Below are 72089 nucleotides of genomic sequence, written 5' to 3'. Positions count from 1 at the left end.
TTCATATCAAAGCTAAAAATAGATTGTAAGAATCAATATGTTGGGAGAAAAAGAAAAAATAAACCTAAAGAAAACAGAATAATAGCTATGTAAGATTATAGCCAATGGAGAACTTAAAAGACATTATATTTTGTAAAAGAGGGGAAAATCCATCAAGGAAACAATTTATGAGTGAAAGAAATCAAGATTATCTCATGTTCTTTTTCATTTTTCTTTTACACCTTCAATAGTAATTTTGATTCCTCAGAATTGTTCAACTGAATACATTTGGCATACACTAAATTTTCTATTATTATCCCATCAATTCACACATGTAAAGTTCATCAGGAAAAATATTACTTAATGTAATTTTGTGTTGTGGCCAACATAAGCCATATTTAAGAATAATATAGGACAAGTTGGACTCTAAATCCAGTGACTGGTTTCTTTAAAAAGACAGAGAGAAATTTGGACAAAAGGAAACAGAAGCACAGGATAGCACTATGTGACAACAGAAACAGTGATTGGAGTGATGCCTCTACAAGCCAAGAAATGTCAAGGATTGCCGGCTACCACCAGAAGCGAGGAGAGGCATGAAACAGATTCATTCCTAGATGCTTCAGAGGGAACATGGCGCTGCCGACAGTTTGATTTAGCTTCCAGAACCCAGAGAATAACTTTAAACTACCCAGTTTACAGTACTTTGTTACAGCAGATGTAGGAAATGAATATAGTAATAAAATTTTGTTTATATTAACTTATTCTGAGGGCAAAAGAGGTTGTAATGACTTTGGTTACAAAAATCAGACAGATATTCTTTAGAAAAATGTGTATATAATTTTATGTACAGGTGGATCACCAACACCCTCAAATTTATCCTCTTCTCTGCCCTAAAATGGTAAAAATAAATCAATTGAGGAGGTGATTTGTAATACTTATGTAATTAAAAAGAAGAACTGGATGGAGTAATCCAAGTGTACCAGATCCCCTTAACTTTATCCCAGTCCCACCACTACACCTGAGAAAATGGGTAAAGCCCATAAAGGTTATAGGGTTATAAACTGGGTGGGACTCAATCCCATGTCTGAGCCATTATTAATATTGTCAGAAGTTCTTTACCACTCCTTATAAAAATGGACCAAACTTCAGTCTGCTGTACTTACCTTGGAAATATTTCAAAATAAATAATTCTTAATAGACTAATTTTTTAAAGGAAGGGAGGACCTTGGAAAACATCTGCTTCATTCCTCTCATTTTAAAGACAAGAAACCTGAGATCAAAAGAGCTCAAGTGGCTTTCCTTGGTTATAATTATCATTAATAATAGATTCATAGGTGGAACCAGCTCTCCAAACTTTCCTGAGCCTTCTTGCCCTTCCACTCCAGTGCTCATCTGTAGTGTCTGGCTTTGACCAGACACTAATAAACTTTCCCTCACCATTTTCATTTTATGAGGAGTTGTCAAATGTGTTTTCTTTTGTTTTTCTCTCAGTGAAACATCTATTTTAGTAGTCTTCCAATTACATTTTTAATATGGTAAAATATGCTTGTAGATAAATAATAAATTCAGCATAACACTTCTTTCTCTTAAGAGAATTGTAGTATTTGAACAAATGCTAGATGACAGACTTGAAGACTTGCTTTCAAATTCCTACCAGAATATTTAAGCTACAAAAAAAAGTACATGAAATAATTATATTTGTGCTTACCATCCTGGAATAATTTTTTTAACAAGTTCATGGATTGAAAGCAGCTTCTAAGTCAGAGATTAAAGATAGTTACAACCCATGTCTAGCTCCAACAGAGATGTTAGGGTAAAACATACGCACATAAATGTGATAAAACACACACACAATATATATATACATACACAAATACGCATGTATATAAATGACAGAGGTAAGACAGGCTTGAAAAACAGAAATGTTCACTTAGAAACCCACCATAAATTTAAAGTTATGATCAGTGGCCAAGTACTGGGCCAGCTTGATGCCAAGAAGAAAAATAACGGCTAAGTGAATACAATTAATCACTGTATTTACACAACTATCATTTTCCTATGTAAAGAGCTACCCTGGTGAGTGTTATAACACTTGTCAATTAGTTCTAATTAGTGTTTCTGCCTCTAAATGCTTGACTCCACTTTCAATTACAGTTGTTTACGTATCTTAACAACCACTGTACTAGATATACTGGCATAAGCTCTGATACATCTTTAAGCTTAAACTATCCAGTCACAACACCCCTCCTCAGGTAAGTAGAGCCATGCTGTTCGCTAGGTAGATGTGATAATTTCTTGGACTTGAAGTGGATATCCATGAGTGACCCAGTTATTGGCTGCCTTCATGAAGATAAATTTCTTCCCCAGATAACCCTCAAACAACTGAAATCTCCATTGAAATAATTTTGGAACAACTCAAGCTTTGACTTACTCATTCCTTGGAATATCTACAACAATTATGAAAACAGAGATTTAAAAAGATGACTGAATGAAAATACATAAGAAAGCAATTCCACATGTAATGTGCAATACGCTTTCTCCTACATGAGTATATTAGCAATAAGTGATGAATACTTAAAGAGATGAATAATGTACTTTATGTGCTTTTCTATATTTTTCTCACCAATAGAATCCTCCTTTTCTTGGAAGTGTCAATAGGCACAAATTTTTAAAAATTGTTTTGAAAGTGTAAATGTTTACTTTCTTTTACAGGATATATGAAAAAGTCAAATAATTCAGAAAATAAGCTTTGCACTTAATTAAATGGTAATTACCTCTGATTAGCTCTGACCCTAAGAAGTGCGTGTATGCCTACAGACTCTGCTATTTTAGTCCTGTGGAAGCTGAAGGGACAGTGTGGGGAAGAGATGGAGGTAAACAATAATTCATTCATTCTCTCAAGGATCTCAGAGTGAAAGTTTGTCAGTTGCGTAGCTGGGACTTGGGCTTTTCAATGGTTATGGGTAATCCTGATTCCCAGTGCCTGGCCCACAACTAAGCCTGAGCACATGATCTGCCAGGAAAGACTGTAAAACTCAAACCTTCTAATGATTCCAAGAGTTCAATAAATGTGTCCTCTTATGGAAAAGGGAAAGAGAAACCCATCAATTTTATTTGGGAACAAAACTAAAATATATTCAGTAGTACCTTTTTGCATCAGAAATGCCAGTCATACTTGATAGCATATATTAATTATTGGAAACAAAAAGATTTTGTAGAAAATTGAGAAGATTCAGAATATTTCTTTCAACATCTTCGTGTGCCTATAGAACTATTCCTAGGTTCTAGCATGAAAGTTAGGAAATCAGGAACTCCTAAGGTCTGATTCTAAAAAAATCATAAGAAAACGATCTCAAGTAGGAGATGACTCATGAGAATATAACAGGTGGAAAGTGTTTCGTCATCCCTTTATGGAAACTTTTTTTATTTCTCTAATTCTTGCCTATAGCTGTTTAATACCCCTATATTTGGAGTGAAAACTTAAGTAGGGAGTAACAATTCCAATATCTTAAAGTCAAAGTGTAATATCAAGTTTGCATTGATGAGGAAACTGAATCAATAAAGGGCCATGGTCTCAAAAAGAAATTGCATGGAAAGCTGACTCACTTCAGATATATCAAAAATACTCCTAAATTTGGTTATATACTATGTTTTCATTACTTTAAAAAATATATGCAGTCAAGAAAGTTCCTTTAACATTTTCTTAATTTTTAAAAATATAGTAGGTCTTCCATATCTGTGGGTTCTATATCCATGAATTCAACCAACTGCTAATTGCAAATAGTCAGAAAAAAAAATGGTGGTTGCATCTGTGCTGAACATATACAGACTCTTTTAGCTTCTCAGTATTTCCTAAACAATTCAGTGTACAGCTGTTGACACCGCATCTACATCATATTAGGTATTACCACTAATTTCGTGATTATTTAAAGAATATCAGAGGATACACATAAGATATGTACAAATACTACACCATTTTATATAAAGAATTTAAACATCCACGCATTTTGGTATTTGCAGTGGTCCCGGAATGAATTCTCACTGATACTGAAGAAAAACTGTACAGTTCATCTGTTGAATAATAATTATTATTACCTAGAGGTCAAAGAGTCATTGGTAAAAGTACAATCTTAGTTCCTATATGAAACCCAGAAGTTATAAACATCTACTTGAGAAAATAATTGGTAGAATTTATTGATTATGGGACTATGTAGAAGGTTTTTTTTTTTCTTTTAGGCTTATCTGTGCAGAAGTTATACAGTCACATATGATAGTTTGAGATAAGAACTTTGTTTTCTTTGATGAATAATTATAGAAAATTACGTGTAGGTTATAAATTATTGTAATAAAATTGTTAATTAGTATTGTAAATTGGATCGCCCTTTTTGGAAGAAAATTTGCAATTTCTATTAAATATTTTTAATAACTATTATTTATAAAATACTCATCTCATACTAAGCACTGTTCTAAGCATTTAGTCATTCTTATAACAACTCCATAAGATAGGTACTAATATATTTTATTAAATCTAAAATGCCATCGATTGGGAGAAGTACCATTAAATTATATATTAATAGAAAAGAAAAAACTTTAAGCTATACTATGTACAATATTTTCTTGTCATTTACTGTTTTTATTTTTACTCACCCAAAGAGGTCTTTTACATTTAGACTTGGTCTTTATGATGTATCCCTCTTATATACACACAAAAATTAATATATAAATTAAACCAATTGATTGAGACTTGCAACAGAGTGAATATGCCCCCTAAAATTCATATCTTGAAACCTAATCCACATTACAAAGGTATTTGGAGATGGGGCCTCCATTAGGTCATGGGGTGAACCTTCCTGAAGGGAATTAGTGCCTTTATAAAGGGAACCCCAGAGAAATCCCTTGTCCATTCTACCATGTGATTACCCAGGAAAAAGATGGCTATGAACCAGAAAGCAGACCCTCACCAGGCATTCCATCTGCCAGCCTTTATCTTGGACTTCCCAGCCTCCAGAACCATTAGAAATAAATTTCTCTCATTTATAAACCACCCAGTCTATAGTAGTTTGTTATAGCAGCCCAAATGAACTACGATAAGATTACACTTGGGGTCCAATTCTTCTTAAACATTTTTTTGACACAGAGTTAAGAATATCTATGTTTTTCTGCCAAGTGTTAGCCACTATTCTGGAAAGACTGTTGGTGATGCAATACTTCTTTGTAGAATTCTCTACCATCATTTATAGGGATTTCTTCCAGACTTCTGACACCCATTTGATGAATTTTGTTACTGGTAGGTTTTTTTTTTTAATTTAAATGAAGATATCAGTGGAAGTTTTTTAAACAACAACCAGGATGCATATTCCTGCTTTCAACAGTCCTTACATGCTTTGTTGAAGAGTTACAGATGTCTAGTCACGGAATCAGTAATAACCACGGAATGTGCACGTATGTCAGCAAAGACATCAGTGCCATGTTGTTTCCTGGTTGACAATAATTGTAAGATGGCATCAATGAGGAGACAGATTCCAATTTCATAAATGTTAAAATATGTGAATAAGTATAATACCAAGAAACAGAAATAATGGAACAGCTTAGTAGAGTGCTCTGTAGTCAGACTGTGCAGGTGCAGTGTGGGGACACAGCCTGGGTCTTCTACTGACTAGCTACATGACCTTGTATAGGTGATTTAACCCTTTTACTATTTAGTTAGCTCAGCAATAAAATTGGCATAATAACAGTAGCCCATTGTGGTATCATTTTGAAAATTTTAAATGGTAAAAAGCTATCTGCTTTTGGGTATTTTTTTCTATAGAAGGATTCACAAATATACAACTATTTATAGATATAGAGAAGAGATATACATATGAAGGGCCATCATTTTTAATGTTGATAATTACAAACTCCTAAATTTCCATCAACAAATCAGTTACACAAATTATGGTGCTTGAAAGCAGCAAAATTATATATAAAGATTAAAAATAATGAAATAGGTCTACATGTGCTGGCATGGAAAAATAACTACACTATATTAAATAAAAAGGCAAGTTTTCCCCATATTTAAAATAAATACACAAACAAGCAAATGAACAATCATACATATGCATGCTTACATTCATATGGGTTTATATTTATATGAATTTTTTAAAAAGCCTAAAAGATTATTATCCAAATTTTAACAGTAGTTGTATTTGAGGGATAAAATCATCAATGCTTTGCACATTGCTCTATTTCTTCAATTTTTACATTGATTTATAAAACATTTATAATCAAGAAAAATAATATGAGGATATGTATATACAATACATATTTATTTAATGTGTACATCCATTATATTTTTTAGACAAAACAATATATACCAATAAGATAACAGGAAAATAAAGGAAATATAACTGGATCTGAACAGTAACTTTTCTGAACATGTTCATTAAAAATAAAATTGCCTTGGTCAAAACATATTTTCCTGTTTGTCAATATTGACTCTAAATATGTAAGTGTATTCCTTCAACATATTTTATTTTATTTTATTTTATTTATTTTTTTCAAGACAGAGTCTCACTCTTGTCGCCCAGGCTGGAGTGCAATGGCTCAATCTCTGCTCACTACAACCTCCAACTCCTGGGTTCCAGCAATTCTCCTGCCTCAGCCTCCTGAGTAGCTGGGATTACAGGCAACTGCCACCATGCCGGGCTAATTTTTTTTTTTTTTTTCAATAGAGACAGAGTTTCACCATGTTAGGCTGGTTTCGAACTCCTGACCTCAGGTGATCCACGTGCCTCGACCTCCCAAAGTGCTGGAATTACAAGCATGAACCACTGCACCTAGCCCCTTCAACATATTTTAATTCTTGTTCTCTAAATCCTATAAAACATCCTATTTTATATTTAATGGAGAGTTTTCTATCCCTAACATCTGCTATCTGACCGTAGCAGACTCCCACACCTTTCTCGTAGAAACAGTCCTATTGAAAAGTATGGCCCATTTCTGAGTTCACCAGATGAAATGTGAATTCAAACAGCCACCTCTAATCACTTGCACAAGCAAGGTTTGTGAAACCCTTCTGCTCTGCCTGGACTCCTGTTTTTCCAATGTCCAGATCAAGTGGCATACAAAGCCATAAAGATGTTTGATATATGGATGTTCTCAGAGTAAAGCCATGGGCCCTGTCATTAAAAACACATGTTGCTTTTGTATATAATTTCCAAGCACACTTTACTTTCAGGTAAGCAAAGTTCATTGCATGGAAAAAACACAAGAAATAGAAGATACAAGATGAACAGAGAGTTGAGGACCTACATTATGATTAGAAAATATTTATTTTTTTATATTAGTCCAGATTAATTCATGAAATGTTTCCTGCACTACCACTGAAGAGGAAGAACAAAACAAGAAGTTTACAATAACCTGCAGGCCGCAGCATTTCTGCATCTCTCTTTTATTAAAGCATATTAGCTATCAACTTATAAGAAGTGTTCTCCCATGAAACTGCGTATTCCTCAAATTTATTCTATTGAGCTAGTACTGAAAGGCAGATTTCGTAACACAGACATCTTGACATCTATATTGTTAGCATAAAGATATAAATTGGTACAAGCCTTTGGAGAGGTAACTATAGGGGGAAAAAAAATTCCTATGCAGATTTTTGAATTAGCATCATAATCATACTCCTAAGAACTAAGATTTTGAATTCTTAATACAGATCTGGAACTTGGCTAAATGGTTTACAAGTGTTATTCCGTGATGTGCTGCTGGTAAACCCTCTGTCTGGGAAGGAAAATAAAAACTCTACTTTGCAGCATTTGTCAATTTCCATGGTGTAGATACTACCCCTACGGCCAATTTTAAACTACCAAGGTTTTAACAACTAGCTTGCAATATTCCTGAACCATTAACAATTGGCTAGCTCCAGCACATCATCACATTGTTTCTGCAAAACAGAGCTTTACAATAGGAATTATTATCCTCTTTTATAGATGTTTAAACTGAGACAGAAATTGGTGATTTGTCCAAGGTCATACTTTTAGTTGGGGGAGGGGATTCTTTTCCTTGCTTTATGCTTTTGCATATGTATTATAATTCTAATCTTCTTCAGAGAAAAATGCAAATTAGCAACCAAAGAATAAACTAAATCAGAAAGAAGAAAACGTAAAGCCAAACTTCCCTCTGGTGAGCTATTTTCCTAGAAAAACCTGCCACGGTAATGGATTCCAATGGGGTGTATAACATAGCAGTTAAAAAAAATACTGTAGCCTGAAAACAGAACTGACAAAGCTTTAGTATATGCTTAACATCTTTTTCTTAAGTTTTTTTTTAAAGAAACTAAGTTTAATAGCTACAAAGTAAGAGTTAATCAAGGGTCTAAAGTTGATGAGTTCATAATGTGGTGATAATTGGTTGAGAAAAAGTGAATAATTTATTCTGGAATTATTAATCATTTAGTTGCAAGTATCATGCTGCAATATTAGAAATATTTCTGTGAAAGAACAGAATTAGTAGCTCTTATAGAAGATTTAGCAAAACAGGCCAGAAAAAAAAGGAGATTTAGAGAGAACTGCATGAATGCCTTTCCCATATTAATTATGAGCATTATTCTTTCCAGGAATTTATGAAAATTAAGCTATTTCAGAAGAGGTCTAATGTAGCAGAAAGAAAAATACTGAGCATGTAAATTATTTCTACCAAGGATCTGTATATCCATAAAAATTGCTTGGCATTTTCCTGAGCAAAAAGAGAAAGGAATTCTTATCCAGATTCAAATAATGTAATGATAATAAGAGGTTAAATTTTTTAAACAATTTGAGTGTGCCAGGAACTGTGCTAAGTGATTCCCATGTATTCGTTCACATAATTCTCTTAACTCAATGAGTATTAATTGGGTTACTATCTCATTTTACTGATGGGAATCTGCTTTCCTTAGAGCACAGCTAAAAGAAGGAGCACAGGTAGAAGAAGGACTCAGAGCCAAGGCTTCTATCGTTTATCCACCACTCTACACTTCGAATATATATAATGAAAGGAAATGGGCTCCTCGAAAACTGTGGTGACTTCATCATCTCTGAAAGGTTGTGATTACTTGAGATCTGGAACTATGCCTTATCCTTGTCTATATCTCTATACTAAATGCATGAAGAATGTAGGGATGAATTAATGTATTACTGATGATAAGTGAGCAGCATCAATACCATACTATGAACACTAACATAAACCTCAAATCTTAAATGTATGTGTGCTTTGTTAAATGTTTTGAGAAAATCTTGTAAGTTCCAAAGAACTGGATTTAGGCAGTGCTTGGTAAGGCAATTAATAACATTTACCACTTACATTTTATATGTCAATGCGTTTGTAAGGGATTGATTAGTAACCATTTTTCTTTGAAATTATAATTGAAAAAGTCTTGCTTGGACTACATTAGAAAACATTTATTTATAATACATTCCGTTCTCAAATTTCAAACATGTAAAATTTGACTTATATCTACCTCTATCTGTAGCCATTTATCATGATAAGGAATCATATCACGATATTTGGTAGAAACAATATAGTGTTTATTATAGCCCTCTGAATTAATATTAATTGTCATAAAGAAAATACCTCAATAGAATTTTGCTTAGCTTCATTTCCTTGTTTGATTTCTTTCACTGTTTCTAGAATTGGGATTTATCTTTTTGAGCTAATGAGACCAACATTGCTAGGATGATCTCTATTTAGAACAGCTAATATTACTATTCCACTGTTACATCCCACATATATGAAACCTTATGCTCCAAATCACAAGGGAGATGAGTACAATTCATTATCTCATAAAAACAAAAACAAAAGCTAACAAACAACACATGTCCTACCATAATGGATTAAATTGGCATGCTTCTTTTAGAGAGTAAAAAAAAAAATACAATTTTATAAATTGTTGTAAGCTTTTAAAAAGGACAAATTTTTTCCTAAATTTGTATAGTCTTTTGTGAAAACTCTTTCTTCCCACATGATTACGTTTTCATTATGATTTCTGATTAATCTTTTCTTTGATCTTCTTATCATATCCTTTTCATGGGCTTTTTCTTTTCCTTCTACTCATTCCATTTGACTTGGGGTGGCAACAGTACCTCACTTTTTTTTCTTTCTTTGGCTCCTTATACATTAGATGGCATGAAGTAAATATGCTTAATATACGTCATTGCAAAATGTTAAAGGCTATTTTCTCTGTTCAACTCCTCACTATGTCATCTGGCATTGCTTAAAAAGACAGAGAGGGTGATTGAGAGGGGAAGAGAGAATGTATGTTCCTCTCTTTTGCTCTTATGCATTTATTTTTTAAGTTTGTTTTTTTTTTTTTTTTTTTAGCATTAACCTGAGCATTGTCAGACATAGAACTACCAGTTAAGTCAAATAGAGCCCCTTCAAGAGATTTTTTTTATGTTTTTTTGTTTTAATTTATTTTATTTTATTTTGAGACAGAGCCTCGCTCTGTGGCCAGGCTGGAGTGCAGCGGCGCGATCCCGGCTCCCTGCAACCTCCACCTCCTGGGTTCAAGCGATTCCCCTGACTCAGCCTTCTGAATAGCTGGGAGTACAATCACCCGCCACCATGCCCAGCTAATTTTTGTATGTTTTAGTAGAGACAGGGTTTCACCATGTTGGTCAAGATGGTCTCGATATCTTGACCTCATGATCTACCCACCTCAGCCTCCCAAAGTGCTGAGATTACAGATGTGAGTCACCACACCCAGCCACAAGAGATATTTTAAAGTGATGAACATGTTTATTTGTTTCACTAGAGTAACTATTTTACAACCTATATGTATCCCATAAAGCCTTCTTGTATACACAACAAATTCTCTTTTTTACAGAAGAGAGAATTTTGAAGAGGACATTTTTCTTCCCTCAATAACTGGCAAGCATAATTTATCAACTGCATGGGGAAATGAGTTAAGACAAACCATAGAGATCCTTGTATTTTATAGAACCAGCAACACAGAAACCTACCCCTTCTTCAACATTTAGTCCAGTGGGCGTGTTCACAAGCCACATAGACACAAAAGGTTAACAGATGCATTTTCTCAAACTTCTCACACTTTACCTCACAGGAACCATGAATGAAAGATTTGTGCTACCTCTTTCTTGACAAAGTGGATCACGGGCACTCTCATCCTGAAACTCTCCCCTTCACAGTTGGCACACCTGGAGTATTGGCCTTCACTGAACGAATCATGAGATTCTATTGCAGTCCACTACATCCATAATCCGGCTACTCCCAGAGAAATAATCTCACATGTAGCCAGCTCCCACTCAAGAATAACATAATCACAATTTCATATTTTTGTGTAACCCCATTTGGCTAGACCGAGAATTCCGAAGTCTGGTTTCCCCTAAGACTCACTCCTTAAAGACTTGAAGCAATTTAGAAAATACTAAGATTTAGCCTGAGCATTGTCAGACATAGAACTACCAGTTCAGTCAAATAGAGTCCCTTCAAGAGATATTTTATTTATTTATTTATTTTATTTTTTATTTTTTTGAGATGGAGTCTCGCTCTGTCACCAGGCTGGAGTGTTGTGGCATGATATCAGCTCACTGCAGCCTCTACCTCCTGGGTTCAAGTGATTCTCCTGCCTCAGCCTCCCCAGTGGGGGCGGAGTGGGTGGGTATTGCAGCCAACATGATGTCTGTGTGGAGTCATTTGACTTTGTCAGCACAGGAAATAAGGGAGTGTGATGGAGAATAATTGGGATATTTTACCAATCCCTTAGAGCTTATCCTACTCCTAGGTGGCTGCTCAGGGAACTAACTCAAAGGAAGCTGAAAAGATTGTTTACTCTATCAGTTAAAATGACCATCCTGCAACCTTGGCATATCTGTGGCTCCAGAGAAGAGAGAGGTCCCATCTACTTCAAGGATCTCTGGCTTTAGGCATGGCCAGCACCCTAGGCATTAGAACTATAATCTGATGAGAGAGCTGCAAAAGAATGATTCCCATTTTGGCAACTTTGTAAAGGATCATAAAATATTGTTGCAAGGGAAACATCCTGGCTGGTTAGCTGATTTCTTTCCAGCTTCTCCTTGTATGATGTTATTCACCAGACTAAAAAGAATATAAAACAGTTAAGTGAGATAGAGTAAACCAAGAAGAGACCCAGCAAAAGACCCAGCAGTACAGAATGCTGGAAGTCAGTTCTACCAGAAGAGTTTCTATCAGCAAAAGACAGTCGAGTAGACTTCATTTATAATCCCTGATTAGAACTGTAAATCATAATGAAACCATTAGAAACAATGGCACATCAGACATTGGTATAAGGCAGCAATGGTGCCTGAATGACAGGGGCTTCCTTGCTTCAATCTATTCATTGATACATCAAGAAACACAGTATGCCTTATATGTGTAGACCTGAGGGGAAATACTTTCTAAATTGCTACACGCAAGAAAAGCAACGATAGTGCACTCTATAAAATAACATGTCATGAATAAGCAAACAAAAATAAAGGTAATAAAGTTTTAGAGTGGGGAGAGAGCATTTCCATCAAGAGTCTTCAGAGAAGGACTCATAAATGAAGGAGAATTTAAGCTGATCTTCACAGGTGGACAGACACAAAGAATGAAGAAATGTATTAAGTATGGTTCAAGTATGATAATAGCATACAAAAAAACTAGAGAAGCAGGAACATATAAGGCATATTTACAGTATGTGTGGAAGGAGTGAGTATGTATATAATGAGACATATACAATGATATGTATCTATCAATGATCAATATATATATAAAAATGACTTCTCTTTCTGCTCCTATTCTATTTTACTTTTCTTGGCTGTGGCACCAATTGTTAGCTTTGTGACCTTGGGTAAGTTACTTAACTTCTTCTAGTCTCAGTTCCCTTAAGTGCAAGATGAAAATAAAAAATGTTCCTAACTTATTGAGTTGTTATACAATTGAAAATAAAGACTAATAGGCTGAAAATAGTGAGTGGGCCATCTTAAGCACTCAAAAAATGTTTGCTCATTCTTATTCATATTAGCTCTTCTAGGTTGCTTTCCCTTCATCCTCTTATGGTCCTTTCAACAGACTTTGAGCTCTTTAAGAACAGAGACTGTCTTATTTGTATTTGACCCTCCACATCTAGCATACTTCTGGGTGTGTAGTTGGTGCCCATAAATGTCTCTTGAACGAACTGGTCCTGGGTTCTATGCATCTATATCCACATTTCTGCATCACAGAGTCTCCAAGCTCACATGCTCTTATTCCCAGACCTTCTATTTCTGGACTGCACTATGCTCTCTTTCCTTTCCTGGTGTCATCTGGATTGCTTCTCTGCTATTGCACTCAATCTAATTTCTGTTGTAGTCCATGCTGTTAGTTTCACCTATGGAATTTCAGAGCAGATAGAAATGGTGATCTGTAATCAGTAATCTATGGTTCTGGCTTCTGACCTCCCAGTTCCATATAATAAGTTAAGTCTACTCAAATGTGAATCTTAAATTTTTTTTAAAGAGTACCTAGTTAACATGCCTTGTAAGTTCTACTCCCAGTAACTTATAGGTCCATTAAAACCATTAGTTGCCTAAAGGATATACAGTACCCTTATGCCTGTTTAAATCCTGGCAAAGATCAACCAACATCCACATACTCTAGAGGGTTACGGCTAAATTAAAAGATTTTTCCCTTCCCCAGCTACTTAGATTACCAAAAAAGATAGCCATGTAAGATTACTTTGCCTTTTCTGACTTTAAAAAGTTGCCTGCTTGCTACCTTTTTTTATCTGAAGCCTGTAGGCAGATTCTAATTTGGCCCTGCAAAAAAATCTGTTTGGCCCTGGGCTGAGGGAAGATGTTAATTTTCATGACTGTTTTAGAACACATCAAAATTCAGTATGCATTTTTTTCAGGATTTCAAAGCAATATGCTTAAAACATGCAATTTAGAGCTAGAACATATAGAGCATTTAAAAATATTCAGGTTTTACCAAGAATCCATCCGGTCTATTATTACAATAAGTAGGATACAAAGATATCTTTATCTGGTTGTGAATGAAACTCTATCTACATAGAAAAAAGTTCAAAGTAAAAACTGTCGCTTTTCGAATTCTACAGAGGTTCTCTAGGATGGACACTAGAAATTTGGTGTAGTTGAAAGGGATTACAAAATTGAATATGAATATGCATTAAGCCTTCCTTTAAAAATAATTTTAAAAGAAAATGGTGTCTAGCCTTTAACATCTGTTTTTAATATGTCTTAAGTAACACTTTTAGCTTGGTCAATAAATGTAACTAAAAATGAGTGAGCATATGACTCATCCCACCATGAATATGTGTTAAGACAGACACACTGAGCACCTCCACGGGCTTCAACCGCAGTATTTGTGTTCTCTTATGTCATGCAATGATGACTCCTTCCTTCCTGAGACCAGCAGGTAAGAAGAACTTTTAAAAATGGCCCAGATGAATTGAATTTGTAATTCTTCATCTCACAGATGCCAAAATGCACTTCTAGTTAGTATTAATGAATTTGTTCCTTTGGGGTTCACATTGTCCTGTTCTTTGGGAATGATAGAAGTTGGAACTTCAATGGAAATGTTACAGATGTAGTTTTGAGCTGAACCAAATTAAGGTTGTTGAAATTTATTCGGTTACTTTCTGCTTCTCCCACCCAAAGTCTACATGTTTCTAGTATCAAAATGGGATCAAATGAAATATTAAATAGCCTCCTATCCACGTGGAGACTTTGAGAGTCTAATTTGAAACAAAAGTGGGAGAGAAATGTGCAATGATAATTTTCAGGGTCACTTTCTTGGGTGAAAACCAGCTGCTTTTGGTTTTGGCCTCACTCAAAGATAGGAGACATGAAATTCATCTTCATGTGGCTTCTGAAATAAAGTAACAACTCACAGCTTTTCAGAGGCAACTGGATTTCCAGCATGCATTTTTTGCACAGGAGTCAGCCATTGCTGAGGCATGCACATTGTTACTTCCTAGAAACAGATATTCTATGATTGCAACAGTTAACATTTCCTGAGGGCCTACTGTGTGCCAAGCTCTCTGCTAAGCGCTTTGCACTTATCAACTCATTTAATCTCACAATGACCAATAATGTAGGTATCCGAAAACACCATTTTAAGAAGAAGGAAGCTGAGCCTCAGAAAGGTAAGTAGTCAAATGAATCACAGTTAGTGGCAACAAGCAAAGCTGAGATTCGAACTCAGACAGTCCAACCTTAGGGTCCTCACTTAACTCTCACACTGTTGCCTCCCTTCCACTGCACTGATAGTATCAGAAACTAAGAGCAATTTTAACCAGCTTAAGTAACATAACTGAATCTAAGGAAGTAAAATTTGAAGAGAAAGGGAGCAGGATGTAACAACCAAAGCAAAGGATGGGCATAAGGAGGCTTAGAAACAGCCTGCACAGGGAAGTTAGTTGACAGACAGCTAAAATGAAGCACACCTAAACAAGGTCAGCCAAAAGAAATATTTCAAGATATTTGAAAAGCAAAAATCAAATGACACCATAAATCTGTGAACCCTGGGAAACACAGCATCAGGGAGATGCACCCAGCAGGCTACCAAAGGAAATAGAATAGCACCAGGGACACCTATGTAGGAGATTATGCCAATGGGTACAAGAGCTTCAGACTGTAGGAGGTAAAACATCAAGGTACCCACTGGATCGACATTGATCCTAAGCACTCAAAACCTTTTTGAAGTTTTCTTTGGAACGGTTTTCAAAGTTCATGGTGAAAAGTCATCATCCGTTGAGAGTAGATTCAATGCTAAGAAACAACAAAACTTGTAATGATTGCAGTGAAAAAATGTTTAAATGATAAGCTGAATAACATAAACAAATAAACAAAAATGGAGTGACCGTAATATAGTCAAACTTATTTTCTTGAGTGCATAATTACAGAGTATAAAGATAGGTCCCAAAATATTTTGAGCATCAGTTTTATTGTTGGGATAAGTGGCTTTCAAAAAAAAAAGAACAAAAACAGGCACTAGAATTTTTATGTACTGGTATACTTATTTAAATATCCATTTCTTACATTTTCATATATCATGTATATATTTGATCCCAATCTGAAGTAATTTACTAAGTAAATCTTTAAATTATTTATTTCCATTTCTACAAAATTAAAATTGAATTGGACTTTATTTAGTGTATAAAATTGTGTTAGTTAGCTAGGGCTGTCCTAACAAAATACCACAGTCCAGGTATTTTACCAGCAGGTATTTATTTTTTCACAGTTCTAGAGGCTAGACTTTCAAGATGAAGGTGTCAGCAGAGTTGGTTTCTTCTGAGTCCTCTCTCTGTGGCTTATGATGGCTGCCTTTTCACTTAGTCCCCACATGATCTTTATCTCTGTGTGGCCATGCCTCTTGTGTCTCTTCTGAAAGTCCTAATCTGCTGTTATGAGGACACAAATCAGATTGAATAAAGACCCACTTAGCAGCCTTATTTTAATTTAATAACCTCTTTACAAACTCTGGATCCAAATCAGTCATTTTCTTAGATACTGGGCTTCAACATATGAATTTGGGGGTTAGGGAAAAGCATAAAATTAAGCCCATAATAACAGTGGTTATAACCAAATCTAGAGATACATTTTGATTTAATTTTAGGTATGTTTAGTTTGCCCAGCAAGTGATTCATGCCACACAGGCTTAGACTATTAAAGATATATAAATAAATAAAGATAAACTTAAATAAGACTGAAAGTCATTTTAATTAAACAAATAATCCCCTAGTATTTTGCTTTCAGGACACTTGCATTATTTTCTTTCTCCTTGTTTACCACATTCTGGATAAAAGACAGACCCATTGGATAGATCCTTGAAATCGCTCAAATTCTTTTTGAATGCAATTTTTAAAAGTAATTTTTGCCATTGAGAAGCTGTGGTGTTCTGGGCACTATGGATAGATCTTCTAAATACATTACTTAATTATCAAAACAGCTTTATGAGATAGGGAATATTATCCCCGTTTTACTAATAAAAAAAGTAAGAGTTAAAAATTGTAAATAATCTGCTCCAAATCACATGTTAGTAAATAATAGAGCCTAGATCCAAAAACAAGTCTGCTGGTCGCCAACATCCCTGTTTTTACCAATAATGTAAACGCCAGTGTCATCATTCAAATCTGGTGAAACTCAGTTCCATCAGATGAGATATATCTAAGACTGTGTAGCAATATCAAGGTTATGGATGATATTACAAACATTCATTCGACATATATTTATTGATTATCTAGGATGTGTTAAGCACTGTGCTAGGCACTGAGGTTAAGGTGATGAACAGGACACAATCTTTCAAGAAAAAACCTAGTTTGGAAGACAAACAATTTCAAGGCACAGCAATAAAATAGAGTAAGCCTTAGAGACTTTTATTCAATCAGTTGGCCTGCCTAAGGCATTATCTGATAAAAGTATAAGAAATCTTCCAGATTATAAAATACACTAACTACAACAGCAGTTCTTCCCATAGCACATGTGAATTTCGTTTTAAAATAAAAAATAATTCAACAAATGGCAAGAAATCATGCTTGCATGTTCTAAATGCACAGTTATATCGCATTCTATTCCAGTAAATTTCAACAAGGCTCAGCTGAATTGTTTCATTTAACTTTTACTATAACATTTTTACAAACCACACTTTCTGATCAATGATGCTTTGGCTATGGAGCTGAGTACATGGCAATACTTATCCTTCTGTACTTTGAAATCCAGCCCTCTGTTTACCAAGCATAAAGGCAAATGCTAGTTAAACTACTTTTAGTTCCATCTTTCTGATGTTCAAGTGCAGGAACAATTATCTCCATCAATATTTAATGGCCTAATCCTATGCAGACAGTGTCACAAGTGTAGGCAATAGTCCTGTTAACATGCTGTTAATTTTCAAGCATACAGGCAGAAATGGACTATACAGTTACTGAGAATGCGCAGCGGTACATTTCCCTAAGGTAAAATTCTCTCCGCACTCTCTGGTCTACCTTCCTTGATAATAAGGGAATTAGAAACATTTCAGAGTTGTGTTCAGTGGGTTAAGCTTGTGCACTCTTTAAAATTCATGGAGACAACGAAGCTTTCCCAGTTTTTCCAGTTTTTAAATAACAAGGTTTGTGACTCTCAGATTCAAGCCAAATAGCTCATGATCTCACCTACCCACAGTTTGGTTTGGTTTGGTTTGGTCCTTTTCTGAGTTATTGCTTTAAATAGCCATTATTACAGAACACATGTCATTGTCCAGGTACTTGATATCTAGATCACGGATATCAATTAGAAATATTCCTATAAAATATGAGATATCGATGCCAATGTAACAAAAGTCGTAAGAAATTTTAATGAAATACGCATAGTTTTTACAACTACAACATTAATAGAGAGAACTTCAGTAACCTAAATCATTTCATTAAGAAGGCCAGAGTGTGGACTGTGTGTGATTAGCTCTCTTTTCCTTTTATTCTCTTGAAAAGACTGAAGGCTGGAGACAGATGAGGGACTGGAGGTGGTTCGGGGGTGGGTAGGGGTAGGAGGGGTACCACCATATAAAACCATCCTTTGGGAGAAAAGCAACTTAGAGGAAGTGTAAGCAGAGAAATCATGATCTTTGAATCTTGACTCAAAGAGCAAGAGTAACAGAAGAAACAAAAGATCCTTCTTAATCTGTTTATTCGTAAGCTAGATACATTCCTGGGAGCTGTATTTGAGAATAAAGTCTGTATTATCTTCCTTATGATCTCAAGGTTGACCTCAAAAATTAGATAACATCCTCTAAGTCTGATATAATTAAGTTTTAAACCTAACTCAGTTAAAATTGTCCACTGAATAGAAAATTTCAGCAAATCTCCCACTTCAATATATTAATATTAATAAAAACTGTTTTTAAGATACTTGCATTTTTCTTCTTCCTTTGTTGTACTTCATGAGTCTTGAGATTTTCAGGAGTTAAAGAAATATCAAATAATTAGTCAACATTAAAGATCAAAGCTTAAATACATTTTTCTAAATATTAAATTAGCCTTTGTTGTCCAGTTACAGAAAGAGCAATACAGTTTGAACAGTTTGGAAATATGGTTGACTTGGGTGAACACGGTAATAGACACTTTTTACAGATTTAAGGGAAAGGAACTTCATGTCTTTATACAATTTTCTGGTTCTTGTAAAGAAAAGTGCAGAATGTCATTGTAAGAATATTTCTTGCTCCTTTGCCAAATACAGTTCTTAAGTACTATGTTTATATAACCATCTGTCATGTTTACACAGCAGAACTCAAAGGCAGAAATCTCTCATTTGTCAGAAGCATGGTCATGCCCATAAGCCTATCTATTATATAAATTATTTTGGAGTAGATTAGAATCTTTCACTATGTTCATTAAATAAAAAGTAGGGTTGAGCCTAATGCAAAATGGAGAAGCAGATGACTGTTTGTAAAACCCTGCCTCCTTCCTGCTGCTCTCCACTGGGGCTGCTTATTGCCTGGTATTTTTCACTGTACACTTCATCTGGATGAGGTTCCTGCCCATGGCCTTCCCTTCATTCATTCAACAAATATTTGTTGAACACCCACTCTATGTGGTTAGGTATTGTTCCAGTCAGGTTTGTGGGTATATCAATGAACTAAACAGAGATCCCTGGCCTCCAGAAGCTTACATTCTAAGATGGGAAACAGTAAATAAATATAATAAACAAGTAAATTGTATGAGATGTTAGAAGATAATACGGCTATGAGGGAAAAAAATAAAGCATGGTAAAGAAGGTGAGTTATTGGCAAGGGGTGGCAAGTAGAGAAAGGATTGTACTTTCAAACAGGATGGTCAAGATAGGCTTCACTGAGAACATGGCTTCTGAGTAAAGAAGTTAGCCATGCAGACTCCTGGAGGAGAGTTCCTACGAGGAAATGACCTATGCCCCAAGACCCTAAGATCAGGGAATGCTTGGTGTGTTCCAGGAACCACAAGGACGTCAGCCTGGCTGAAAGGAAGTGAAGAAGAAGGAGAAGAGGGAAGAGGAGAAACACCCTAAAGGACAAGTGGGGAATCTGGATCTTTCACTGGGAAGACTGGCTTTTGATTTGTCTTAAATCTTATTCCACAAAGTTCCATGCTTTAAATCTCAGAGCTGACTAATCTGAATGATATATTTATATATTCATTCATTTAATCCTGTATTCATTCATTCAACAAATATTTATGAAGGGCATAAGCATCATGATAGGCAGTAAGGAACAGATGTAATTCCTGTCTTCAAGGAGTTTACAATCTAGTGAGGAAGGCAGCCAGCAATCTGATAATTATGGAAGGAGGACTCTGAAGACAAGGAAACGGAGGTGCATGGTGCTAGGGGAGTCCAGTTTAGAAGAACTTGACATCATAAATTAGGTCAGGGAACACTGCCCTGAAAAGGCAGCAATTAAGTGAGAAATGAAAGATTTATAGGCACTAAGTAGGTAAACTACAGAAAAGTATTTCAGGGGAAGGGCAAATATAAGATTCCTGCAGCAGGTGGAAGCAGGGTGACTGCAGGAGATTGAAAGAAGGCAGAGTGGCTGGAGCTCACAGAGCAGGAGGAGAACAGTGGGGATGAGGCTGGAGAGGTGAGCAGGGAGATGGAATTGAATGTGCTGGGGCTCAGAGCCCGCATTAAGCAGTTTGTCTTTATTCTAAGCCCACTGGGAAGCTGTTGAAAGATTTTAAGTCAGGTAGTGACCCGATCAGATTTAAGTTTTAAAGATCACTAATCCATATTGAATATGTATTAATGAGTTTATGTATCTATCCTCTAGATAATTTGTTTGCATTTTAAAGAAGGCATTCTAGAGATAATCCTGAACTCAAGAAGGTCCTGGTGGGAATTTTAAATATTGTAGCAAGCTGATGAGAGAAAACAAGTTGGGTAGGGAGATTATTGAGCAACCCATCAATAAAGTCAGGGAAAGAAGTCAGATTCTATGTGTTAATCCTGTAAAATATGGCTTCTGTTAATCTATTAAGATGTCACTGAAGAACAAAATATTGTTTTGGTGTGAATACTAAATCCTTTTCATTTCTTTGATAAGCATTTTGAGGCCTGGTCTTGTTAAATGACTTTCCCAAGGTCACAGAGAAATTTTATAGCAGTTTTTCAGTTTAAATTGGGTTTTTTAAAAAGTGTAATGGGTAAATTAATTTAAGACTCACACTGAAAGGTGTGGACATCTTAGTAATTCCCAATTCTTTTGTTTTCACTTCTAAAACATTATGGAACACTTATGTCCATAGAGCCTTAAAAATCCTGCTGTTCTCTGGGCACAGTTCATAAATCCCAGTCAATAGTCTTGTCTGCAATATCTTTCTCACAGTTGTGTATTGAGTTTTCTCAAATTAGTCCTCAGAGGGAAAGCTGTTTTGTGTGTACCTTTCCTCTTCCCAGCCTTGAATGCAATCCCCTCCCACCATTACCACTGCCACACACATTTAGTTCAGTCAACAAGTATTTATTGAAAATCAACTATATACCAGTCTTATAAGGTCAGATGATACAAAAGTTTTCTCCAAAAATTCAGTAAGATGGAGGCAACTGGCAAATAAATGAATGATTGAAAACAATGTTACAGCTTCTCTTTAGGGTTGGACACAGCATCCTGTGGACCTAAGTCTACTTTAGAACAAGAAGTCTTCATAGAAATGACCTAAGTGACCAGTCCTGATGGACTTTGAAGAGTTTACCCACCACACAGGGAGGAGAAATGTTTCAGGCTGATAGAACTACACACACAAACAGCCACTTCACATAGTGTAGACAACTATATCATGGGGTATGTATAGGCAAGTAAGATGTTGGACTATAAAAATAACTAGGACACAAATACTAGAGGGAACTTTATGCCATCCTAAGAATTTAGAGTTTTCTCCTTAGGGCAATAAAGAAAACCTAAAGGCTTTTAAACTGGTGTAAAGTAAGATAAAATGTAATCAATAAGATGTGTCTCCTTGACACAATTTACAAACATTGTATTCCTGGCTTAGTTATCACATGCTTGATATATTTTGGGGAATATGTTCATTGTGTTCATTGAGTTTGACAACTAGATTGCCATTCATCTTGAATTGTCATTGTCATGAAATATGAAACAGCCATCGTTTTATTTCATACTGACCCACACTGGAGCACAAAATTATTCTTTATATAAGTAACTTGACATTAGGCCTCAAGGCGACATGATTTCTTCAGAATATCAAAAGGTACACATATAAACTGAAAGAGTTGTGTCCAATTTCCTCTTGGGAAAGAATTTGCTGACTATAAAAAGATGTCAATAAGACAAAAAGAGCACAGTCTGGAAAAAAGACAGTCTCTTCAATAAATGGTGCTATGAAAACTGAATATGCATATGCAGAAGAGTGAAACTAGACCCCTATCTCTCACCATACAAAGAATATCAAATCGAAATAGATTAAAGACTAACTCTAAGACCTCAAACCATGAAATTACTACAAGAAAACATTGATGAAACTCTCTAGGATATTGGTCTGGGCAAAAACTTATTGAGCAATACCCCACAAGCACAGGCAGCCAAAGCAAAAATGGACAAATGGGACCACATCAAGAAAAACCTTCTGCACAGCAAAGGAAACAATCAACAAAGAGACAACCCATGGAATGGGAGAAAATATTTACAAACTCCCCTTCTGACAAGGGATTAATAACCAGAATATATAAGGAGCTCAAATAACTCTATGGGGAAAAAAATCTAATAATCTGATTAAAAATGGGCAAAAGATGTGAATAGACATTTTTCAAAATAAGACATACAAATGAAAAACATACATATGAAAAGGCACTCAACATCATTGATCATCTGAGAAATGCAAATCAATGCTATAATGAGATATAATATCACCTCAGTTAAAATGGTGTATATCCAAAAGACAGGCAACAAAGAATGCTGGCAAGGATGTAGAGGAAAGAGAACCCTCATACATTGTTAGTGGAAATGTAAATTAGTTCAACTACTATGGAGAACACTTTGGAGGTTTCTTGAAAAACTAAAAACAGAATTACCATACGATCCAGCAATTCCACTGCTGAGTATATACCCCAAAAAAAGGAAAGCAGTATAATAAAGAGTTATCTGCATTCCTACGTTTGTTGTAGCACTGTTCACAATAGTTAAGGTTTGGAAGCAACCTCAGCGCTCATAAACAGATGAATGGATAAAGAAAATGTGGTATGTATACACAATGGAATACTATTCAGCCATAAAAAGAATGAGATCCTGTCATTTGCAACAACATGGATGGAACTGGAGTTCATTATGTTAAATGAAATAAGCCAGGCACAGAAAGACGAACATAGCATGTTCTTATTTATTTGTGAGATCTAAAAATCAAAACAATTGAACTCGTGGACACAGAGAGTAAGATGGTTACCAGAGGCTGGGAAGGGTAATGGGGGCTCAGTTGAGGGGAAGGTGGGGATGATTAATGGGTACGAAAAATGTAATTAGAAAGAATGAATAAACCTACTATTTGATAGCACAACAGGGAAAATATAATCAATAATAACTTAATTTTACTTTTAAAAATAATTGAAAGAGTATAATCAGACTGTTTGTAACACAAAGAATAAATGCTTGAGAGCCTGGATACCCCATTCTCCATGATGTGATTATTTCACATTGAATTCCTGTATCAAAACATCTCATGTGCTCTATAAATATATACACCTTCTGTGTACTCACAAAAATTAAAAATTAAAAACTTTTTTAAAAGGACAAAAAAGTTATGATATATTTAGGGCATATTGGCAAATAGGGCGTATGGTTAGACTCCCCCAAAAAAGTGATGAAATTTAAGTTTTGTTTTTTTTTTTTTAAGGAATACCATAATTAGCAATAAACCTTAAACAAAATGGCATTGGGTAGGCAGAACTCCCAACCCATTAGAATCAGAATGACCTGAGTTGGTAAATTGCTGCCTAGAAAAGATTCAGCAGAGTTGGAGAAAGCTCATCTTTGAGATATGTAAGGATTTTGTAAGGAAGGTTACAAAATTTCAAATGTAATAGGTAAAATAGCAGTGATCTATACTGAAGCATTCAACAATACAAAGCTTTGCTATTGTAGTATAACGTACCTCTTCTGAGTTTCCCATTATCTCTTTGATAATTCCAAGAGATTAGGAATGATTTAGTCTAGAGCAATGCTGCTTCTAATAATGTTAGTGAAATACTATGCTGAATTTTCCCAGGCATGCCAACAAACAAATATACACACACATTTATGGCAGTAAATGACATTCATGACTTAGTTAATGTCAAATATTAACCAGACAGGTTTTCTCTTCTGTCCCATATAACCAAAACACGAGGAAAAGCATTTAATGTGTAAAATATATTATATTTTATTGTTGTGTTTTTCCAGGACTAAACTTGTAAATTAAGTTTTTTTAAACAGAAGTTACTGAATAGGGAATTTAAATTATTAACTTTGATTGACTATGTATCACTTATATGTGTATAACATCACACTCTTATTTAAACCTTATGACATTAAAATACTGTTGAAAAGTGATATTTTACTCCCACACACAAAGTATGATTGCAATGAGATGTTACAGATGCCACAAAACTAATTTTATCTTTGTGAGTTAATGCTCACACTTTGCATCTTCTTCCTTAACATCGTTTTATGCTTATAATTATTAAAAGTAGTCCTTATATATAATTTGGGAGGTAAACTAATATATAAAATTTATATTAAATGATATATAATAAACATATATTTTTAGAAAGTATGTTCTGGAGTATATGCTCTGGAATGGGCAAAATTAAAAAAAAATCTTTTTGTAGAGTACGTAGAGTTGATACACCTCAAATTAACTTTACTGTGTTTTGTTATGATGCCATCTGCCTACATTGAGGGACCCAAAAAGAAACATTTTGGTGATACTTATTATTATTCACACAGGACTTTATCCTTTGCATCATGCATTGTTTTCTTTGCAAAGTTACATCTTTTATCAACATACATAGTAGTTGAATTCCTCAGTGCATCTAATGTTTTCTTCTCCATTATGTGTCTTGTAAATTGCATAACTCAACAAATTCCCTTTTACCCGTTAGAAAACCTAGAGCCGGATTAAAAACCTACATCTTTAGTTATTTTATTTTTTTAATTTGGTATGCAATTTAATGTGTCTTAACACATATATCAATTTGTGTGACCACCATCACAATCAGGATACAAGAGTTTTGTCATTACCAAAAGCCTCTTCATTCTATCCTTTCTAGTTACACTCTTTCTCCACTGCAACTCCGGCAACCTCTGCTATTCTCCATCACTGTAGTTTGTTTTTTCAAGAATGCCATAAAAATTGATGCATACAGTATGTACCCTTTAAAGACTGACCTCTTTTACTCAGCATGTCATTTTTTTAGATTCATCCAAATTATTGCATGTATCAGTAGCCTATTCCCTTTTAGTGTTCCGTGGTATGAGTGCATTACAGTTTGTTTATCCATTCACTCATTGGAAGGCATTGGATTATTTTTAGTTTGGGCAGTAAGGGATAGAACTGCTATAAACACTCATATACAGGCATTGTGTCAACATAAAATTTCATTTGCATAGAGTAAGCATCAGGAGTGGTATTCCTAACTCAAATGGTAGATATATGTTTGACTTTATAAGAAATTGTCAAACTGTTTTCCAGAGTGGATGTACCATTTGTATTCTTACCAGCAATGTGCAAGAATCCCATTTGCTCCACATTCTGGCCAGCACTCAGTATTGTCAGTATTTTAATTTAAGTCATCCTAATAGGTGTGCAGTAGCATCTCGCTGAGGTCTTAATTTAAATTTCTCCAAAACTTTTAACTTAAATTTCCCTAAAGGTTGTTGTGCATCTTTTCACGTACTCATCTTCTTTAGTCATTTTTATTCTATTTCATGTTCAATTTTGTTATTCCTTTTTCGTGGCAACTTTTAAATTTATGATATTATGCTGCTTTTGCTTTTTGCTATTGAGGAAACTTAAAACATTTCCGGAATAAATGTGGGTATAAAAACATAGGTTAAACACTGAAAAGTCACAAAAAGTAGCATTTCAACAAATTTCAATTTTAATTTTTTTTATTATTTTAGCCTTTTCCCTGGATGTATTCTGGTGGTTAAGATATGTATAAAACATTGTGTTTTTGTCTTCTTATTTATAGGTCTGATTTTTTGTAAGCTCTGGAATGGAATCTAGAAAAAAAAAAACACTAAATCACTAAAAGGAGACAAGATAACACTTTCAACAAAGAACCCTATGGAATTGTTCATTTGAAATGTTATTACATTGTCTTTGTGTGTATTTGGCTCTGCCAATTGCATTCTGCAATGCTTGTTCACTGCCAGCTCTGGAGAGAAATAGAGCCAAATAACTGGTTTTCTTTTTTATCTAGTTGTCACCAAAAAGTTTGACAAAAGTCCCTTAAGCATTAGAACTATAAAAAACATTTACAACAGGGCTAGAAAAAGCATGAAGTTTAACTGACTTGATTCTTCATTAAACCCATGGTTTAGACTACATTCATTAAAAACACAAATCTTGTTGCAAACATGTAATTATTTTAAATGAATTCATTCATGTTCTGAATAGTTGCCATAAAATTTTTGGTAAAATATTATAGTTTCAATTAATTTTTAATTTGCAACCTTGCATATAAAAGGCAAAGCTAAAGCCAAAACTCAAATACCCTATCACATCAACCAAAAGAACCACTGTTGTCTTTCCCCTTAAAATGTTAGGGTGCATGCTCTACCAGCTTATGACTAGAGATCATTGTACTTTGTGCACTTTGAATGAAATGCTTGCTTGCCTGCCTACATCTATGAATCTGAGCCTCTAAAATCCAGAGGAGTTAGTAAAGGCTTCAGATAGGTCTCCATGCATTGTTTTAAGCTTCTCCCAGGGACTAGGACTCTCTGGTCCTGGAGGAGTGAGTGATGTGCTGACCCTTTAGGCTTCCCTCTCTCCAAAATAGTTAGAGAAGGTTCATTTTGAGGCCAGTGTGTGGCTTAGCAAAATTTCAAAAGCCACAAAAAGACCTCCCATCTCCTTCATCTGTTTGCTGAGGCACAGACATTTTTAGGAAAGAAGAAAGGGAGCTAAGGAAAGTGGAAGGGAGACAAGGAGAGAAGAAAGGAAAGAAGGAAGGAAGGAAGGACAGAACAGAAAAAAAAAGGGAGGGTAGTTTCTGGAACAAAATAAAGCCTCAATAGCTATATGTGAAAGGAATGAATACACAAATGTAAATTACTTAGAAAAAGGTATCATATTAGTGTGAATGGATTTAGTCAATATGTAAAAGATGAATACTACATTCTTTCTTGCAGATAAAGTATAAATGGAAGACACATAAATGGATGGGGAAAAGACTGCTCCTGAATATAAGAGAGTACCAGAAGAGGACACTAAAAATGTCAAGTAGTTTTCTACTGCATAATTTTGCCTGGAGTTGCCCCAGTTTAATCAATTACATTAATTAGTTGATATGGTATAGCATGTTCATGAGCACAGGATCTCAACACCATTACCACTGTCCTTGAGTTTTACGGTCTCTGCACCTTAGTTTCCTCATCTGTTCAATGGAGATAATAGTATTATTATGAGGTTTATAAGAGTGAATTTAGATAAAAACACTGAGTAGAATATTCACAGGGAAGCCTTACTATTAATATATTGGTTCTTATTTTCACTGAAACAAAATGATGAAAGGTATATCAATATATTATCTGGGTTGCATAAAGAAAGAATGAAGTTATCCTCTTTGTGATTATAGGCCTTCAAAATGTTGAACTGAGTATGTTAATAGAAATATTTCTATTGTAATTATTAAATTGGTTTTCAAGGAAAATTAACCTCCTATTAATTTAAACACTTTTTTCTTTGTTAGACAAAGACTCCCTGAGATAAGTTAAATATGAGATGCTAGAACAGCAGAGCTGAGAAATACACAGAGGGTAAAATTATTCCTAAGGCATCCATAGAGGCAATCCTCCCAGACCCTGTTGGTGACCTGAAACTGTTGAATAAAGCCAATTGCCAAGCATAGGCGTGAGCAGCTTGCTGTGTCTCAGGTCTGGAACACAATCGCCAATTATTGTCAGTAGTGCTTCATGGCAGACTAAGATGACAACCATTTTCTCTCCGTAAGGTTATCTTGCTCTCTGGAAAAAACAGAACTTCTATGTTGTTTGAGGTAGCATTTTGCCACAATACCTAAAATTGACATGCTTGAAATTGCAAAAACTGTTGGTGATAATAAGAAATCAAGATCATATTTTTCTATTTTAATTTTTAGCCCAAAGAGAGACAAACCCCAAGTAAAGCAATGGAAAGCATTCATTTTCTCAAAGACTCACCAATATACATTTTGAGCAAAAGTAATAAGGAAATCCCGCAGACTGAGTTGGCATGAATTAAAGGAATAACACAAAAAGTCGAGTAGGTTTAGTCCATGTAGAATGAGGGTGATTGAACTGCCCAAAGAGGGCTGTACTATATACCAAACTAGATTAATAAGTAATAATTTATTACTTACTACCAAGTTTTCAATATTAATCTGCTTATTTTTTAACAAAGTCATCCATGAATCAATCAACAGTTAGTACCAAGGGCAAAAGATAAAACTACTCATTGATTGATGCAAGAGCTTTCAAAAATACCAATCGATCAATAGTGATTTTTGGTATGGCAAACTTACATTTCTTTAGAGATTTGCTTAATCACAGACTTTCTCTGGAATCATTCTCACAATGCAACATCTCTTTGGATCTTCAGTAACCTCAATAATGGCTGTCCTGCGCTCTTATCTACTTTTAATTTCTTCTAGTAATAGAAAATACTTCATAATGGAAGATTTAATTAACTAAGTTTTCAAAAAGCTATTTACAGTGAACTGGGAACATTAGCTTTAATTTTTATTGTTCAAGAATGAAGATACCCTTTTTACAACAGATTAAATGCAGCAGGAAAACAACATTTTAGCCACACTAAAGTGCGGGAACCCACTGGTAAAAGACAATTGTGCTGCTGAGAAGACAAAGGTTTTGAGTTCGATCAGAAGGGAGAGTCCCTGCTTGAAGCTTCTTGTCCCTTCCTTAATTTATCTTGAGCGATCCTTAACAGACTTCACTCATATCCCTAACCTAGATGACAGGTAGGCTTTCCACCACCATAGGCAAAGAATTATAGTAAAAAGATGCAAGATAGTGGGTCTTTTCCATCCCTCCACCCCTCCATCCCCCCAAAAGAGAATATTGTGTAGTTTTCAAAGAACATTTGTAGGAAGTTTTTCAAGGCACATTAGAGATGTGCCTTTTACTGCTAGGCCCTGTATCCAAGAAAATACATCGTTGGGCAGTGTTAAGAGGGGGAAAGAAAAAATCATTGTGACCCTGACAAAACAGAGAGGTCTTGAGGTTAATCAGGTAAATTATATTTGTGCAGAACATTTTTTCCACACATTTGTTAATTTATAACCTTTAAGCTTGTCCTGTCATAAACTTCTTATACAAATTGATTCAAATCCAACCAAACTTGATTGGTTATTATTTACCCAACAAACTGATAGAGTGTCTAGTGAGTCATCCAATCCAGCATGCAAACACATATTTGGGGCACGCATATTTCCTTTTTAAATTGTATCTTTAAAACCTTTATGGAAATTTGCTGCTGAATGTTACAGACTAGCCATATTTCAAAGTGAATATCTTTCACAGTTTTACCTTTTTCTCTCATTTACCAAACGAAATTAGACCACATTATAGACTAATACCTTGTGAATTGCATTTATTAGATCAGAGCCAATTTGAGTTATGGAGGCACATGCACCCAGAAGCACTAAATGCCCTGTAAAAAGGCAGAGAGGTGGCTTAAAGGTTTATAGCACCAAGTAGCTTTTCATTCGTAAAAGACCTGGGTTCAATTTTTTTTGCTTTCAGCCTGAGTAAAACTGACATTCATGGCTATACCACGACTTGTATCACAAAAACCAGATCATCATTGTTGGTTTGCTATAAATGGGGAAGCTAAACAAAGAATGGAAACCACATCTTGCAAATTGCTATAAAAGTGGAAATCATGATCTGTTTCTGACTCCAGTAGGCACAGACTAGGAAAAGAAACTTATTTTTAAGGGTCCTAAAATTTATTCTCAATAAAAACAGAAAAATTTGTATCTCTATTATACCAAAAAAAGCTTGAGAATGTATCAATTATAATAGTTCACAAGAACCAAATTTTGAAGACAAACCTGAATCTTGAAATTTTTCATTTGGAATGGTTTAAGTATTGTAGTATTAAATATTAAGTATGTGTAATAAGATTTTATTATTAATGTTTGGACCTCTGAAGCAACTGATTTAAGAGTTAACTTTTAAAGGAGTTTACTGCTCCCCCAAATAATTCATTACCAATAGTTATTCTGCCTTTGCAATTAATCAGGTTTGAAAGTGCTTCATTTGGTGCATTTGTATTGTTTAAATAAATCTGGAAACACTAACCCTGTCACATTCAGGGGTCGAGTGTGGGAATGAATCTGTAGACACAGAGGGTAAAATACTTCAAGGCGTATCCCCAAGAGATTTCAGCTGGACAATCAAAATTTATTTTTCAAGAAGAGGGTGTCCCTGTACAAGTGAGCCCTGTGGTGTGTTTTAAGGTCTCCTTAACCTGTCTCGGCAAATTGCATAAATCACAGCAATAAAGTCTTCCTATTCAGCATGTTAGGGCTAGGGAAAGCTGACCAGCTTTTGACCTCTTATTCTGGGCCCCAACTGACCCTAACTTCGAAGTTCAAGCGGTCAATTGCAGGTCACTGAGGGCAGTCTCAGAATCTTTTTAATTCCACTTGGACTGCAAGGTTAGATCTATGCAGCACAGGTATTTTCCTACATTTCCTGGATGTGTTGCTCCTGGAGTTCACACCCAGATGACCAAAAGAGAAATAAAAGAAAAAAGAAGAGAGAAAGAAAACCCGAACTTTAAGTTGATATCCTCCTAACCGGCTCCACTTTAGTATACACCATGTTGGTCGTTTATCAGTATAATGGATCTACAGACAGCCTTAAACAATTGTCAAACATTCTTTTAAAAGCCATTAGTTTTTCAACTAATATATATCTGTTTTGTGCATTTGTTGAACCCTTCACTTGTCACTGAGAACGACCTGTTAAACTAAGCAGAGGCCTGATCAGTTTTCAGTGAGCGCTGAGCCTCAGGGTTCACCTGGGTCATCCACAAGATTTATGAGGCCCAGTGCCAGTATCTGATTGGGACTGTTAGTGCTAAAGAAAGCTGACACTTCCTCCCTTTCCCTCCTCCCCGAGCCTGACACACAAAGTCCAGTGACTTAACTTGTACATTCCCACTGGCTGCCTAAGAGGCAGCAAAATTGATGACCTGTACAGACACCAAAGTGGACATCAATAAAAAAAGATGGATGTGAACAAGTGGAGTGACATGCCTCATTGCTGAGGGGACAGGGGAGGGGAGAGAAAAGGTTAAAAAAACACTGGAAAGTTATTTATATAAGCTTCAAGGACAAGGATTTTGTCACCAGTTGCCTAAGGATTTGCTCTTAAAATATTCTTTCCCCTGGCTTCTCTCTTTTTCCAGTTGGCAAAAATGTTGGAATCTCTGGTAATTACTAAATATTTTAATTTGTTTGCTTAAATGTAGAAATTTTTATTAACCTTCTTGTCACCAACAAATGATATCAAGAGATGGACAGAAAATTGTTAAAAAAACATATACAAGGAAAATGTAGGGCAGCTTTTAAAAAGGAACCACAATTGATTTAACATCAGTACTGTGTTTGTTAATAATAAGGATGGCTAAAATCTTGAGCAGATTTCATTTTCTATAAGATGGTAGTTATAAATGCTCTGAAACAACATGCTCATTTTGAAAGATCTCCCAAAGAACTGCCCAGAAACACTAGGAAATATACTCTTGAAATGGAAATCTGTGAATAGTTTACAAATAGCCAATGAATGAAAGTAATTGGGTTAGCTATTGTATACTGGGTGTGTTTCTGTTTTAAAGTACTTCTGAGAAAAAGTTATTTGGTGGCTTAGCTAGCACTCTAATTAGATTCAAAAAAAGACAAGTAAAATGAATAAAATAATGATTTGGGGGATTTCTTCTATTTTACTCTTGATGTGTTCATTTGACCTTTGGTATATTTTCTGCATGCTTATGTACTACGTAAATGAGGCCTAAATCTAAAACGTGATCAGCACAGTTGGGAGAGATGATGTATTCAACCACATCAGAAAAAAAATGGCAGACTCTCCAGATCACCAGGTTTACAAGTTCTTTCGTACTAACACTGCCTTAATGTTGACGTTCAGTTAAAGTGATCTGATGGTTTATTATCATGCAGCAGAAGAAAATTACAAAAAATAAGAAATTTAGTTTCAGTGATGTTAAGTTTTTCAGATAATAGCATCTATTATGATGACAGAAACCCTTATTGGATTCATGAGCCAGAGAGTAACAATTAATGCTTTCACATTGTCCATTTTGTGTATGAAGACTGAGCTTGACGTGTTCAGGAACTGAAGTTTGAAGTTCTCCACCTTTTTGCAAACGTTAAGATAGGTCAATTTCAAACTCCACAGTCTAATGTCTCTCATTATTCCTGCTGATGGCAATAAAGATGTCAGTACAATAGGCTCTGCACTAACATCACAACAGAATTTATGACCAAGTGGAAGGATGTAGTTCTTACTTCTGGTGACTTTGTTTTCCAGTTCAGCATACCCATCCCATTCAGAATCAAAAACCCTAAGTGAGGGTGTCTATGAAATTCACACTTTCTTCTGCCCAGGCCCTGATCCAGTCTACTTACCTATGCACTGCTATATCCAACACACATACAGTAAGTCTTGAGCATGAAGCTTTACTGATAAGGATAGAGTAATATCAGTCAAGTTTGGTCAGTTAGGACTTCCATTCTAAAATATCATATAGCACTCAATCAAATAATCTGTCAGAACAGGACTCATCCAACCCTGTTAACTTTGATACCAGTTAAGTTTTTTAAATGTCACTAAACCAGTCTCTCTCAGTTCCCCATGTAAGACTTCATATCTTTGCCCTTGGAATTCTCAGACTTCTGACACACTGGCGGCATTTCTCTAGGCTCAGTAAGCTACCCCCTATTGCAAAAAAGTGACAAAGTCCCCATGGAAACTTCACTGAGATCTGCAGGATTTACATAGGTAGTCTCAATCTCATCTTAAGACCTAAAGTAACAGATAGGAGGAAAATGATATGAGTTTATAAAATCCCTGATCCAAGAGTATGTTTAAAAGATTGAGTGTGATTTACTTATTTTTATCTCCTTTTACATCATAAGTGATTTTGTTTATTGTTGCTATTAGAGTAATAAACTGCTGTTTTCCTCCTTTTCTTCTTTATGATGAAGACTTGACAAAGTTGTGAGGCTTACCTAGCACAGTGCTTGAATCAAGTAAGTATTAAATACATTTTAATTGACTTACCTCCTCCCTCTGCCCTTCTTTGAAGCTGAGCCAGCCATCAACCCCTTGAAGTATAGATTTTCAGGGGATCCTTGCCAATATACATGGTTCAGTGTTTTGCCTGTAGTTTGGGAGTTTAATAAAGAAGGCCCAGGTAATAACCCTCTCTTTCTCCAGAATATCTAAAAAACTCTCTTCAATAATGTTCTCAGATCCCAATACCTGTTCATTTTTTCATTTACACACACAAGTATCATCACAGACTTTCTCAAAGGGTGGTTAGAAATCATGATTACATGTTCCAGATCTGTCACTATTCATAAGGTCATTCCAAGGAATTGACTGGGTATCCACCAATAACATTCCAAGAGGCTCAGTGTCATCTAGCTGGGAGAAGGTTTGAGGTCCTAGATGCCTACGGCAACTCTAGCTCTTCAAGGGTTCACTCTGGATCCCCTATCTGCCTGGACATATCTGATCTTCTCTTTCCGTCAAATTGACAACATGAATTTCCCATTAGCATCAGGCAGCCAATGGGAGCTTCTTCAAACTGCTCAGGATTGGAGTCTAGATTGCTCTCTTCTGAATGTCAAACACACACCTTATCTGGAACTCCTTGAGTGAAAGAGTCCCAAGAAGATATCATTCAGATTTACCTAAGTGACACTGAATAATTCTTAGATGCTTAATTCAGTGTCTGTACTATGTGATAAGATTTTCAGATCCTTGGAACTAGAATGACTGGGTCCTGCCAGCCAGATAAGCCTACAAGTTTGTCATATCAGTCTCCGGATTTAAACTGATGTAAGGTAGCTCTAGGGGCTGGGCTTGACCTTTCCTGGGCTGAAAATAGATGTGGAAGGAAACTTCCTTCTTCTAGCCTGGTTGGGCTCTAGGATAACAAGCCAGGGTTTCTCCAGCTTGAGGCAAATATTTGGTTCTGTCTCACATGATCTAGAAGAAACAGATTAACAAACTCTCCTTGGTGTCTCTTAATGCAATATAAAAGTTTCCCAGAGTTTGGAATTCATATCGTTATTCTTAAAAATAATGAATTTTACCAAAGAATAAACCTGCCTGGGATACATAACAAACAGGTTTAAAACAACTTTACAGATAAACACAAAATGTTTGCCAAATCTCAAATTGTTTTTACTAGTAGTTCTCTCTCTAGGAAGGAGATAGTAAAATAAATTGAATTACTTCCCCTTTGTTCTTTGTTGACGTTTGATGTTATTTTTCAGTTTAAGAACTCAAAAATGCAATGACAATAATGTGTAAAACCTAAAAAAAAAAGAAAAAAAGGTAGTAAGAATTAGAGAACCAAGCAATACTGGTAGTTTAGCGGAGTTGCAACTAAGTGAATTCTCTTGAATTCATTATTCATTATTCAGTGTAGATATCTCAATTGAAAGATTAAGTTGTACAGTTAATACAGACATATGTCACACGACAATATTTTGGTCAATGACAGACCACATATACTATGTTCGTCCCATAAGATTATAATGGAGCTGAACATTTTATATTTCCTAATGTCGCTCTAGCCATCATAATGATGTAGCACAATGCATTACTCCCATGTTTGTGGTGATGATGGTGGAAAAAAACCTGCTGCACTGCTAGTCATATAAAAGTATAACATATACAATTATATGTAGTACATAATCCTTGATAATGATAATAAAAGCCTGTGTTGCAGTTTTATATATTTACCATGCTATACTTTTTTATCATTATTTTAGAGTATACGCCTTCTTTTTATTTTTTTTAATAAGTTAACTGTAAAAAAGCCTCAGGCAGGTCTTTCAGGCAGTATTCCAGAAGAAGGCATCATTGTCATAGGAGATGACAGCTCTATGCGTGTTATTGCCCCTGAAGACCTTCCAGTGAAACAAGATGCGGAGGTAGAAGACAGTGACATTGATGATTCTGACCCTGTGTAGGTCTAGGCTAATACGTGTGTTTGTGTCTTCGTTTTTAACAAAAAAAGTTTAAAATGTTAAAATGTTAAAATTTAAAATGTTAAAATGTATGAATTTCTAAAAACAGAAAAAAGCTTATAGAATAAGGATATAAAGAAAAAATATTTTTGTACAGCTGTATAAAGTGTTCATATTTTAAGCTAAGTGTTATTTAAAAAGAATCAAAAAGAAAAAATTAAAAACTTTATAAAGTAAAAAGAAGCTACAGTGAGGTTAATTTATTATTGAAGAAAGAAAAAATTTCTTTATAAATTTAGTGTAGCCTAAGTGTACAGTATTTATAAAGTCTATAGTTGTGTACAGTAAAGTCCTAGGCCTTCACATTCACCACTCACTCACTGACTCAACTTCCAGTCCTGCAAGTTCCATTCACAGTCAGTAAGTACCCTATACAGATGCACTATTTTTTATCTTTTATACTGTATATTTACGATACCTTTTCTATGTTTATACACACAAATACTTACCATTGTGTTACAATGACCTACAGTATTCAATACAGTAACCTGTTGTACTGGTTTGTAGCCTAGGAGCAATAGGCTATACACTATAGCCTAGGTGTGTAGTAGGCTCTACCATCTAGGTTTGTGTAAGTACACTCTATGATGTTTGCACAATGATAAAGTCACCTAAAAATGCATTTCTCAAAATATATCCCCAACATAAGCAATGCATCAATGTACCTCAACCTAAATCTCTATTTTACATATAAACATATAGTCACATGCTTCATATTTTCCTTTCTTTAGATCATAAAATGACTAAATGCTAATAGCAACACTATTTGAGATATTCTAGCTCGGTGTCTCCCCATATGATTAAAGTGTTTCAGAAATATTAATGATTTATTATATAAACTTCAGCAAAAAAAAAAAAAAAAAATCTGTCAAGGCATGCTTTATTCAGAAAATACGGTTTTGTCAGTTTTCAGCCATTGACAAATGGAGTATTATCAGGATAGATCAGCAGAGATGTTGAATGTTTTTGAAATTCTCTGTTTTAAATATTTGCTTACATTTTACCAAGCAAATCTATACTTTTCAATTTCTAGTGATCACGCATTCCTGGCACATAAGAACACTTCACAGGGACTGCGGAACTAGTCGTTAACAGCAACAGACTATTTTTGTGCTCCCACAGCAAGAAAGTATTTTGCCACAATGACCAAAATCTTTTATTTCCACTCAAAACATGTCTCAATAGAACAAGCATTTGCTTTTGAAATTCCTTCTTAAGCTATTTGAACTCTACCAAGTAAAATATTTATTTGACAAAAATATTATTTCATAAGAAAAATACATTCCAAACTAGACTCAATTGAAGATATAATGTCTACTTTTGTTTTTTGTTTTTTGGGATGGAATCTCTCTCTGTTGCCCAGGCTTGAGTGCAGCGCCGTGATCTTGGCTCACTGCAAGCTCCGCCTCCCAGGTTCACGCCATTCTCCTGTTCAGCCTCCCGAGTAGCTGGGACTACAGGCGCCCGCCACCACGCCCAGCTAATTCTTTTGTATTTTCAGTAGAGACGGGGTTTCACCATGTTAGCCAGGATGGTCTCGATCTCCTGACCTCATGATCCACCTGCCTCAGCCTCCCAAAGTGCTGGGATTACAGGCGTGAACCACCGCACCTGGCCTATGTCTACTTTTTAAATGAAAATAGAATTTGTTACTTTAAAATATAAACTACTATTACTTATTATTATTATTACTATTGTAGGAGGAAGAAGAAGAAGAAAGAAAAGAGAAAGTAAAAATTTAAAAATAGAACTACAATTCAATTCAGCAATCCCACTACTGGGCATATATCCAAAGAAAAAGAAATCATTATATAAAAAAGGCATCTTTACCCATGTTTATCACAGTGCTGTTCACAATAGCAAACTCCCTGAATCAACCTAAGCATTCATCAATGAATGATTGAGTAATGAAAATGAGGTTTATATATAACGTGGGATACTACTCAGTCATAAAAAAGAATGAAATTATGTCTTTTGCAGCAACATGGATGGAACCAGAAACCATTATTCTAACTGAAAAATCTCAAAAAAGAAAGTCAAATAACACATGTTCTCACTTATAAGTAAAAGCTAAACAATGTGTACACATGGACATAGAGAGTAGCATAATAGACATTGGAGACTCCAAAAAGTGGGACAACGGGTGAGGGTTGAACACTATTCAGTGAAAAGATGACATTTATGTGGTTAATTTAATTAAATGACTACCTATACTGACCCAGTAAAGAGATGTATATATTATTAATAGAACAATGGACTGCCCCGCTCTGTTCACATAATCTGCACTACTATCTACATAATCCATATGGACTATCCTAGCTAAATTTAATGTTCAGCCATTCACAATCATTAAGACCTCTCGTGGTTATAACAGCCTTCTCTGCCATGCTGGCATCCAATTTGTATTTTCTCCCCAGACATAGTCAACATTCAAAGACACAGAAATTTCTTGTTTAAAAAAAATTACTTTCTTCTACTTATTCTATTCTGCTGTAATAAAAAAAAATTCTATATTGCAAAATGTGGGTAATATTTTGCATTGTCTATTCCCAGGATAACTCTTTAAACTATGTTGTGGCTCCCGATTGTGCTGATACTCATTCCACAGACAAAACTTACACCTCAATAAACAGCAAGTCTGCATATTAGATGAGAAAAAGGATATGCAATAAAAAAAAAACCACACAGTTTCTAAAAAAATTTTTAAAGCCTGCAGTGCAAATTGGAGAATGGTATTTTGCCCCCTATTCCAGAGGGTTACTTGTGTCACCAAGTTGTTTCTCATTTCCATGAATTGTTTTTTCAATTAAAATGGGAAAATAAAAGCAAAGAGTAAAGCAGAACTTGCTGCAGATGATAGATGGCTCTTCTTTAATGACTTATAAAAGAAAAGTGGCACCCCAAGTTTTACTTTATGTAATACGGGGGGAAAAAAAGCTAAACAACACTGTAGATTTTATTTGATATGCTCATTGTGTTAATTTTGAAATATTATCATTTTACTATTATGATTATTAACACATTTCTAAGGAGCGTGTCTGTTAATTTTGAAAAGACTAAGTAAATGCAAATCCAAGTTCTTTTCCACTTTTCAAATTGTTATTAAGAACAAATGTTCTTCAAGTGAACCCTCTGATCAGTAAAAAGGGACATTTGCAACTAAAAGGACTAGTGTACAGTAAATAACGGCATTTTCTTCAGCCAAAGACATTTTCCATTCAAGATAACCTGAAATCTGCTACTTTATAGCAGGTATTCTATGAAGTATTTCTTCCAATGACTTAACTAAATATATGTATCTTGGTGAAGTTACAGGTTATGCTGTCATAAAAAAAAAAAAAAAATCCTGAAAGTCTAAGATTTACCATAATCAATATTCTGGTGAAGATTCTTTCAGATATCAATATATAGATAGATACAGATAGACACACTAATATATTTTGTATGTAATATATATACATTTATATTTGATAAAATACACACATGTTGATATATTATTTTTAATAAATAAGTTCATATTATTCTGTAGCTATTTTTAAACTCAATAATATGTCAAGGACATAATTTCATGTCTATGAATATAGATCTGTGTCTTCATTTTGAATAACTGTGTAGTAGTCCACTGAGTACATACCAATGACTTTACTTAGTCATTTTCTCATTAATGATTTTTAACTTTTTTCAAATTTTTTGGTATTATTAACAATGTTGTGAAGACTATCTTTTATTTTACATCCTTTCATACCACTTTTTAGTGTATCTTCCTAAAACAAGAGAAATATATGGATTTTAAACATTTGTCACACATTATCAAACTTACCTGCACAGAGGAAAATCTATTTACATTTCCTCTAATTTTCATTAGTTTTCTCATGCCTTAAAATATAGCAGATGGTGTCCATTTTCCCAATCAAGTAAGTTAAAGGAAAAAAAAAAAGATAGTCTTTTGCTGTTTTTATTTCTACATCTTTGAGGCCATAGGGTCATTTCCATTTCTTCTTTTGCAAACTCTTCTATTGTGACATCATTCATTCCTGAATTGCAAATGTCTTTTTTTAATATGAAAGCTTTAACCTTTCATTTGTCACAGGTACGATGATTATTTTTCCCAAGTGGTAATGTACATTTTCAATTGTATTTATAATGCATTTTGCTGATTAGATGTTTTTGATTGTCAGATAGTCTTTTAGGGTTTCTGAACCACATGACATGTTACAAAATACTGACACATGCATTCCTCTAAAATTTTGTAACTTTCTGTTTAACATCATATATAGTTCATCTGCTTTTAATGGGCTGCATCTATAAGACACTTCATTTCCATGGCAGTCACACATGTGATGAATATTTTACCAATTTCAAAAGATGGCACTATTCCAATTATTATTATCCCATTTGTTTGAGTGTATTTTAAACAGATTGCTTATTTAAAATGTTATTTTGTGACTCTGAGGGCTTACTCATATATTGCTTTTCTTGTTGTGTCCTCTGTATTTAATTTTACACCCTTGAAAACATACAGTTCAAATAGCAAGGTGGCCAAATTTTGCTTAAGAAAGAACCCTCAGACTCTGCTTCTTGTTGTGCTATTATATACAATTTGTCTTCCTCAAATAATTTTTAAAAATATTGTCTTTCATGTGTATCATCCCTTTATCCTTCTTGTACTTAATATAGAATTTAAGATCCTTTGGGACAGGCGCTGTGGCTCAAGCCTGTAATTCCAGCACTTAGGGAGGCTGAGGCGGGTGGATCACTTGAGGTTAGGAGATAGAGACCAGCCTGGTCAACATGGCAAAACTCCGTCCCTACTAAAAAATACAAAAATTAACTGGGTGTGGTGGCGCACACCTTTAGTCCCAGCTACTCAGGAGGCTGAGGCACAAGAATGGCTTGAACCTGGGAGGCAGAGGTTGCAGTAAGCCGAGATGGCGCCACAGCACTCCAGCCTGGGTGGCAGGGTGAGACCCTGCCTCAAAAAATAAAATAAAATAAAATAAAATAAAATCTTAATTTGAAATTCACAATTATTATTTTACTACTAGGCTTCAGTGAAATCATAAGATCATGGAGTCAGTCAAAAAATAAACATTTTAAGAAGCTTCTGGATCAGATTTTTGATTACAAGAACTAAATAGCTCCAATTATATTTTCTTATGCGATGGAAAGGTAAACTTTTTTACGTTATTTGAAAAGCTTGATATCCTAAATATTTAAAAAATTGATCTCATTCTGTGCGGTCTGTTTTGGGTGAAACAAAGACCTGGAGACTCTCTTTTCCTGTATCTTTAAACTAGTACATAACTTCTGTTTAAGGGTCTAGTGACAACTGTAATGGATAATTTACAACCTACAGGGCTTCTGGATTAAATAACAGAGGTTCTGTAAACCAACAGGCTTCAGACTTCAGTGAAAGCACCAAAAGCACCATAATTTGTTTATTGCCCTTTCTCAGTTCCTCAATTACAATTGATCTCTGCTAAACAGTCTAGTGTTGCTAATTGTTGGGAAAGGGGGAAAATAACTTAATCTTTATAGACATCTTCTAGCCAAGGATTTCTCCTTATAATTCAGTGCCATAATCTTACCTAAGCACAGATAAATGGAATCCATACACCTAACCATAACAAGTACTTTCAAAATTAATGTATAAACAATCAAAGTTGAAGTAGCTGTGCTTGGAACAGGAAAAAAAAAAATGGTGACTGATTGTATCTGATATTGAGCCAATGACAGACAGACAAGAGTACTTGATTAGAGCTCTTGTCTTGCCAGATCACTTATTTGAATTCTACTGATAGGAGTTTAATCAGCACTTAATCTCCTTATCATGTCTAGGGTGTTGATCAACTTTAAGTACTTAACATTATACAGAACCCCTACAGGCATTTCCACTTCAAAGCCTGAAGTGCAATGGTTAGGTGTCTCCTAATCTTATTTTTCTCCATTAAGGGTGTTGAAAAGAAATGCTGTCATCATCAACTAATCATGTTCTAATTTAGTTTGTTTAAACTTCTGAATTGTTTGTTTAAGAAAAGTTTGACTTATTTATAGTAAATCTTCATTTTCTGAACCCACCATTTTAGAAATTGAAAATATACTATATATATACGTATGTGGGTTTGTATAAAATATGTTCCAGTTTACAGTTTAACTTCTGAATTATTTTAGAAAGTCTTGCCTTATTTATGCTAAATCTTTATTTTCTTGACCCATTATATTGGAAATTAAAGAAATACATACACGTATACATATATGTGTGCTTGTAGTTACTCTAACTTCTCACTTCAATGTAATGAAGATCCAATATAATGAAGATCACTCAATATAGTAGAAGATCCAAATGGACAAGTAGTACATTAAAACACAAATTAAAAACATCCTTCAAATATTTTCAACATTATGTTACAGGTAAAGTTCAATGACATTTTTTGTAGATCACTCCCTCACTCATTAGTGAGGATTCCACATTTCCACATTAAAGTTATTCTTTTATTCCTTATAGTATCCTAATGAGAGAGAACAGGTATATTGACTACATATTTGCTATACATTAAAACCATATACTTCATTATAAGTTGTCCTTCTGAGTATTATCTATCCATAATGATTTTTTACCAGAATTTAAGTATATGTCATGTGAATTGTTTTCATGTCTCCAGAACAGACTAAAGTTACTTATTTAAAAAAACAATTAAAGTAAAATTATTGAAATTGATAAACTAATTAAAACTACATAAACCAAATATTATGTATCTAGAAATGATAATTTTTACATTTGATGTTTAATATACTTTTATTAGTATTTCAGTTGCTTCAAGTGTTCAATTGTTTACTAAATTTTTTAAGGCAGCATATATCCAAAACAATGCCTAATATCTCTATTTTTGTGTAATGCACTTCAACTGGAAGATATCAAGAGAGGAAAGATATTTTACTATTTGGAAAGAGCAGGAAATTCCAAATTTCAGCCCAATTCATGTTAATTATTTAGAAAAAAAATCAGAACCAAATAAAAAAAAAATCTCAATTATTTTGTTTTCTCAAATTATTTCATTATTTACATTTTTTTCAGTCCAAAATACCAGACATACTTTAGGATCTTTGTTTTTATTTTATTTTATCTGAAATAAGTTTACTCATTCCTAATTTTAAATACAAACATAGGCTAAGTTGAATGCTAAATATCTGACCATCCAAAAGTGAGTGAGTGATTGATTGATTGATTGATTGATTTTATTAGGAGATTCTCATTTGAAGTAGAGGCTTGAGACTAACTGTCCAAATAAAAGATAAAGAAGGCAAAGCATTTCAGATGTTTCAATTTTCATCGAAGGATTTGCAGCAATTTTATTGATTTGAAAATTTCTACAAACATTTATAAAAAGTACTTTATGGCCTTTCACTTAATTCAGAAAGAAGGGAACTGTGACAACTGCCCCTAAAATGTCCAATATATGACATGTAAAAGATAAATTAACATTGTAAATAAAACTAACCCTTTATAAAAGATATTTTAGAAGTCTGTTTCAATAATGTAATTAAAACAAATACATGATAGAAAACTTGATTTATGTGAATGACGTTCTACTAATCTTTGAATTACTAATAGGATTCATTAAGTTTAAATTTGGAAAGATCAGGCATCTCAAAAAATGAGTAACATTAAACTAAATAACAATGGTGGCTAAGTAGCACTGAGGCATAAACAGGGAAAAATAAAATAAAAGTCTATTATTTCTTAACTACGAATGCTTTCTAAAGTAACTCAGATGCTTCCATTTTATTTGAGTACTGCTTTTTGTTTCCTCTATTAAGTAGTGCTTAAAAACCACAACTACATTCAATCAGTAAACAGGATCATTACTTCTAAGTGTTTCAGATTCTAAATCAAGGGTTTCATTTAATTTTCCTTGCAGAATAATGCATATAGATGAGGATGTCAAATTGCAAATAACCTGTATTAGAATAGCATTTACAGTGCTTATGGTAAGTAATCAACATTATTGACTTAGCTTAGGGATTTAAAATGCTGAAAAACACTAACAGAATAAATTGATTGGAAGAATAGAAAAGTACATCACTGTGTTAAAGATTTGAAATGAAAGTGAAACGCATTATATGATTTTGTAGTTTAAGAGTACATGTGCATATATAGATACGCACGTAGATGGATAATGTGGGCATTATTGATTTAAATTCCCCATTGGGATTAAAGAGAGAATGCCTAGTTTCGTTTCAATGGTAATGTTGATATTCATTATCAATATGATAAAATACAAATTGGTGGCTCTGTAATACAGATTTAATGCCCCTGCTGAACTTTTTTCCATTAGTAGCTAATGGCTATTCCCGTTTACCTTCTATGACTCCAAATGTTCATTTCATCTTTTTTCTGTGATCATCACAGTTATACAGGAAATGATTTTGCTAAAAACAAAAATATTCTACTTTATTTTAAAAATGATAGAGCTTGCATCTGTAAACATGACTTTAATTTATGCCTTCTATGATGTGTCAGCATTCTGAAAAAGAATCTTGTTCTGCATTTATAAAATAGAAGTGAAAAATTTCATAACTTGGAATAGTTAGTAAGAAAAAGGCTTGTTGCACTTATTAAAGTAAAACATTTTCCCCTCAGAAGAGTTTATGTTTTTAACATATATGCATAAAGTAAGCATTTCATTTCCATTACTAAAAATCTTTTTATCATGATAAACAAATCTATTCATTAAATTGCCTTTCTCTTCTATATAGCAACAGCTTATTTTTAGAATGACTTTCAACCACTAAGTTGAATTTATTTTAAAGAAAGAAGAGTATAAAAACTCTTATTAATTTATTTTAATTAAACCCATTACAATAATCCCTGGAGAGAAAACAATTAAACATTGAATAAGAAACCATAAAAAATCAAGTTCATTTCCTCTTTGCATTTGAGTTCCCTTAGTCATCTCTTTTTCTCCAAATGAAGCCTTTAAGTATTGTAGGTTTTTTTAAGTGAAATAGCATAATTTTAAATGAGGTTATGATACTAATACTTAATATTATTGCACATCTACTATATACCAACACTATTCTAAGCACTTAATGTGCTCACTTAATTCTCCTAAACAAACTTATGAGATAGAAATTCATTATTTTTCTCATTTTCTATTAAGGGAGATTCAAAGCATACTATCAATAAAGTGAAAAGGCAAACCACAGAATGGGAGAAAATATTTGCAAATCATATTTCACATATGCGAATTAAAACCACAATGAGATATCACTTCACAACTACGATAATGGCCATAATCAAAAAGACAGATAATAGTAAGTGTTGGCCAGGATGTGGAGAAATTGAGACCCACATACACTGCTGGCAGAAGAAAATAGTGTAGTTTCTTTGGAAAAGAGTTTGAGACGTGCTTAAAAGGTCAAACTGAGTTACCATGTGACTCAGCAATTCTACTCCGAGGTATATACACAAGAGAAGTGGAAACACATGTCCACACAAAAACTTATACAAATGTTCATATCGACATTATTCATAATAGTCCAAAAGTGGATAGAGCCCATATGTCGATCAACTGATAAATGGGTAAATAAACATGATGTATTCAGCATACAATAGAATATTATCTGACAATAAAAGGGGTTAAAATGTTGATACATCCTACAACATGGATGAGCCTTGTAAATATTATGCCAAGTGAAAGAAGCTAGACAGAAAAGACTACATATTACATAATTCCATTTATGTGAAGTGTCCAAAATAGGCAAATCCTTATAGGCAGCAAGTCAGGCAATGGCTGCCTATGATTAAGGGGGTTAGAAGAAATAGAGGGTGACTGCTAAGAAGAGGTGACACCCTCTTCCTGAGGTGATTAAAATGTTCTAAAAATGATTGTGGTTGTGCACAACTCTGTGAATATAGTAAAAAACATTGACCTATATACTTTAAATAGGCAAATTGTATGGCATATAAACTGTATCTCAATAAAGCTGATATATATACCATATATATATATACACACATATATATGTGCGTATCTTTTGAAAGATACTAAGGATGGTCCTTCCCTGAATGACTGTAAAGGGTACTCCTGGAATAAACATGCAGAGTCTGGTCCCAGGGTCTGTGTATGCAACTACTAAGCTTACTGATTCTGCTCATGGTAGTTTTGCTCTTCAGCGTGATAACTGATTTCACTGAATCAAATATCTTGTTTAAAAAGTCACCATACTGCCTGGCTCCAAATAAAAGTTCTCTGAGTGAACACTGATGGATACTTCTTTCCAATAAAACAATATGATGTATGGTGAGTAATGATGTTGACTAAGTCATTTCAAGATGCTAAGAAGGTTAATTTGGAATATCCAGATTCTTGATAAAATCAGCAAAACCTGCAAAGAACGGAGCACATTTAGTTGCTAACAACAATGAAAAATTCTTCACAGCTACTTAGCGTTTACATTTTTATTACCTTACTCCCCAAAGAGTTGCAGTTATCATCCAATCATGTTTTTTAGTTTAGGGGATAAAAAGGACAAATGTCAAAATATATTTGTTATGTTATTATATGTCATTATCTCCATTTCCTTTAGGATTCTGTTGAAGACTTTTGGAAATTTCAGAATGGATTTATAGAACTTTAGAGCAAAGGAACCTAAGAGAACATATAGTAAAATTGTACAACTGAAGAAAGTTTAACTTAAAGAAGTCAAATAATTTATAAAGGCACTAGATTCAACAGAGAATAAAACTAAAGTCATCATCAACATCTTCACAACAATAACAAAAGAAATAATTAGTACTCATTAAAAATATTATGGTCAAGGCAACACATTACACACTCCTTATCTCATTTGACTTTCCTTGCAACTCTCTGTAAAATAGGTACTCTTATTGTTTCCATTGTATAGACAAGAAAGTTGAAGACAAGGCAAGTAATTTGCCCAAATCATAGACCAGCAAATAATGAATTTGGGATTAAACCCAAGCCTTTCTGATGTATTTTTAGACATCTTACTATACCTTAATCACAATCAATTCAGCAATCTCATCTTTATTAATTAAAAAAATTAAGGGAGCTTTTATCAGGAACACCATGACTAATTTGAATCATGTAACAAAATTGAGTCATAAAATAAATATTTGTTCATATGGTATTTATTATATTCATTTATTACGTTAATATTTTTTAAAATAAAATATAATTGAATCATAAAATAAAATTTATCACAAAAAGAATCAATTAGCCAGAATTTGGATTTGAAGAGATATTGTGACAGATTGTAACCTTCAGTCCTGAACAACATATAATGGCAATAAACTGTTTTCTCATCTGATGCATAAATAAGACAGATTTATACCAGAGAAATGCACTTGCTGTAAATAATACACAGTTAATTTAATACCTTTTTTGAAGTTATTCGTGTAGCTTATAATAAAGCCTTGCCTCCAAAAATGATAGAATTAAATCACTTTGGAGACCCAAAGATACATTAGTCATCATTCACAGCATCAAGACCTCTGCAGCAGGAGACACAAGAGCGTAGATGTCTTTGTAATTGCATGTGTTGCTCACTTAGAATGAGCCCAGTCTAGTTACCCAACATTCCCCTCTGCCTGTCATTCCTCTGCCTGGAATGACTTCTCTGTTCTCTATTCCACAGGAGTACCAATGTCCAACCCTCTCTCCTTGGAGATTTTCAACTTGGAGTTCCTGGAGTTACTTATGACCTCTAGCTCATAATTGGTTTTGCCCTGCCTCAATTTCAAAGGTAATTAGCTAGAATCAACATTATCCATGCTATAACTTACATACTAATCATATGTTACTGATCATACATTTTATTGACTTGAGGTTGTTTTCACGTGTTTATTTTTCCTTCTGCCAAAGTGATCATACAGTTCCTATGAAGAAAGACTCTAAATTTCTATTGATTTTTCATCCAGATTTTACTGCAAAAGTTACACATACATATACACTGGAAGAGGCTTACCGGCTTTTATGTACATGATGGTGAACAAAAATAAAAAATATATATATTCTGTTTTTTTAATTGATTTCACATCTGCCACCCACACACCTCATGGAAGCTGTCCACTGGAGCTCCATCAATTCCTGATGTGTCATTAGGCTGCAGATTCCTCTGCTTTAGGAAATGATCACAGCCACATGGATGAAAAGTCCATTCTAAATATAATAGAACCATGTTATATTGTAGCATAGTATATTATAAGAAGATAATGGCATTTGCATCATTATTTTTTCTTTGAGAAATTCAATCTTTTCACTTACATTAGTATTGATAATGTTTTTCTGTTCATTAACTATGATTCATAAATCTGCATTTGGGAATAAACAAGTTCTCCCCTTAAAGAGATAAGATATTTGGATGTCAATATCCTTTATTTTTTCTTAAGATTTTGTTAACCTTTTAGATGAGATTCTGATGTTCGCAACGAATTATTTTGAGACAGTGAGCTTCTAGAGCCACGCCATCTCTATCACACAAAACAGTGATCTAATCCTCCCATTCCATATACTTATAAGAAAGAAAAGATCTTGTTTGCCCATTTGATCTTCCCTATTTTATCCCTAGGAATATTAGGATTTCCATTCATTTCTGCTGGGACTGAAAAGCTTAGTTCTGCTGCAGGCTAGACTGGGGATATGCTCCATGAAGCAGCAACTCAGAGCCTATTTCTCATTGCATGTTATTGTTGATGCTGCAGATGCTCCAAAGGGCTCCGCCTTGGGTGTCTTGCATTATTTTTACAGGCATTTATTTGGGTTCATTACCCCAGCAGCTAGGGCATACTCTATCCATATTCTGCAGGGTTCCCCAGTAGACATAGCTTTGTGTGACCACTGGTTTGAGTCTCCTGTTAATGATGATAGCCCCATCCACTGGGGTGGTAGATGGGGCTTTTCCTGTAAGTTCTGTTCATACCATGTCAGGTAGCTAGTACTGCATAACACTCAGTTGGGTTTTCTATCCTCCTACCTGCTATTCATCTTTATATATTTTGCTTAGTATCCTTAAATACCATAATTCCTAATCTGAAAAGTTTATGTACTATACAGAATTCTATTATAATAGTTTAGGGTTAAATACCAATGGCAACAACAAAAACTTGTTTAAGAAGCTCAGAAGCTCCTGTGATTTCAATTAAATATAGACCAGAAAAGATTTGGTGTTCTTTCCTACAAACAAGTTTAGGAAAAAATAAAAGAGGTGTTATGTAGCTTTTTTCCACTAGGAATTTTTAATATTGCATTATTGAAATATGAAAATGTAAAATGCAAATGCATTATCGTTTCATCACTTAACTCTATGTATCACTCTGCATTTGAAATGCATTTTTTCAGTTCTACAGTTCACAGTACTTTATCCACAATCCTAAAACCCTAAAAGATCTGAAAACCAAATATTTTCAAACGGTAACTCCAAAACACATTTGGTGGCAAAATCTGACTCAAATCGACATTTATCCACTTAGTGGAAATGGTCATATATTTTATTTTAGAAATGTTTATAAGTTTGATTTGAGGGTACTGTCCCGGTCCTCACTGGCAATGTGACGTATATGCACTGCACTATCTCAGGGCTAAAAACTCTAAATCATGAAAACATGTTTGGCCCCAGTAGCTTTATATACAGGGTCATGGATCAATGGCTATCTAGCTGAACGCTAGTACTGACATAGGAACTCTACCCAAAGTGTATGTATGTATCTATCTACATATATAAATATACAAAAACCCTAATAAACCCACAAAATTGGAATAAGAAGGCAAGAATCAGAAGAAAAATTAAGAATATGTTATACTTCAGCCTATATTCAACATTGTAGAGTACAGAATAAAATTTAAAACACCACAAATGGCTACAAATAGGGTATTGGCTAAATGTATTCAGCCACATCTGTAAAAGGGATACAGGTAGCCATAAAAATGACACTCCTACGGAGTATTTGATGACATAAAAAATGTTTATAGTACATTATTAACAGAAAAGCAGGTCATCAACAATTCAAGTAAAATAAAACTTTTATAAACCCGTATACATACATATAAATTAATGTGAGCAAGTACACAAGAATAGACTAATGGTTATTTCTGGATAATGGGCTTTTCAATGGTTTTTATTTTCTACCCTTTGGTTTTTCTTTAATTTCTTTTTATCATAAAATTGTATTGCTTCTTTTTTAAAAGCTTTTGTTTTATTTGATAAGAAAGCCTAAGAGAACATGAAAGAAATAATCTGGACAAATAGTTGAAAGAAAAGCAGATGATGACTAAGCCTCAAATGCTAAATAATCACATGCCTTTCCTTTGCTGTATATATGAAGAGCTGGTTCAGTGTTTGTTTGCTCTGGTGGGTAAAAGTTCATTTCATGAAAAGAGAATTACACAGAAAATCACAACGAAATTTTAACATTTATGGGGTGCTTTGTAGATGAAGATGATGTTATTGACTCCTTGACACTGAGGAAACTTCAGTATTTCTTCATGGCTGCAATTACCCAATTTGGGAAATGAACGAGACACCAGAGCTTCATCTAGATGACAGTTTAGACAGAAAGTGCTGTGGCTGCCATTTTTTTTTTTTTTTTTTTTTTTTTAGTTCCAACTGCATGCAGCACAGCAGTAATGTACAGCCCTAAACTCCCATTCTCTTCAAATAGTACACGCTCCTTAAATAAACAGTGTTTTAAATTAAGAATGTAAATATTACTCCCACTCAGCAAACTATAAGTGGCATCATCTTTGTTGTTATAATACAATATGTTAATAAGTATATAAAATCCTTTTTGATCGAAATGCTGCATAACAGAAAAAATTTTTACAGTGAGAATAAGCATTAATCTGGGCATTTTGGGGAGTTCATATCACAAAACTTTGAAAGCCAATCTAAGTATTGATCTAAACTGCCCATACTAATCTCCGGGTCTTCAAGTCATACAATTCCATATTCAGGATGATTCTTTCCAGATTGGGAGCTGATGGTAAAGGTTATAAAGTATTTTGTTAATGAATCAGCAAATATCTATTAAATCTCCTTCATTTATATGACCTCTTCATTTTTAAAAACTAAAGAATATATCATTTCTTGTCCTTGGAGAACTTATATTCTACTTGGAAAAAACAAAAATTCCTAGATGTAAGTTAAATCATAACTCAAAAATTCAAAATAGTCTATGTCAAGAGATGTTATAAGCCTGCACATGATTAAAGGCTAAATATCTGCAAGTATGTTTAAGTCAAAATATTGTTTCCTGGGGTTTGGAGATACATGATGCAAGTCCATGAAGAGGGGAGGGCTTCAAACATGCCTTGAGAAGTTGCAGGATATGAGCAGAGAAGAGGAAGCACATTCCAGATGGGGCAATAGTATGAGGCAAGATTCAGAGAAGTCAAAAACAAAGACTATACAACAGCTAAGATTCCCTGGGGGATTACTATGTGCAATGTACTGTCACATCATTTAATCCTCACAAAAACCCTATGAGATTGGCACAAATATGAACCTGTTCATGACCACCCTGCCTAATAAGGACTCTCCACCATTCCCATTCTCCATCTCTGTCTATTTATTAGTCTGATACATTTTGTTAATGAAACTTTCATTATCAAAAAGTATATAATTCATTAATTTGTTTACTTCTTTAATTCAAGCTGCTGGAGGGCTGGGACTTGTTCAGCTACAATACCCCTAGTACCTGAAAAAATTCCTGGATCAGAGTCACACACAGTGTGTACTCATCAACAGTATCATCCTTTTTATGAATGAAGACCCTAATAGGCAGTGAAGGGTTAAATAACTAACCCAATATCACACAATCAGAATTTGAACTCAGTACTCTTTTTGCTCCAAAATGACATGTTATACCATCCCCCAGTGAATCATTAGAAAACAATAAGTTGATCCCTTTAGAAGAATATATAAATTTCCTTGGCTTTTTGTTTTATTTATTTATTGTTCATTGGCATCCTAATAATAAGAAATAAAATTACAATAGAAGTTTAGTGTCAGACTATAAAGACCTTGATTTTCAGGTTAAGATTTCTGAATTTTATTATGAGAAGACATTCTAGAATGTAAACAGAGTTAGGGAGAATTAATGTATCTGTCATCATGTTGGAGATGGGAATGAGGAAGTCTAAGCCTAAAACCAGAGCCTTAAGAGATTGCCAAGAGGAGCGGAAAGTGTGTTGATGTCTGGACTAGGATTTAGCAGTGTACAGGAAAGAAAGAAAAAATACAAGAGGAATTACAGAGAAAATTTAATTTTTCTTCTGCAATTCTTTGCCTGCAAAGTCTTTCACCGATTCTCCTCTCCTCTGTGGGGATCTTAGTCTTCCAGACTGGCACAAATCTAGATTCTTCTGGGATTTCTCCTCCAACAATTCTGAGTGCAAAGCCTTTGGAGCACTTTACTCATGTTCACCTAGTGTCACACCAGAGTACAATATAGCTAACAACAGAGGGAAAGGAGAAAGCTGCATAGGTCTTCTGAGAGCGCTTGAGATCTACAACTAGGTCTTATTCATCTGTTTATCTTCAGCATCTAGCACAGTATTGGAGGCTGTGATGGTTCATTTTATGCCTCACCTGTACTGAGCCATAGGATACCCAGATATCTGGTTAAATGATTGTATTAGTCCATTTTCATGCTGCTGATAAAGACATACCCAAGACGAGGCTATTTACAAAAGAAAGAGGTTTAATGGGCTTACAGTTCCACGTGACTGGGGAGGCCTCACAATCATGGTGGAAGGTAAAAGGTACATCTCACATGGCGGCAGACAAGCGAAGAGAGCTTATGCAGGGAAACTCCCCTATAAAACCATCAGATCTTGTGAGACTTATTCACTATCATGAGAACAACACAGGAAAGACCTTTCCCCATGATTCAGTTACCTCCCACACGGTCCCTCCCACAACATGAGGGAATTCAAGATGAGGTTTAGTTGAGGACACAGCCAAACCATATCAACGCTATTTCTGGGTGTGTCTGTGAGGGTGTTTCCAGAAGAGATTAGCATTTGAATCAATGGACTGAGTAAAGTAGATTGCCCTCCCCAATATAGGTGGGCCTGATCTAATCTGTCAAGAGCCTAAAAAGAACAAAAAGGCAGATGAAGGGAGAATTCTCTGCTCTCTGCCTGATTGCTTGACCTGGAACATTATCTTCTTCTGCCCTCAGACTGGAACTTAGACCATTGGTACTTCTGGTTCTTGGGCCTTGGGAATTGGAATAGAACTCCCATCATCAGTTCTCTGAGTTCGAACTTGGACAAAAAGTACAAGAATGGCTTTCCTAGAGCTCCAACTTTTAAATAACCATGGGACTTCCAAGCCTTCATAATCTGATGAGCCAATTTCTCATAACAAATTACATATATATACACATAAACTTATATATGTGTGTGTGTATATATATGTGTGTGTATATATGTAAATATACATACATTGGTTCTGTATCTTTGGAGAACCCTGACTAATATATGTACTTTTGACACTAATATTTATTGCATAAGCAAAGCAGACACCCTGAGATTGTCAGGCCGGGTACTGGAGAGAGGTGGCCATTCTGACAGAAATAGGCATTCCAAAACTGCACTGAAACAAAGGCTTGGGACTTATTGACAAATAGGAACATCCAGAAGAGGAGCCAGGGAGGATGGAAAGTGTAATTGTACACACTAAATAAGGTGAAGTGACAGCCAGAGAGCCAAGTTGAAATGTTCAGCTAGAAGCAAGAGATAGGATCCTGAAGTTCTGAAGATCAAGATCGAAGAGGTGAGATTTGAGTATTATTGACATAAAGACAGAAGTTGAAGACGTGAGAGTAGATATAGCACCTAAATTCACAGCAGCTGTAATAAGATCAAAGACCTAACAGCTAAATCATGGAATAGGTCCACACAGAGGAAGCAAGGGGAGATGGAAGTACCCTGTGGAGAACCACAGAAGGAACAATAAAACATAAACTCGTCATTTAATTTTATGCAAATTTATTTTACAAAGCTTCCCTTTTAACACAATGTTTTATGTACTTCTTTTTATATTTAAAATTTAGCTTCTCTGGAGGTAAATGTTAGTAGGCATCCAGCTTCTCCTGCCCTCTCTGTCATGTTATCATCAAATTGTGACTATTTTGGCAAATAACTGTGTGTTGATTTATATTAGGATACAGTTTAAAGTTTTCCATCTGGTCAAACAAATATCATATAGTCACCAAAAGAGCCCAGAATACACTGATTGAAAAGATTGTGCAAGCTTCAATAATTCCTCTTGATTATCATTAACCATATGTATTGCATTTTTAAATTATTCTAACAGATACTCAGTATCAACAGACTGTAATTCCCCAGCAAGGTATAAAATAGGCATTAAAACTATTTCTAAACTATCGTCTAGGATGATGTATAAAGCATTCCACATAATAGCAGACTAAGTATCATAAAATATTAGTCAAGTACTAACATAGCCATTAATATTCCTCTTTAACAAAAGACAATTTCACAGCTTCATTTACCAACTGGAATATCCCACGTCTACTTCATAATTATGCTTTTTATTAATCTCTGTAAATTTTAGTTAGTGCTTTTTGGCAATTTCTTAACACTAGTGCCCTGGATGTTGTTAAAATGGATTCATGGATTTGTAAGTAATATATATCACTTATATATATTTAACTGTAGGTGATTTGACTTGTATTGTGGCAATCAGCTTTTTTAATACCCTATTATATGTTTAGAATTTATTTTAGTGCAACTAATTTTTAACCTCAATATTTTGCAACATCTCTTTATGATGTTAGTTTTATAAATAGGATATAGAGAACTGGAGGTTGTGGTCAGCCCTAGCTCTCCTCACATTGTTTTGGCCTGAGGCAGGCCCGAGGATGCAATCATTTCAGGTGGATTAGAACCCAGATAAATAACCATAAAAGTCTTGCAACATTATCTCCTCTTTAAAAATATACAGTTCCAACTCTTTTCAATGTGGATGGAGTATAAGAGTAAACAACTTCATTAGGCATGTTAAAGCACATTTTAGTGAAAGTACATTTGGCTGAGAATTATAAGCATCTTTCTGCATCAGCCTTTTTTGAATTTAAGGACAATCTTTCAATTAACTGAGCCTGCTGCTACATACTAAAATGTAGTTTGAGTTAACAGCAGTTTGATTGGACATTCAGAATTACGGCTCCTGGAAGTTCTTAAAAGGTCACCTACTCCTTCTCCCTGCACTTACGCAATTAAAATTGCACTTAAATATGGAATGAAAGGACAGAATGGGGAAAAGCAGATTTATTGAAGACAAACAATAGGCCAAGCACAATTGGAACAGAGATGAATAAATCAAGGCCCTCATCTCAATGAGTTCACAGACTAACTTGGTTTATAGGCATATAAACAAATAACTGAAATAATGCATGTATAGTTTTGCACAGTGCCTGGCACATAAGTGCTCAGTAAATAATAGTCCTTATTTTATATCCCAATAAAATGCTCACCAAGTACAAGAAGTCATCAAGCTAATGCACAATAGTCCAAAAAAATGCTCACATTTTAGTCTGCAAGATTGCAAATCAAAGTGATTTCATGTGTTCATTCATTCATTCATTCCTAAAAGGCATTAATGCAGTATAGAGACTAAGAGTGTGCACTATTCAATTTCTGACCTACACTCTACCACTTAACCAGTTGTTCCCTCATTAGTAAAACAGAGATGTGGCTACTTCACACAAGATTGTTTTGAGGACTGATGAATTTACATGAATTAATACAAGCAAAGCGTCTGACTCCGAGAAAGCATTTAATAAATCTCGAGATTATTATTTTCCTCAATATGTATCAAACATTTACAGGGCAAATACTAGGTACTCTTTGGGAACCAAAAAGATTACACCCTTTGCCCCAACCACATCTGCACCATTCTCCTCTCACTCCTTCCGTGGGTCACAGAAATCCTCTTTGTCTTCTTTGACTGCATCACAATTTGCTCCTCCAGCCCCTGTACCTTTACTTATATAGCTCCTTCTTCCTGGACAACTCTTCTTTCCTATCTTTTTCTATACAACTCTCACTAATTTCTCATATTCAAGTCAACTACCCCTTTCTCTGGGAAACTTCTCCTGATTGCTTAGTTTAAACCATGTTTCTTTGCTACCTGTTATCACAAAACTGAATTTCTTCACTGTACTTACCTCAGTTTGTAATTGTTAATATGATACTTTGGCCAATGTCAGTCTTATCTACTAGAGGATAAGCTCAATGAGGGCAGGCATCTTGTCTATTTTTCTCAAAACTGTATCCCAGCTCCTAGCACAGTGCATGGTAGAGTGTATAGTAATCCTTCAATAAATTTACTGAAGGAATGGATTAATGAATTCACCATATGACCATTTTAACAATGTAGAATCTTCGAATTTAAGTCTTCTGTTATAAAGACCAAAGTTGAGTTAATGAGGCCAAGAAAGTAGCCACATAGGTTCATTATCTGATTTAATTTTTAAAACAATTCCTGTAAAATTAGAATTATTATTTGCATTTTGCTAATGAAAAAGTTGAGCCTAAGAGTGCTTAGAAAGCACAAGATTTCTAGCTAGAAGAAACTAGATTCAAAACACAGGTAGTTACTCTATTCTTTTCTATTGTACTTCTCTTAAAAAGCTCTACTAAGAGAGATAAGGCCTCATTTAATAATGCATTCCGATGTTGAAGATAAAACTCCAGAAATTAATAAGTAAGCTCAACTAAGTGTAGTATTCTCTTTCCTCTCCATTTCTAAGCAGCATACTTTTGATACTGGGTCCCACTCATATGAAGAAATTCAGAGACTCTCACTTACCTATTGCAGGTGAGTGAGAGTCTCTGAATTTCTTCTCTTAAATAGTTTCATAGCTGCATTTACAATCATCTAAGAAATGGCATACTTTATCTATAGAATGTTTTGACCCAGTGTCTCATTCCCTAGCCTTAGACTATAAATATAATGTTTCATTCAGTGCAGTAATATGTGTCCTGAGCTGATAACATTATAGCAAACAATAATCTAGAGATCTCCAAGGAGAGGGCTCCAACCCTCTAATGATTTTTGTGTTGGCTGCTATATATGCTAGAGGTATTTTGTCAGTTCTTAAAATACTATTTCTTAAATTATAAAATTGTTTTAAATTATAAAACCTATATATATTTGGTAAAACAAAAATCAGAAATAGTACAGAAGAGTATAAAATGAAAAGTGAAATGTTCTATTCTCAAACGATCTCCTGTCCCATTACCAGAGGCAATTTCTTTTAATCATTTCTGTTTTTACCTCTTTTTACAGTGATTAGTACTGTACTTTAAATAAAATATTTATAACCTATATCTTTATCACTTTCAGATAGTTATCTACCCACTCCCTGCTATCAAAAAATAAATAACTTAAACCAATTACACTACCTCTCACCCTTCTCCTCTTCCTAATTCCTGATTTTTTGATCATATGTTATTACTTTAATTTCTTTAATAGCTACATTTTATCATGAAATATTAACCTCAAGCCTGTATTGATTCTTCAGGCATGAATAGACAATATCTACCTACGATGTTACATTGTTAGACAATATATACTTTTTGTGCATTATGTAAGATGAGGAAATTACATCTGCCTTTCTTCCTCTGCTACCTGTTTCGTACCAATTTCTATTGGCTAAACAATTATTCATATCATCAAGGTCTATAATACATTATATTCTATATCTATTTTTGCTTTCCACAGTGTGTCTATATGTGGATTCAAAAATTTAAAAACAACATATAGCATTTATATAATTATTACTATTATTATTTAGATAATTTTTACTATGGAATCAGTACAGTAATTAGAGAGTTTCCAGGTTTCTAAAGAATAGTGGTGGCCACCTAAATGTAAACGACCAAATATATTCCAAAAAAAATCCAGAATGGAAAGAGGGCAAATAATATCATCTAGAACTTATACCAACAACAGAACTGGGCAACAGAGAAGACTAAGATGTGAGTGGAAAAACTAACACCTGACACCAGCAGAGGCAGCTCCTGAGCATCCTCCAGGGTAGAGAGTGAGGGGGAAACTCTCCACTGGGGGAATTTCTGCACAATTTGTGAGAAAAGCACTTTGTTCCAGACTATCTTTTCAAGGATGTTTGGATGGCAACAGCCATGGAAGTTAGAGATAGTGTGTCCATCTGGAACAAAGAGAGACGTGCTCACCACTCAATATAAAAATTTGTGTTCACAAAGCACAGGATGCTCCTCCTACAACACAACCCACTTTACCTGCAGATATCCTATGGCCCTTTTTTCACTGCTCTGCTGAAACTGAGTCCTGGAGAAATAGCACATACACACAAAAAAATACCAAAACTCTAATTATTGTTATTTTGATAGTAATGAACAGTCCTTCTTCTCTAATCCAAGAGTTTTGTACCTTCTACCAGCATCCACAAAACTGTGTCAGTTTCAATTATAAGTAGTGTAAAATCTCAGGCTGTTTGTCATTCCTGCCAGTAAGGGATGGGCTATGAGGCAGAAAGGAGGTACGAGAGCTATGGGGCTCCCATTGGTGGCAAAACACAGACAAGATCAACTAGGATTCCACTACAGAAAGAGACGAACCTACCCTGAGTAGGAAATATCGAGAGATCTGAGACCTGGTAGGTCCTGACGAACCTACCCTGAGTAGGAAATATAGAGAGATCTGAGACCTGGTAGGTCCTACCAAATGGTTCCTGGAAAATCAGAATGATGGACCTTGAAAAGTATGCATGACTGGATGAGACACTAGGGGAAGGCACCACTCTAAAAAGGAGGCACATAGCAGTTAGAGTTCCACCTAGAGGCTGGCTGGTGAATGGAAACAAGGAAAGATGAGGATAAGGGCCCCACTGGTAAAAGACAGTACGGAAAGAATCAGAAGACACATTTAAAAAAAAAAAAAAAGCCCTTTACACTGTAACAACATAAAAGGGAACGATAAAACAGAAATCTAGCAAGTCATCCACATCCCTCCCTGACCCATCTTTTCCAGTATGTATGGAACATGACATCTTTTAGGCCACAAAGCTTTACAAAGCTTTACAAAGCTTTAATAAATCCCATTAACTAGTTATAACAGAAATAGTGTTTCTGGATCATAATGCAATACAATTCAAATTAATAACAAAGCCATAAGAACAAAAACGTCTTTTTACTTAGAAAAGTTCATTAACTCTTGGGCAAAAAGAAAAATGTAAACACAAATCACAGAATTTCTAAAATAACATCAATATGAACTATAAAAATACCCAAATCTGTGGGATATAAGTAAAGCAGTGCTCATAAGAAAATACTTTGCTTTCGATATTTATGTTAATAAAATATAATAATGCAAATAAATAAAATTAACTTCTATCTGAAAGGTAGAAACAAAGCAATAATTTAACCAAAAAAAAGAAGAAAATAGTAAAAAATAAGTAAAACTTAATGAATTAGAATAAGAAATACAAGTCAACTAATAAATAAAGTTGATTCTTTGAAAAATTTACTAAAATACATTTAACCAGTAGACAACTTAAACTAGAAAAAAAAAGTGAGAAAATACTCACACTCAAAATAAGAAATGACAAGGAAGAAATAACCATTTAAACAGAGGAAATTGTAAGAATTTTAAGAGACAACTTTGCACAACTTTATACAGATAAACTTGAAAACAAAGGAAACTGATGTCAAAATAATAGACAGAGATGACTTTGAAGGAAGAAATAAAGTTATCTGAAAGCTATTCAAAAACATACCAGCACCAGTTTCTCTGGGGAAATCTATTTGACTTCCAAGATCAGATAATTCTAATTCCACATAAACTATTCCAGAGCATAGAAACATAAGAAAAACATGTGAATACATTTTAAATGAAATGAGTATCGTATTTATACCTAACTGATAAAAACTGCACAAGAAAAAGACAACTAAAGTCAAACTTCACTTATGAACATTGTGCTAATTTTCTAGAGTTGACATTTTAAAATACCACAGACTAGGTGGCTTAACAACAGAAATTCATTTTCTCACAGTTCTGGGGGCTGAATATCAAAATCTTGGGGTTTACAGGCTTGGTTTCTTTTGGGGCCTCTCTCCTTGGCTTGCAGATGACCATCTTTTCACTGTCTCCTCAGATGGAGACATCTCTTTTCAGGCATCCCAGGTGTCTCCTCGTCTTCTTATATGGACACCAGTCCTACTGGATTAGGGCTCCACTCTTATGACCTCATTTAACCTAAACTACCACTTTAAAGGCCCTATCTCCATATAAAGACACATTGAGGGTTACGGCTTCAACACATGCACTGGGGGGAACATAATTCAGTCCTGATCAAACATTGTGCAAAACTCCTGAATAAAATGTTAGTGAAAAATAGCACACGAAAAATAGTAATATATGGATTCATTGCTAAACACAGTGTATTCTGGAAATGCAAGAATTAACTCACCACCCTAAAATGACATAAGCAATTTTCTTTGACTTAGTCAGTCTCATATCCAGGAGTCTACTCTGAAGATACTTCTCTGTATGTAAAAAATGATATTTCACACAGGTATTGACTGCTGTATTTTGTAATAACATAAGACTAAAAAGAACCCAAATGTCTGCAAGTAGTAGACTATGTGAACAAACTCTGGTACATCCACAAAATGCAGCCGTGAAATGGATGAGAAAGATCCCTGCATACTGATATTGACTAATCTTCAGGATATTATTACATGAAAAGGCAAGGTGCAACATGGTGTATACAGTATGCCACATTTCATGTAAGGGAAGAAGGGAGAAAACCATAGATATAGATAGATGCATGATAGATAGATAGATAGATAGATAGATAGATAGATAGATAGATAGATAGACAGACAGACAGATACAAATGTGCATACTTATTTTTGGAAAAAGAAACACCTATGAAATGAGGGGGGAAAGAGTAGAAGAAGTGGGGATATAAGTGAGACTTCTCTGATTATGTCTTCAAATAAAACTTTGACTTTAAAACCATGTTAATATTTTACTGATTGAAAGAATAATGCAAAAAGAAAAAAAAGCAAACCCTAAAGCTGAAAAAAATGAGACAAATGAACCTAAGTGTGTGTTAAATTGGTAATGCAATCATCTAGAGGGAAGATTTATTTCAAGTTTTTTCAATAAAATATAGGTTGAGTAACCCTTATCTAAAATGCTTGGGACCAGCGTTTCAGATTTTGGATTTTTTCAGCCTTTGGAATATTTGCATATAACATCATGAGATATCTTGAAAATGGGATCCACATCTAAGCACAAAATTCATTTATGTTCCATATACCTTATACACATAGTCTGAAGATAATTTTATACAGCATTTTAAATAATTTTTTGCATGAAACTAAGTTTTGACTGACTCATCACATGAGATCAAGTGTAAAAATTTCTACTGTGGTGTCACATTGGTGCTCCAAAAATTTCAGATTTCAGAGCATTTCAAATTTCAGATTTTTTATTAGGGATACACAATCTGTATTCTGTACATCCTTTGTGGTATATATTCCAAAGGCAAACACAATAGCAAAGAAATCTTAAACCTTACTAGCTAGTTTTGTCTTTAGTAGTAGTAATGATACTGTGATTTTGGAGCTCACCGAAACTAAGTTCTGTAGTGCTTAATAGTGTATCAGATTTAAATTTTGATTATTTCCTCACAAATGGCAAATTTATAACGGACATACAAAATAATGGGGAAAGGAAAGCAATAGAGGTGGAAGCCAAATCTTTACCCCTAATCAGCATATGAAGGAAGAAGAAAAATCTAGTATCCTTTCTCTTTTACCTTGAGTCAAAAAGACAAAAATTAGATATAATTTCTAAATCTCTAGTCAACAAAGCCTAGACTCAAACTAAGGCTGTAAGCTTCCCAAAACTTCTCAAGTTTTGGGAAGTTTGGGAACTTGAAAGAAGTTTTGGGAAGTTCATCGCCTTAGTTCAGGTTATAAATGTTTTCATGCTGTATACTACTAATGAAGTTTGGGGAGTTTAGTGTATTACATTATCTGTTCTATAGGGCAGGAGTCCCCAGTCCCCGGGCCCTGGACCACTATCAGTCTGTGGCCTGTTAGGAACCAGGCCACACAACAGGAGGTGAGCATAAAGGCTAGCAAGAGAAGATTTATCTGCATTTACAGCCACTCCCCATCACCCCCATTACTGCCTGAGCTCCACCTCCTGTCAGATCAGCTGCAGCATTAGATTCTCATGGGAGTATGAACCCTGTTGTGAACTGTGCATGCAAGACAGCTGGGTTGCACACTTCTTATGATAATCTAATACCTGATGATCTGTCACTATCTCCCATCACCCCCACATGGGACCATTCAGTTGTGTGAAAACAAGTTCAGAGCTCCCACTGACTCCACATCATGATGAGTTGTATAATTATTTTATTATATATTACAATGTAATAATACTAGAAACAAAGTGCACAATAAATATAATGTATGTGAATCATCCAAAATCATCCCTCCTAACCCCCATCCGTGGAAAAATTGTCTTCCACAAAACCGGTCTCTGGTGTCAAAAACCTTGGAGACCACTGCTGTAGGGCACTCATTGTGCCATTTCCTGGCTACAAGAAATTAGTCTGAACCAGACGACATCTCTTATTTTCCTAAATAAGAATGAATAATAAGGCCAGGCACAGTGGCTTAGACTTATAATCCTAGCACTTTGGGAGGCCAAGGTGGAAGGATGGCTTCAGGCAAGGAGTTCAAGAACAGCCTGGCAACATAGCAAGACTCCATCTTTAAAAAAGAAATAGCCAGTCATGGTGGCACACACCTGTAGTCCTAGCTACTCAAGAGGAGGAGGCAGGAGGATCACTCGAGCCCAAGAGTTGGAGGTTGCAGTGAGCTATGACAGCATCATATTTGGATATGTCATCCAGACAAATAATCCACATGTTTGGCTTTCTAAAGAATCATCTTTCTGTTTTGGAAATCATGCATGTTACACACAGCAGGTAGACAACGTGAGTATTTTGGGTGATAGAACTTAGATGACAGAATGAGAATGATGAAATTATATAAAAATGAATAAGGAAGATTGTAATTTAAAATTCTTAATTCTGCAGTTCCAAAATGGGAGAAACCAGTTTAACTGTTGCTAATTTTATTTTGTTATACTTTATTTTATTTTACTTTATTACTTGTTGGAAAGTTGGCAACAATTGGGAATAAGCCAAAAACATTTTTATGTAGGTGTGGAAAGCTGAACACAGCCGCAGACTTGAAGAAGAAAGGTATCTAGCCAGAACAAGAGAAGTAATATCTCCCTTACTTTATATATGCTGCAGACTCAATCTAAGCATTCCATTTTTAAAATAACATCAATAAACTATAAACAACTCAACATTTTGGTCTCTTAGTGCTATTACCTTTTCATCTTCAACAACCTGTCTTCCAATTGTCCTTAGCCATCTACTCCCAGGGATGGTAGGAGGCAGAGTGAGGTGGGATCTGTAGATGATTGGCCTACGTTGATGCTCTTGCCTTACACTATTGGTTTTCAACCCTGACGAGACATTAGCATTTACCTGAAGAGGCCCCACTTTAAAATAATTAAAGCAGGATTGGAGGGAGGCATAGGGAGAGAGGAGGGCAGTTTTTAAATTTCAGATGTTTCCAGTGTTTGAGAGTCAGTATCACTGCCCTCAACAGATCCTATGCACGTTGTGGACAGGGATTAGTATTTCCCTGGCTTTACAAATTAGATCTGAAAGAGGTATGCTTTACTGAATTCGTGTTACTTTCCAATTCTGATTTATTAAAACAAAGTGAAAACATATACTTAGCTGTTTAGGAATTATATTATTGATCCTTTCCCAGAAACCTTTATTTACATCCCAAGAATTGTATAAACATCGTTTATCAGAGAAGGGGAGAATGTATTCGAAAGAATACTTAGGAAATATTTTTAAAGAAGCTTTCAAATCCAGTTCTTTAAGTAAAAATCAATGACAGGTCTGATACTAAAGGTATTCAGTGATTTACATACAAACATTTTACAATAAAAACGTGACCTAGGACTACCTCAGTGTAACAATTTATTATTAAAACTGAATGTAAGAAAACTGTTTTAGCATATGGTATTTTTGAATTACAAACATGTACTTTAGGGTTGAATGTCTTAGAGGAATGAGAGAAAAAGTTAGTCTCACATGCATAGGCTGATGATAGAAGAAGACAGAAAGGATGCAATTAAATGTAAAATAAATATATACTTTGTTTTCTTAAAGATGAAGCAAGTGTTTAAAACTGTGGTAGATCTTTTAATCTGTTGCTATGCCAACAGAAAAATTTTAAATGGATCCAAGAAATGGGACAATTTTCAGGAATATAAGCACAACCTATTTCAGATGAGTAAAACCGTATTCATATTATCCCCCCAAGGGGATAGAGTCTTGAGGGAATTAGTGCAGAATTAATTGCTCAGGTTTCTCCCCCAAACCACAGCAGTCATAAGGCATAGAATCTCACGCTATATTTTTCTGATATCTAGATCTGGATTTAGGTTAAACTTTTTCAGGATTGTGGGAAACGCTGTCCCCCAGTTTGTAGCTAACAGGACAGCATGTTTCTACCATTTTAAGACTGATTAACACACACAAGAGACAAAAGTCCATAAATCGTGACCTGTATTTCTTAGACAATACTGAGATGATATAGCGTTCAAATATAAAAACATCTTAATAAAATACATCTCATATGCAAATTACCAGCATGCTTTTTGAGTCAGACAAAGACAGGCATTATTTTTCCTGGGGAAAAAAAAAAAAAAAAAACAAAGATTAAAATGAAGGATGACCTGAAATCTATAACTTATGGAAAACAGAAATTATAAATTTGCTTAAATTTTATTCATATAAGATAGTATTTTAACTATACATTGATCGACTTCTTCACAGTTTTCTCGCAAGTAAATATAAGCAAGCATTTCTTTTTTTGAGAGAAAGTTGTTTTGTTTCTATTGTAAAAATACATTTCTGAAAATATTTTAATACATCCAGAGAGTCTTTCCTTAGCTTTACAGCGAGGCAGGAATAGATTGCCTCAGCAAAATAAAGATGAAAATTTAGTTCAACTGCCTTTCCTGAAGGTATTTCTGTAAAGAAAGAAATAGATAATTCATAGTAATTAAAAAGTATTTTCAATTAAATGCTTGTCTGTACGGGTGAGTCTGCCTTATTGCCTATGAGAGAAAAAACCCCTACTTCAGCTTCTTTTCAAATGTTTATTTTTAAATGACTTAATTATCAAATGGAGCCACTATGAACAACAATTTCTTATCATATTTTTTATTTTACACTGAAGATGAGAAAACATCTGAAACTGGGTAGCATAAGGGGAACAGTGGCATTCTTTTTTTCCACTAGGTTTCTATCATCTATCTTTAGGCTTTGCTTTATTTTTTAAATATGTGGAGCTGAGCTGATCCACAAATACACTGTTTGAGCTCATCTTTAAATCCTGAGCATATTCACAGAGAGGAAGATTGCCTGTTGGCTACTGGGTATCACCCAGTTTCACTTTGTCTTTGTTTTCTGAAGAGTGTGCCTCTACTCTTACTTACATTAATATTACATAATAAATGACAGCCTTATCATTACCTTAGCACTCTTTAGCAGTCAGCTAAAGTAACTGCATTTGTCTAAGAAATGTGAGCTCCAATTACATTTATTTCTGTATTTAATGTATACCATTTATTGGACTATCCAGATATCACATGGTACAGTTGTAGCCTACACTAGTTACCAAAAAAAAAAAAAAAATAGGGGATTTGGTGAATATACACAATCATCGTATCCTTAAATGTCCCTGATTGTCTAGTTCTATGTCACAAACTGTGTACCCAAACAAAACAAGACAACAGATGTATTTTGGAGATGTTCATGAGTGTGGTTGAATACACACAGAAAAATCTGATTTACACTAATGGCATTCAAACTTTTAAACAGAGAATTTCCTCAAATGGAACGTTTCTGTGCAGAGTTCAACATATAACATAGATAATCAAACAACAATGACCCTCCCTCTTGACTCTTCTGGCCCCCAACTTACCTCCAAGAATCCTAGCACACTGCTGAGGATAGTTTGGAAGACCACTGGCTTTAATTTTCATCATATTCTTTCCTCATGGTTTTTCAAAGTTTGCCCTTTCAATAAGGAGTACTACATATTTCAGTCTGTAAAGATTTGGACACTCCTTCACCATCTCAGTTATAGTAATCATGATTTTTCTGGATCTTCTATCTTTATCTCAACTTCTCTATACCTCCATTTTCTCATCTGTAAAATGGAGATTATAGTAGTACCTAACAATACAATATCATATTGATGCATTTGTTATATAATTTACATAATTAATATTTTAATATAATATAAAGATATTAAATAGTTGTACAATAAAATATATTTTATTTACCTAAAAAGTTCTTTGGACAATAAGCAGTAAAGCATTTATCAAACTAAAAAGTTGCTTACATGAAAATGATGTGGTTTTATCAGCGTGGAAGCAATGTTTGTGTGTGTGGTGGGGGGAGGATAGAGGGGAGAGAGAGAGACAGAGTCTCTCTCTGTCACCCAGGCTGCAGTGCAGTGGCACAATTACAGCTCACTTCAGCTCTCTGCATCTCTCCAGGCTCAGGTGATCCTCCCACCTCAGCCTCCTGAGTAGCTGGGACCATAGGCAAATGCAACCACACCCAGATAACTTTTGTATTTTTTGCAGAGATGGGATTTCATTATGCTGCCCAGACTGCTCTTGAACTCCTGAGCTTGAGTAATCCTCCTGCCTCAGACTCTCAAAGTGCTGGGAGTACAGATATGACCCACTGTGCCCAACTGCAACATTTTTTTACAAAAGGCCAAAATGTTGTTTTCTACTGTGTTTACAATTTTATTTGTGTAGGCCAGTTCATATTCTGTTGATTTCCAAGATGGAATTATATCATTGCTAAGTGAAAGTATTCAGGAAATAATAATAGTTCACGAGCTTTCATTTTCCAAAAATGGACATAGGGGCTCAGCTACACATACGAAGATATCTGGGGTTCTTTTTTTCCTCACTCTTGCCCCCAGCCAATCTCATTTGCCACTCAGTCGCATACACTACACTGTAGCTTGTTCTCATCAGTTGGGAATGTTAGAACCCTGGGGAGTTTAATATCATCTCTAAACCTGATGATTTCATTGTTTACTTTCAGAACATTTATAGCATGTTAAATATGGCAGCAGCCCCAGGCCTTCAGAGACGCCTCTGTTTTTACTTCCGTCTCCGACATTTTGTTTACTTTGTGTCCTTTAATGAGGACTGGAATCGTGATTGGCTTAACTCTTAAAGATGCTCCCAAGGATCTTTTTCTTGGGAATGAGGAGGAAGGAAGAAAATAATTTGTATAAAAATTCCTTAGAGGATTAGATATCTAGAGAAACATGAAGGAAAAAAAAATTAAATACATGAAAGCAAAGGGCCCCAATCCAGAATTAGGGCAAGTGCTCAGCTGCCAGAGATATCAGATTGTCTTTACTCCCTGGGTTTTTTGTCATAAAATACAGTTTTGTTTTGTTTTTTTCTGTCTTTACTAGACCTAAATGCTGCTCAGGGTATCCCTCATTTAATGGCAAAGGCAATTCAGACCACGGAACTGAGACTTTGAGGAATTCGTGATTAAAACCTAAGTTGTATGTAAGAACATACACTATCCGAATTTTGAGGCTTTCACACCAAAATCATATTCCCTCAAATTTCCTAACTGGATCATTGACTTGGTATCTTGAGTATTTCAAACAGGAACTCTTCATATTTTTTCTATTCACTTTAGGGGTAAAAAAATAAAAAATAAAAACGCAACAAACTTTTCAAAGCAATAAATCCTTCCACTTTAATGTGCTTTAAAAAACTATTTTTTTTAAATACTGTTGTTTAAAAAAGACTTACTCTAGAGAGACATCCATTATTGAATAGTCAGAATGGGAATTGATAGCAAACATTCTAAATCGGGTGGGTAAAATTTTGCTTAAGGAGAAGTGAGAGTAAAGCCTAAAAAGATTGCTTTTTTTACTACATTCTGGCTGTCTGAAGTCATTGTGTGGAAGCACAAAAATCTTATGTAATAATTTGAAGTATACAATTTAATTCTTTAATTCAACAGATGTTTATTAAACACCTTATATGTGAAAGTTACTGTGCTAGATGTTATACCAGACTCTCTGGGAGGTGCAACAATGTAAAAATCATTCTTGATAGGATTCCCTCAAGGAACATACAATCTAGTGAAGAAAATTTCACATGTTCATAAATAACTATAGTAATAACGTCTACTGCTTACTGAGGGCTATATCCTAAGTGCCTTACCTATATCAATGCATTGAATCTCCACTACGACCTTAAGGTTTATAGATGAGGAAGGAAACCAAGGCATAAAGAAGTTAAGTGACTTGTCCAAAAACCACAGTCTTATTAGTAATAGAGTCAAGATCCAACCCAAGTCATCTGGCGCCCAAGTCCATGTTCGGAGTTACTATACTTTTCTATTCTGTCATACAAAAATATATGTTTTAAGTGTCAAATGAGAGTTCAAGAGAGCAATGATAATTAGGAAAGAATACTAATAATCAAGAGCCCATGGGAAAATATTTCTCACCTGAGTAGGCTAAGTCATGTTACAGGAGTTTGTATAAAGCCCACAGAAGTTTGCTTTTCCTTGTCATTCTTGGTCAAGGTATTATATTCTGATTATCTCAGTCAGTGCAAAAATAATATCCTATGTTTACAGAGTAGTTCATTTTCATTGACCAAAAATAGGAATTATTATTTCCATTTTATCAAAATTTAGAGTATTTTTCCAAAGTTCCACAATAAGTAAGATGCAGAGTAAAATATCAAAAGCGAAAGTTGAGTTGGACCATAAAAGACTAGTAGTATTTCAGTAAGTAAAATTGTGGTGAAATGCTAGGTAAATATTGAACAAAGCACAAAAATGCAAGAGCAGAAAGGGTAAAAATGTGCAGGAGGAAGTAGTGTGTTGTCTTTGGCGGGGATGTAGGATTCATTAAGCAATAAGATATTGGCTTTGCTTTCATAAATGTTCACTTTATGATGCTGGTAATTATCTTCCTGAGAAAAAATGCAACAAGCACCAGAAAATATGAGGCTGCAGCTCTGGAGGGTTGTGGGTGCTGGCAGTGAAGAGTAGATGTCATCATGTAGAAGTGATCATTGGAACTGTGGGAATACACCGAATTACTACTGAAGGGAAAGATCTAGGGCTACGTGGGGAGGTGAGGGGACACGACATCTGTAGGACAGGAGAAGGAAGAAAACTGACTGAAATAGAGAAGACATAGTCATAAAGTCAGAAAATAGAATCTGATAGCATTATCTAAGAAGGCAAGAAAAGATCTTAATGACTGGATAGCCAAAATGTCAAAAGCTACATTTTTTAGCGCACGAAAAAGAAACATCATGTGCTTTTAAAGACATACAAAAAAACAAAAATTCTATCCACATTGATTCTTTAAATGTCAGTTACTTAGTCATACAACCTATCCTGGGAAATGACACCATAAAACATTATCACAAAGTGTATATGGACTTGGAGTGGTCCCTAGTGAGGAAAAAAATTAAAACAGGTTTGTATTTACTGAAAAATATTATTAAAATTTTATAGAATGCTAAGGATATTAATACTTTGTTTTCCCCAATACATACCTGAGAATTTAAAAAGGAAACAAATATCTTCTTTACAAATACAACATAAGTCTTTATATATAATACATAATGTGACATGGCTTCAGTTAATCAAATGTAGGTCCTGGTGCGTGTGCAGATAGATGCACATACTAAAGTTCCACATCCAGATAATTTCCAGGAGTGAGTAAAAATCACCGTCGTAACGGAACATTAGCCCAGCCCTCTCAATGCATCTTTTCAACAAAATGTGCACTTTGCCAAATAAAAAATTTTAAAAAATTAAATTTAAAAAGCTGTGGTCCAATTGTCTTCAGAGTTTCTGGTTTCTCTCCAACTCAGACACATTCATCGTATCACCCTAATGACTCACCCAGTCCTTCACAATTTTAACACACATATCATACCTCAGATATTAAAATTACACTTCCTGAGTTCAATAAAATGTACTGAAAGCAGAATTAAAGTACACTAATTGTGTTTTTAAAATAAGATGCATCTGATTTTTAAAACAATAATCTTGCTCTTTCCTCATGCAAAACCAAAATGCTACTCCCAAAAAGAGACCTCCTTTCTCTCTGTCCTGCTTAGCACCCTTTCCCTCCTTTTTCCTGCCTCTGTTTTTCTGCCTTTGTTATTCTCTGTGAAACTGAATATATACATCACATTGATATTTCTTGCTAATGATAGCAACATGTATCCTGGAGGGTTTTGCAGCTAGCCTGTCTCACCTGTGGCAGTCGTAGGTAAATCTGATTGGGATTTCTATACCCATCTAAATAGATCCTTTCTCATCTTGCCTCTAGGCCTCTGAGCTGTGGAATCCAATCTGTGGTGTGTTCCGATGCTACTCAGTGATAAGGCAGGAGCAAGATTAGATGTGTTCTGAACCGTATTCATGTTCTCTCTTTTTAGTTGCCTAGGAGAAGGAAGAAATCTTCAGAAAAATATTTTAGAAAATCTTTTCTGAATTGATATGTAGTGCATTTCTCCTTTTTTATACAAGGTGACAGCGTGTGTGAGATGTAAAGATGAGTTTGCTCAGGCAATTACCCCTTGTTGATAGCAGATTATTTCCTCTGGCAACTCGAAAATAACTTGTTGGTATATAAGTTACTGCTGTTCTGGGGATGTAGTAATTTACTCTCCTGCCTTTTTTATGAGCACATTTATTTTAATCAGTAGAGTTCAGAATAGCTCTTTTTCATCTAACTCCATCTCTTTTGGAGTTATGCACCTTCTAACACATAATGAAGGAAGGTCCTTTTGCGCACACAGGAGAAAAGAGGTATGATATATTGCTGGAAAAATGGTCTTTGCACAGGAAATCATACCCCATGATCTTTTTTTTTTCCATGTTAAAAACACAACATTTATTCTCCACAGCTCCAGCCCAAATTATTTTTCTGATGAAAACAATGAAAACCTCACCAAGTAACTCACCATTATCTTTCATTGTGGGGACTGATAACATGGAATAGTTACACATGTAGGATGAAGAAGAACATGAAAGAATTCAGGTCAGCAAAACCTGTACAACTGTTAAGAAATATTGCAGGTTATATACCTCACTGAATGCTTGTAAGATAAAAGCAAGCCAGAGAGTTTAACTCCCTCACCATTTTGCGGATGAAGTAAAGGGTCCAGAAAAGAAAGACACTTTCCCATGGCAGCCAGGAACTTTGATGGGGACCAAACAAATACTGTGATTAAGGTCCTTCACCTCTCCCATTGGCTCCTAGCCATCCCCTCACAGAACTCTTGCTATTTCTAAAGAAGTATAGAGAAAGCAAAATTCATTTTCTAACATTAATCCCTGGTTGGCTAAGCCTTGGTTACTCCACATGTGTTGCTTATCATGAAAGTTCAGTATATGATAAAGAAGTGGATCATTTAATTTTCTCCAGTACATAATAGCAATGACTAGATTAGTGACTTCACCACTTGGGTCTTTTCTAGAAAAGGGCAAAGTTTGGCTGATGGAGCACAAACACCAAAACCTGAGAGCATGTATTCTTGACAATCTCTACTTCTGACCACTTAGATTCTTGTCACTCCATTCTCCCAGTCATGAAACACTAGGCAGTAACTTTCCTCTCATGATGAGGATTATTAATAGGACAAAGGCAGACTATGGATGTGGAAGAATCTGGCTTTCTTGAAAATTCAGGGACTGTCATTTGAAAGCATTACTTCTTTGTGCTTCTTCCATAGAATGTTTTCATTTAAGTGAAAGCAGAATATCAGAAATAATTTTGTGTTGAGAAAAAAAATAGGAAAAAGAGCAAAGACAAGAACTGCAAGATTATTTTACAAATATTTCTTTGATTTTTTTAATAAAGATCATATCTGGGCAAATCAGTAGGAAAAGTAAAATCAACTGTCCTAATTCATAGAGCCAATGCAACACAAGTTCACATCAGTCCACATTGTGAATTGTGTCTGTGCATTAAATATATTAATAATTGAACAGTACAACAGGAAAAGTTTTAAGGGTTTTTTTCAAGTAAAAGTTCTCTTCTATGCCTAACACTAAATTCAGCAAATTTTCTTTCCATACCTAAGGTAGTTGTCCAAATCTGTGCTGAAGTAGAAATGCATGGCACGTATTTTTGATATTTCAAAAGTAGTGAGTTTGCAGATCTACTTTTCTTAACAAATTGTAACCAAACCTAGAAATACACACTAAATAGGTGCTCAATCCTCTATGAATTCTCTTCCAATAAAAAGGGGAGACTGGAGGCACACACCTGTAATTCCAGCTATTTGGGAGGCTGAGGCAGGAGGATTGCTTGAGCCCAAGAGTTCTTGAGCCAGTCTTGGCAGCATAGTGAGATCCATCCCTGGAAA

The 72089-nt window shown here is 34.7% G+C and overlaps 1 long non-coding RNA gene across 1 annotated transcript; it reads right to left on the bottom strand.

The window, feature by feature from the left end:
- Positions 1–15878: 15878 nt before the first annotated feature.
- LOC105546306 lies at positions 15879–47649 on the bottom strand. Its single transcript, XR_001007075.1, has 2 exons — positions 47541–47649; positions 15879–16354 (listed from the first exon to the last, which is right to left on the bottom strand). It is a non-coding gene; the product is annotated as an uncharacterized LOC105546306 (long non-coding RNA).
- Between the last annotated feature and the right edge of the window lie 24440 nt (positions 47650–72089).

Source organism: Mandrillus leucophaeus, unplaced genomic scaffold (assembly GCF_000951045.1).
Source record: "Mandrillus leucophaeus isolate KB7577 unplaced genomic scaffold, Mleu.le_1.0 Scaffold353, whole genome shotgun sequence".
NCBI lineage: Eukaryota > Metazoa > Chordata > Mammalia > Primates > Cercopithecidae > Mandrillus > Mandrillus leucophaeus.
This window is presented reverse-complemented; position numbering and strand designations above follow the sequence as displayed.